Source organism: Nyctereutes procyonoides, unplaced genomic scaffold (genome assembly GCF_905146905.1).
Source record: "Nyctereutes procyonoides isolate TBG_1078 unplaced genomic scaffold, NYPRO_anot_genome, whole genome shotgun sequence".
NCBI lineage: Eukaryota > Metazoa > Chordata > Mammalia > Carnivora > Canidae > Nyctereutes > Nyctereutes procyonoides.
In genome coordinates this window covers 15,685,308-15,757,396 of record NW_026575032.1, presented here as the reverse complement: position 1 = coordinate 15,757,396, position 72,089 = coordinate 15,685,308, and positions in this window count along the sequence as shown.

Here is a 72,089-nt window from a genome sequence, read left to right as displayed (position 1 = left end):
ATTTAGACACTAAGTCTTCCACCTACCTCTTCTACATTTAAAGGACTCTCGGGTTTACATTGGTCTCACCTACATCACCTACATAACACCCTTGTGTTAAGATCAGCTGATTAGCAATTTTAATTCCATTTTGCCATTTTGCCGTGTAACGCAACACATCATAGGTTCTGGGAGACTAAGGAGACTATAAGTAAGTATAGATTTTGAGGGTAGAGAGAATGAGAGGACAGAGATTTGAGCAGCTGTGGTTGGAACAGGGGTCAAACAAAATGGAGCCCATTGTTGGAAAGTCAAAGGGCCAGCAATTAGCAGGCACGTGACCCACAGAGCGGACACGTGTTCTTTGTCTTTCAGACCCTGTAAAACTAATTGCTGGCCAGTCAACCTTTTCTGAAGATTTGGGTGGTAAGAGTTCCAACTGAGATGCAGCAGCGTCTTCAAGTGAGAAGATGCCATGTTTTGTTTTTTTTTTTTGAACAGGAATTTTAAATGAAAAAACCAAGAGTTTCTTATCCATAAATAATACCATTCACCGTTTTAACATTAAGGAGCAGCTGAGAATCTCAGAAATGAAATGACCAAAGATAATCAGTGACAAATTGAGATACAGAACCTAAGAACCTTGTTTTCCAGCTGTTCTCCCAGTATCATTCCACAATAAGCGGAACAGAATGAGTCGCTTCCACAGGCTTGATTCAAATAGAAGGATGAATTGTGGTGTAGATAGTAGCTAATGTATTGCCAGCCCTCTCTCGGGAACTGTAGAGATTTCAGATCAATATGTAGTCAAAGAGTACACGGTGATGACTTTCTGAAAACTTGATCAATAAGTATACATCACCAAGATCAGAATTTATTTAAAATTATGAACAGCCTGGAGGACTGCCAGTGTCTGAGTAATAACTCCAGGCAGTCCAAATTCACGCCAGCTTCTTCCATTTATAGAAATTGCTGGATCTCTCATGCCTGACCCCTCTGAAGTATCAGCTTTGTTATGTCAGTTTAGATATAGGTAAATTTCCTATGGGCATTTATTAGCTTTATTAAAAAAGAGGCAATTGTCCAAAGGCCTCTGGGTGTATGCACCCAAAACATAAAATAAAAGAATGAAATTAAATACTCGGGCTGCCAAACACCTCGTAAAAAAGCCAGGCCAGTTCAGCCTACTGAGGCATGCCAGATTGACAGGCTGGAGCTTGTGCTTTTCCCCTGAAGGTTCACAAACCCTTCTATTGTCTGGCTGGATGGAGAAATGAATTACAAAGGCAAAGACCATCAGCAACCTTGTTTTTGGGATTCATATCTGGAATCCTTTATTAGAAATAGAATGGCTGATATTAATATATTTGAATGAACCGGTAGATAGGAGAAGCCCTCAGAGGGAATCTGTGTCTTTATTAAAATGTATCCACCCCAAATTCTCTGACTCCAAGTATCGCTTTATTGAAGGGCTTTCGCCCCCAGACTTCTTCACATTGCCACTTGCACAAAGCTGGACACTACACCCTATCTACCTTCTAAAACAATTACTCAGAGACCATCCTGCTCTAAATCAGTGATTTCTGGCCTGGAGTTATTCTTCCTCCACCCTCTCTATCCCCACCGGGGACATTTGGAAATGAGATAATTTTGGTTGTCACAGTGGTGGGGAGCAGGGGAGCTATGGGCATCTAGTAGGCAGGGGCCGGGGGGCATTGGCGTGTTTACCAAACCAGTTATCATCTACCACTTTCTTTGCCAAGCCCATATACCACCTGCACTGTTTTCCATGGAGCAATCCCCCCCCCCCCCGCCATGGAATTCACTTCTAAAGAAAGTAAATGTAAAAAAAAAAAGTAAATGTGTTTATTTTAAGGAGAAACTTTATATTACTATCACGAACAGAACAATAGCCAAAGCTGCCATAAATGGAAAGCCCCAGTGAAAGTACGTGCAATGAAGACAAAAGAATATTATCAAATTACAAATTGATACCTGATGACCGCTACCTTTTTGATAAATGAAAGATTAGAGAATTCTAAAGAAGTATTAAAGAAAGGGAAGCACCAGACTGAGACTCTGTCGTCTGTTAAGTAAAATGGGTTGATGGATTGAAAAGAGAACAGCTTCCTCATTCTGTGACTCACTGGTATTTGGGTCCTTGTCTGACATCCGTTTCCTGCTGAAAACCATCCTCTACCTTAGTTAAGGCTTTTATGAATATGTGCCTTCCGTTTTAGGGGAAACTCATAAATGCACTCTTCTGCCCGGAATCATGTTTTTTTTTTTTTTTTTTTTTCCTATTCGGTTGCCACAGATTTGAAGGGCTATTCGAGGGCTGTTTTGAGGATGTGGATTCCACAGTGATGCATCCAGGTGGATACACCTCTAACCAGGGCTGTTCCTCTGAATCCAAGAAAATCAGAGAAATCTTAGATGGCAAAGAAATCCCGAGTCTGTTATTGCCGAAGAATTGACAAACGCTCTCAAGGAGTTTTATTGCCCACTCCCACCCCATTAACGAGACCATCTAAAATGTACTCAGAATCCTTCCTGTAGAATTGAAGTGACTGCTTTCAGAGTGCTTATTAATGTAATTATTCTGGGTCCTCATATTCTAAAGAGGAGGACTAAATTCTTTGATAGTAACTGATTGCACGTTAAGCGTTGCATGCTGATGAGTCAGTACCATTATGCACAGCATCTACTCTTGGGTCTATATGGTAACATGGTGAATCAGTTCACAGGTTGCGTCACCTTTGTGAAAGGCGACCCACGTGGAAGGGGACTGGTATTCTTACTGGCTCTTTGGGTTTGCGTTTGCGCTGCGGGAGAACCTGCAGTGCGGGAGGTTACGCTGCATCCCGGCTGCTTTGGCCAAGGGATGGAAAATGGTAACAGGCGCTCCAGGTTCCTGCATCCCCACTTGCTGCCTGGTGCCCTAAGTCGGAGTCTCTTGGACCGGGAGGCCGACACTGAGAATTTTTCCCCCTTGGGGAAAACCAGTTAATGTTTCATGTCAAGAGGAAGCTATGCTGCATTATGAAAACAGTCTGGGCTTGGCTCAATTCTTTCTCTCTCTGGAACTGGTGTCTATACCTATAATTATCTTCAAGCACCACCATAAAAGCCCTCCAATCTTTACCTCATGTTGTTCTTCCTTTGGGGCACTGGTTCCGGCCCCATGAACTTTTATACCACACCATAATTAGTCGAATTATATTTAATAATTCCCGCCCTCCCCCCCTTCTGCAGGGAGCAGAGGCAGCAGCAGATAATGAGGGCTACAAGGGCTGTGCCTGAATTGTATCATCACAGTTCAGCAAGCAATATGCTGCCACTGTCAGCCAGCATCAGCCTCAAGGCCTCCGCAGCCTCCGCCTCGGTGACAGTTAGAAACCAGGGAGAGACGCACCCTACCCCTGTTCTTTCTTCTCCCTTTGACTTAAAAAACCCTGTATCCGTGAAAGAACACGCATAGGGCTGCTCTGCTCTGCAGCTGCAAGATTTCTCTAGGTGTGCGACGAGGTATTTCCAAATTTCCTTCCTTCAATCAGGTGTTGCATTATTGATTCACTTTATCAGTGGGATTCAGGCCCAAAGACATGAGGTTTAGAGTCAGGTGAACTAAACAAGATCTTAGTCACCTGAGAGGTGATTATTTCACTCTTAACGTTCACCATCGTGTCTGTTGCTCCGAATGCTTATTGCAATCTTATTTTTGTACGAAATCAACAGTATGAAAAAATTTCCCCAGCAGTAAAAATTATACATTTAAGGGCACAGACACTTCCATATCTCCATTCTTACAGCAAAAGAAACCATATTCAGGTACTTCCCCCTACCCCATTTGTTCTAAAAGGATTCCAAATAAAATGGTTTTGCTTTTAGATTTAGAGGATGTCCCACCTGACATAAGTTCAGATAAAAGAAAAGCATTTATGTGTAATCTCTGGCAGATAGTGAAACTGGTTCTTACATAGAGCCATAAATTTTACGGCTGGAAAGGACCTTAAGGAACATTTAGTTCAACCCCTTGTGGGTGGTAAATGGAGGCAGCCGCATGATACCTTCAAGACTGAAGTTAAAATTACTTTCTGAGAAGGAAGTTAGGGAAAGCAAAGCAAAACAAACAGCCCAAACATGCAATAAATGTGATCACTCATTTATAGAAGCACTTGACCAGAAGAGATAATCTGAGAATGGGCAGTCCAATTCTGGAGCCTTGGTATTAGATGAAGTGTGCTTGGAATGTTAAGCCTGACGCACTGTATTGTGTTACAGGCTGGGGCAACACATGGGACGCCGGCAGCCTGCAACAGGGATAAAGAGGAGTTGAGGAACGTAGCCATTATAGTGATAGCCAAGGTGAACTGGCCCACATACCGAGAAGACGTAGTATCACCTAGCGAGGGTCCAAAGGCCGGGCAGGCCTCAGACACGGTACCTCAGGCTCCAGGCCTCCTGCCTTCTGTTGCCTTCTACTCTCTTCTCTTGGTGGCTTCATCCTGGGACTAGACATAAGAAAGGTGCAGAGGCCTCCCATAAATATGGGAATTTTTGTTTGTTTCTTTTCAGCAAAAATCAAGACAAGGAAACTGTGGTACAGACTGGTCAGGTTATCCATAAATTGAATGCAGTAAAAGTAAAAACTTGAAGCCAGAGGTTGCGGTGAAACGTCCTGAGACCTTGCAGCTATATCATGGGGAGGCTTCCTCCAGAGAAGTAATGCAGGCCCGAGCTTAGTTCGTCTACCTTATTTCTGTCCATGGGGCCGCTTGGCCCCAGATGACCTCTGAGATACAAGGGGAAATTTGTATGTTTGCTTTCTTTGTGGGGGAATTAAGAAAATGTCTTTCACTATATTGTGAAGAATCATTACTACCTTACATCTCAAAGGGAGATTACATGATGTTTGGTAGCAGGTAAGAGAGAGCTTGTAGACGTGGAGTAGGGCTTGGGGTCAAGGAGGGGACCTAAGTGTCAGGGAAGGATAACGACCTAGAACAAGGTGTTTAGAACATGGTTTTCTCCAGATTCTCAGGTCAGGGACCTGCCTGAGCAGGGTGAGAGATTCTGCAGAGCTTGGGTAAGAACAGATTCCCAGCATGTGCTAATAGTTAACCCAAAGAGAAATTTGTAGCATCTGGGAAGATGGGAGGAGGAAGGTGCCTGATGCACGTTCAATAAATTACCATTTCAGGCTTAGCAGAAAGTGTGAATGAAACATGCTGCAGTTACAGAAATAGAGACTACCGGAACTGTAAAGGAGCCTACGATAGAGCCTTCCTTTAAAAGGACAATATCAAAAGACGGAAGGAAGGTTAATTAACCAACAACTGAAAAAAAAAAAAAAAGAATGTTAAAAAACTGAAAATGCAGTGTTAGGAAAGCTGAACTTCTGAAAGACTTAGAATGATTCTAAATAAAGTTTATAGAACTGGTCCAAATGAGAAAGCTCCGCCAATGGAGGCTGAACCAAAATATTTAGTCGATCCAGACACACACACACACACATCGACAGACTGTTCTGTTTTGCCTGGAGCAAGGACAGTGTGGTCGGGCTGTCACGGTGCCGGGGGCCAATGGTGTGATGTTGATCTGATGACCAGAAGGAATGAACCACTACACGGTTCTGAATTTCCCCCTCTCCTTTCTATAAAGGTAATTGGTTTGGAAAATCAGAAGGGTGGGACATGCTGGGAAAGAGGGAACTGGGGAGATGACGAGAGGATCTCTGTTTGCGTTAAATGAATTTTAAGCTTTCAGGCTGGAGCAAGCACATCCCACCTTGCTGAGAGTTCTCGAAGAAACGGTCAGGAGACACACTGCTGGTGACCTTGAAGGAGGGGTTCCAGAGGAACGAAAGTGTGCTGACTTCTAGAGAGTGGGGAGACGTGGCCTCTCAAGGCGTCAGCTGTAATTTGGTGTGAATTGCCAAATGGTTGTAGAGATGAACACGAGGAAGGGGGCCCGAGTTCGCCAAAAATGCACGATGTTAAACTAGCCTTAGATTTGATAGAACTGAGGAACGTAGGTAAGAGAAACACTCAGGCAAACCGTTTTATAGGGCTTTTCAGGATACCTCATGCGAGTGGGCTGTAACCAGGAGATTACAGAATTTTACCCCAAGAAGAAGGATTAGTGGATTAGCGTCAGTCTGGAGACGGTTACTTAGTGACATCCTTCAAGATTCTATTCCTAGGTTTTGTCTTGTTTTTTGTTTTCCTAACACCTTGGAATCATACAGTAAAATAAGTGCGTACCCAATATGCAAATGTCTTACACCGGGATTAGCAACACCAGAGCGAATGACGGATTAGAATCCAGGATAGAATTATGGCTCTAAACGAATGAGGGTTACTAATGGAATGAAATGAAAGTATCAAAAAGAATAAAAGAGCAATAAAGAGGAAAATGAAAAGAATAGCTTTCAAAACCTTATTACCAGAGATACAAACAAACCACACAAAACCTGGCATTTTATTTGACGGGGAGCTCAATGTAAAGCCTTGCATCGTGGTTCCTTAATGTTGACCCCCAAAGGATCAGTTAATGCCACTGGTTGGACTACCTCTATGGCACTGTGTTTAGTCCTCAGAACCACATTTTCATGAGGAGATCGCAGAACATTTCATGGGCTACAAATCCAGGGAAAGCAGGAGTCTGAAAACCATGTGGATGAAGAATAGCATTATCTCCGCAAGCATTTATTGGGTGCCTGCTATGTGCCAGTCACTGTGCTAGGCATAAATTAATGCGCATTGTTTGCCGGCTAAGGAGCGCATCAGGACAACTGATGTGTAGGTCAACAATAAAGTACACAGAGCCCCAAAGGAGGGGATAGTACAGAGAAGAGGTTACCCCTTGGGTACGTTCTTTATGGGCAATAATAATGAAGGTAGAGACAGAGGGAGAGGAATGGTTTCCATGTAGAAGGAAAAGCATGTGGGAAAACACAGTGGCAAAAAGGATCTTGGTGCTCTCGGGAGTGGGAAGTAGTTTGGTGTGGCTGAAGCGTGGGGTCTATGTGAGGACGGCATGGGCTTAGGCTGGAAGTAGACTGGGGCCATCGTTTGCCAAACTAAGGGCTTTCCCTTCCTCCTGAAAGTGTGGACAACCAATAAAGAGGTTTTAGTAGGTGATATGATGAAAATATCATTGAGATGGTCACTCTGGCCTCGTTAGGAAGACAGACTGGAAATGATGAGTCAAGTAGACCAGTGAAATGATTGATGGAGTTGGCAGGTGGACAGCACTAAGGGCCCGATCTGAGGCCGTGGCCATAAAGATAGAAAGGTGGGGTCAGATTCTCAAGTAATTAAGGAGCAAGCCCACCAACAGAACTTGGATCAGGTTGTGGGGAGAGAGAAGGAGGAATGCAGTTGGATGTCCAGACTGTTGCCATTTTGACTTAGTGGATAATAATTTGATGAGAGAGAAAATGTGGGGGGAATAGATTTGCGAGACTAGTTCCGTTTGAGCTTCCTTGGGGAGACACCTATTGACGGCCAATTGGCAGTTGGATTTATGGGTCCAAAGCCTGAGAAAGGGCCTGTGATCCAGCTCCAAGAGTGGATGTAAGACTACAAGCTAACTTGGGATGCTATCTGGAAGTAAGGAAAGGAGTCAGGCAGAAATCCTGAAAACAACAGCACTGACATGATAGAGAAAGAGTAGACAAGAGTCTTGTAAGAGGGGCACCCGGGTGGCTCAGTGGTTGAGCATCTGCTTTTGGCTCAGGGCGGGATCCCCAGGTCCTGAGATCGAGTCCCACCTCAGGCTCCCTGCATGAAGCCTGCTTCTCCCTCTGCCTGTGTCTCTACGTCTCTCTCTCTCTGTGTGTGTCTCTCATGAACAAATAAATAAACTATTAAAGAATAAAACAGTCTTGTAAGGGATTAAGGGGAAGCCAAAGGGAAGGGAAGCAAAATTTCAAGCAAGTGTAAGAAGACAAGGAATGATGTCAGAAACATGAGAAATATCAAGATAGAGACTTGCCCTAGTGTGTGGCAACCTGGAGGTCACAGGGGCTCTCTGAGCACAGATTTCCTGTGTGGGAGGGGCGCGAGGCTCCTTGGAAGGTGGAGACGTGGAGAGCTGAGGAAACCACTGCCCTTGAGGCTGGCTGCTCGGAAGCTGGACAGGGACCCAGAGCAGGGAGAGGTACAATTGGTTCCTGCTCTGCTCATGCTGTTTCTTTCACCAGGAACTCCTGCTCCTCGACCTGGCCATTTCTGCTTGCTCAACTCCTGTTAAATCTCCAAGACTCACACGACAGAGAAAAGTAAATCTAGGCCAGCGTGTCCATCTCAAGGTGACCTTCGGTGTTGCATTTTCCTTTTTGTCTCACATTCTGAGAGGGTCATGGACAAACTCATGGTGTCAAAAGTGATCCTAAGCTTTGCTCTGGGCTCCCTCAGCACTGTGCTGCCGTGCGGAGCCCACCTCTTCCGTGTATCATTGGTTTCTTTTCCTGTCTTTCTGCCCAAGGCCACTGGGAAGGTCTTGGGAGCAAGGATCGTGCTTTTTTTGGTGGGGTATTATTATTATTTTTTACATGTTTACATTTTTATATTACTATTTTTTACATGTTTACATTATTTTTTACATGTATCATTAAGAATTTTTTTACTTGTTTACTGGCCAGCCCCTATATTTCTCAAGTGCACTAATGTGTCGTTAAGCCATGTCAGGTAAAGAACTGTCAAAGGCACTGTGATGTTGATTCTGGAAAATGGAAACCGGTGCAGTGTCACTCCATGAACACATTCTCCCGAGGTAGTGCTTTTTTCAGGTGAGGAGATGAAACAAGAAGTGAGATGTGCACTAAAGACATCTGAAGATGGCACCTTTTGAACCAGCAGATCCTGATTCAGCTCATGGCCTCGAAGTGTTTGATGTTCCTATCTGAGCATTGTTTATACTTCCCACATCCTATATAGTAGCAGGCTTATTGGAGGCCGGGGCCACATTCCACAAATTTGCAGATCTCTACGTTCATAGCGCTTAGCAAATTACCTGTATAGCATGTAGTTGAGAGCTATTTGTTAGGTTGACTCTGCATGGGCTGCAGGGCATTTAACTTTTATTATAATTAGGAGTAAAATCACACTCTAGGATGAAAAGATATTTCAAGGATCTCAGAATCTTATTCTTGCTCTCAACAGTTTTTATCTTCCTTTTGGCATTTATTTTCTCAGAGGGCTCACAGATGGTCTCTTCATCATGCCCATCATGCCTCCATTGCCAGAGTACATGGGAAATGGAGAGGCGATCATGCCCATCAAGCCCATCATGCCTCCATTTCCCAAAGTACATGGGAAATGGAGAGGCAATCCCTCCTGGGGCTGGGCTCTGGTGCCTACATGTTTTTTGACTTTGTAGAAATGTAGAAATTAAGTTGATGTCACCTCCTCTTCCTCTTCTTCTGTTGGTTCACAGGGGAAAGCCTTTCCATCAGTAGTAGGGAGCCTGACACACCTGAGTTGGCCAATTCTTCAATTTTGGACCTCTTGACTGAATTTTTGAATATGCACCGAAGGAATGTAGATTTGGAACTTGAAGGATTTAGTTTAATTTCCCTAGTAGAAGTCCGGCTCTATAGTTCATGTAAGGCTTTGATGGTATTGTTAATGGTCACTGGGGTCTGCACAGGCTGCAGGGCATTTAGCTTTATTATCGGTAGGAGTAAAATCCCATCTAAGATGAATAATGACTGGGGTGTTGTTAACAATCTAACTAGGAGCCTCAGTTTCTTTATCTGTAAATGGACTGATAACGATGCCTGTTTCCAGCTATGAAGATTAAGTGAGATGATACATTTACGAGGCTTCTCAGAGACGTGACATACCGTCAACACCTAACAACTCCTATTGTTGTTATGAGGTGGAGACGTCAAGGCATCTGCCTCAGTCCGTAGACTTGCATGGACCGGCAGGAGGATCTGACCTATCTCAGGTGCAGGCTGTGGGAGCTAGATCTGCAGAGATAATTTCCGACTAATGAGTTTCCACGTTGTGCTGCTCTCGCCCTGCATGCCTCACGTTCCACCTGCCCTTGCCTTTTCTTGCATGCTCTCGTGACCTCATCCAGGGCCTCATAACCCCTTGCTCTTAACAGATTTCATAACCACGCTTCCCTTCAGTCCCTCCTTCCTGTCAGAGGAATCTTCCACAAGCCTAGATCCGAGGTTAGCACTTCTTTGTTTGAAACTTCCGGTGGCTTTCCATGATCTATTTAATCTCCATAAATGGTTATTTGAGGTGTTCAGGGCTTCCCTGTCTGTAGCTTACCGAGACGAGACAATTCAGGCTTGGCGTTAGATGGGCTCTTGTTTCAACACGTCCCTGGCACAAGTATTTGACCTTGGTCCTTATCTAAATTGCCCGAGCCTCTATTTTCTCATTAATAAAATGGGGATTATGGTATTTGCCTTACGGGTTGATATAAGGCTTACAGATGATGAAAGTACAGTTGTTAGTGTGATGCTCCAAAATGACCGTGATTATCCTACTGAACTGCTTTTGTTCCTCCCTGTCTTTTCTCACCCTGGTGTCTCTTCTTAGGCCCAAACATAGATTATCCCATTTTCCCTTATTTTACACTTTTCCCACTCCTGCCTTGTAAGCATTCCTAATTTTAAGAATTGATAATCATTATCCTTGACAATTTCTACCCGGACCCACATCAAATCTAAACATGACATAAAGAATAAAGTCATATTCTTAGGTTTTATTTTTATTTTTATTTTTTTTTTATTTATTCATGATAGTCATACAGAGAGCGAGAGAGCGAGAGCGGCAGAGACACAGGCAGAGGGAGAAGCAGGCTCCATGCACCGGGAGCCTGATGTGGGATTCGATCCCGGGTCTCCAGGATCGCGCCCTGGGCCAAAGGCAGGCGCCAAACCGCTGCGCCACCCAGAGATCCCATATTCTTAGGTTTTAATGTAATCGGCAATAAGAATTAACAGTTTCTTTCATTTGCTTTGATTTTAATGGGTGTACTTCCCCATATCAGAGATCCAGAATAGATTTGAAAACAGGGAGTATAAAACACTGGATTTAGGAAAAGCAAATACAGACAGGGGTTCCACCTGTAATTAGCACCAAGAAGACAGCAGAGGATCAATTTTTCGGTCTCTTTCGCTTGACTTCTCAGCCTACTAGGTGTTCCTTTAACTTAGTAAATATTAATATTTACTGATTCTACTGCACATTTGATCTCCCTCAGAATCATGTTCAGAATATATCTTAAGTGAATACATTATTGGCAAGAATGATGGATTTCACAAAAATACCTGAGGAAATATACCTTAATTTAAAAAGTTTCAAATGGTTTGTTTTGACAACTAGAGAAGACACGAGTTCAATTTGGAATTGAATGTCTGAATCCCCTCATGTAGTCTTTTCAACTTTTGAGGGACTGAACTGTATTTATTAAAGAGGGTAGAGGAGTGTTTCGGGTTAAGCTGTTTCTTTCTGAGAAGTCCTGGCAGGATGACCTTGTTGATGATTGGATGGACAATATATCCATCGATAGAGTCAAATACAATCAAATGGCATTTAGGAAACCCAGAGGGCAGATAATTAGTTTCCTTTGACAATCAGTGGATGGCTTTCTTCCCTTACTTATCTGTGTTCAGTCCACAGGCAGCGATTGAGCCTAGATGTTTCCATAATTCTTAACTAACTTTCAGTTCCACTACTAGGTCAAGGCTTGTCCCACAACAGATCGTATGGCATATTTAAGGTCAAAATGAAGGAATGAGAGTTGGTTCTGCTGTATTCAAAGCTGATATTTTGTCTGCGGAAGAATACAGGTGTTCCCAGGCTCAATAATAAGTTGGCCTTCCTCCATCTAGGTTTCCTCTATATTTTCAACATGGGAGTAATCATGATGCCGTGTCTTATTTAGTGGGATTTAAAAAAATCAAAAATTTTTGGCCATCACGCACCTCCCCGCCCCAACTCACACAGAATCATCATGCTACTATGCTGCAAAGTGTTCATCTTGAATGGTCAGAGATTTAATCATGTCTTACTCTCCTAACATAAGGCCATTGCATTCACTGTAGTCTCTTCTGAAGATTGACAAGCTGCCCGTCATACATATGGTAAGGCTTACTATTCTTCTAGACAAATAGGAGTTAGCTGTACCTGCTGATGTTGGTAATGCATTTGCAGAGTCCTCAAAGGAGATAATCAGAGTTTCCTTTTAAGTAATGTTCCCCTGAATATGTCCTTGTTGGTGGTGGTCTTTCCCTTAGCCTGCTGGTCTGGGATGCTCACGACGGCGAGTTACCTGTGCAACATTCTTCTCAGGTTAGGAGTCAAGATAAGTAATCTCTGGGTCATGACCAATCAGTTCTAGAAAGGAACTAAAACTCTTTAGCTTACACTAGATATTAGTGAGATTATGTTTATACAGTTCATGCAGTTGACAAACTTATGGGTCACCGATCTTCTATCCAAACGTATTCACTTTTTGCACTTTGCCTCCAAATCCTCCACTAAAATTTAGCATCCTCTGTTGTGTGGTTGTAGTAACTAAAATTAATAACAGTATGAATTCACTTAATGGAAAATCATTCTCTCTTTACCATTTCTTATTGTTTGCATCTAAAGCTAACATGCTCGAATTCATTTCCTTATTCACTCTCAAACAGATTCAGGCACAGGGATCTCATGCTTCCACTCCAACTGTGCCCCTAACCTGGGCCATATTCAGCTGCTGCCACTATTTCATATCCTACTCTTGTCTCCACTTCCCGTTTATTCAGTTTTAGAAGGAACTATAAACCTTGGATCACAAAATAGGAGGAAATAAACTGTATCTATATGAACCATAGGTACTGAATATTTATGCATTTAGCTTTTCTTATGACACATCACCCATGCACAGACTGAATTTCCTCAAAATATAACTTGACAAAAATCTTTGAATAAGCTAAGCGATATTCAATAATCTAGCATGATAAAATAATGTAATTTGGTTAGATGATAGTTCTTTATGAGAGAAATGGAGTGGGAAGGAAACTAGAATGAGCTTAAAAAATTATTTTCTCTTAAATTTACCTTTGTAGGAATCTGTCTTTATACATACAGCCTTTTATTTGGAATACAGCTTGGAGTCACTGAAGCAAACATTGCTTTATATACACCATGATACCAAATCAATAATGCGACTGGTGCACTGAGCAAAAGGAGCTCCAGATTATGTTGCTGTTTTCTTTTACTGTTCAGTCAACAGAGAAATAGCCAAAAGAAAAGAAATAAAATACAAAGAAAGACATTTTCATTTCCCATTTTCAGAGCTTCCATTCTCTTTTAACTTCCAGGGAATTAGTGTGCGTGATTGTGTAATTAGCATTCTAAAAGGCAATTATAGAACTTTTTTTTTCTTTTTTCTTTTCTTTTTTTTTTTTTTTTTGCATCTAAGATGTTATGCTTTCACATGCACAAATAACAAGGGTTTCTTTAAAGCAGTTACAGTTAGGCTATTAATAATATTTGACTACCATTAGCATAGTATATCTTTTTCCATTCTTTTAGCCTATTTGTATTCTTATTTTTAAAGTGGGTTTCTTACAGTGATCATATGGTTGCGTTTTGCTTCTTTTAATCTACTCTGAATACTTTTGCTCTTTAATTGGCTCTTTAAACCATTTACATTTAATGTGATTATTGATAAAGGTGGCTTAAAATCACCTATCTTGCCATTTTTTTCTGTTGTTCCATTTTTATTTTGTTCTTTTCAGCCTTCTTTTGGGTTGCTTTTGGTTATTCCATTTTACTTCTTTGTTGGCTAGTATACTAGCTTTAAATATTTATTATTCATTTTAAGTGGTTATTTCATAGTTTATAGTACACATCTTTAACTTCTCTTAGTCTACCTTCAAATGATATACTACTTCATGAGTTTGTAAGACCTTACAATGATATAATTCTATTTCCCACATCCTAACCTTTGGATCATTACATTATTGTTATACATTTTACTTCTATATATATTATAAACCCCACAAAGCATTGTTGTTATTTCTGCTTTAACATGGCACCCTTTTAAAGGTATTTAAAAACTAGCTTTTTGAAAATATAGACTAGAATCATGGCGAATATTTTAATGTCCTTGTCTGCTAATTCTACCAGTTGTGTCATTCCTGAGTTAGTTTTGCTTGATTTATTTTTTCCACATTATGGGTCATATTCTCCTATCTCTTTGTATGCCTGGTAATTTTTTTAAAGATTTGTTTATATATTTTAGAGAGAGAGTGAGAGAGAGCACAAGCAGTAGGAGGGGCAGAGGGAGAGGGAGTTTCAAGTAGATTCCCCACTGAGCATGGAGCTGACACAGGGCTCCACCTCATGACCTGAGATCATAACCTGAACCAAAATGAAGAGTCAGACACTCAACCACCTGAGCCACCTTGGTGCCCCTGCCTGGTAATTTTTGATTATATGCCAGACATTGTAATTTTGCCTTGCTTAGTGCTGGATATTTTTGAAATTATTATAACTATTCTTGAGTTTTGTTTTGGGATGCAGTTAAATAACTTGAAAAGTTTGATCTCTCTAGGCTTGCTTTCAAGCCTTGCCAGGCATGATCAGAGTAGCATTTAGCTTGCATCTAATATTGTCTCCATATTGTGGTAATACCTTCTGGAAACTCTACCAAATATCTTACAAACTGGGTGGTTTTCCACTCTCACTAGTGGGAATAGATACTATTTCTGATCTATGAGAGCCCCAAAGATTGTTCTCTGTGCTTTTTTGAGTTGTGCTTCTTTCCTCAGTCTCAGGCAGTTTCCTCACACATATATGTTCAGACCAGCATTACTCTAAAATCTCAAGTGGGATCTTCTACAGATTTCTATAGTTGTCTATCTGTGCAGCTGTTTTCTCTCTGGAACTCTATCCCACAAGCTCTAGCAGTCTGATTCTCCCTGGACTCTTAGGTCTATTTCTTCAACTGAAGTATACTTCAAAATTTTCCTTGGATTCTTCCTCCATGTGCTGCATCCTGGAAACTCTCTCTAGTCAGTTAGCTGGAGTATCATAGGGCTTTCCCCATTTATTTTTCCCCTCTCTCAGTAATCACTGTCCTGTATTTTTTGAGGTTCAATGTCTTACAACTGTTTTTCATATTTTTTGCTTGTTCTTTTTAGTTGTTTTAAGTGGGAGAATAAATCAGTTCTCTAATCTCCATCATGATGGATAGCAGAAATCTCTGTTAATTATATTTGATTTAGAGCTTGTCAACAGGGATGCCTGGGTGGCTCAGTGGTCGAGTGTCTGCCTTCAGCTCAAGGCATAATCATGGAGTCCCAGGATCGAGTCCCACATCAGGTTCCCTGTATGGAGCCTGCTTCTCCCTCTGCCTGTCTCTTTCTCTCTCTCTCATGAACAAATAAATAAAATCTTAAAAAAAAAAAAAGCTTGTCAACATACAAAAGTACAGTTCTAGAACTGGAAAAGTTTTACCTCCTTTTTCAGGACATATTTTGAATGATTAAGTTTTCCATTATCTGGGCTCATATCTGTTAATTTGTCATCTGTTAGAACACTTGTTGATACCTTCTTGCTATCATCAATTTATTAGTCAGTTTTTTTATTTGCAAAATTGGTACAATCATATCAGCCTTCAACTTTCATAGAGGTATGCCACATATAAATAAACAATGTCAGGCAATGGTTTAAAAATCTTTGGAAATAGGGATCCCTGGGTGGCGCAGCGGTTTAGCGCCTGCCTTTGGCCCAGGGCACGATCCTGGAGACCCAGGATTGAATCCCACATCGGGCTCCCGGTGCATGGAGCCTGCTTCTCCCTCTGCCTATGTCTCTGCCTCTCTCTCTCTCTCTCTCTCTGTGTGTGACTATCATAAATAAATAAAAATTTAAAAAAATCTTTGGAAATAAAACATGAATGTAAGCTATAGTAACATATGTTCCATGACTAAAAATTGAAATAGTATTAGATCCTAGATTCTAGGATTCTATGATTTTATTTTTATGATATATGCAGAGTGGGACAAAATTAGAATTATTGTCTTTTTTAATACATGCTGAGAAGGACTCTTCAAAAAGTAGTCTATCATGTTCAGCATAAACGGACAAAGGTTTTTGCTAAAATAAAATGAAAGATTTACGGATATATTATTTCTTGAATAATTAACTTTGAGAATAAAAGGCCAAGAGAAATAACAAAAATTAAATTCTTTAATTGTGTTCTTCTCCAAGACACTATTGGTTTTTGTGAATTCTTTCTCTGTCTCTGTCAGCATTCACATTTGCATTTATGTATATCTGCGTGTGTATGTGTGTTTATATAATAATATTATAACTTACAAAACTGTACAAATCATCTACCACCACTCTGATCACTTAGAGAAACCTCTACTTAATATGTCAGACTGCAAGTTCCTGGCAGGATAGGACAAGAATGCCCTTTTTCTAACTCCAAGTGTGATAAAGTTTTCTTTCTGCCTGTTTCTGTACTTCTCCTTTTTATAACAGTGAGGTAGAGAAAAAAGCATCTGGCAAGATTTTTTATGCTACATCACAACTCACTTGATCCTGTTGAAATTATTTTATCCTACCTACTTAAAAAAAATCTATGTGAGTAACAGGTTATTTAACAGTTAGGTATGGTTAACATATGTTCATTATATCATGTTCTCAGTGCTGAATTACAAAACCATTATATCTTAGTGTTACCATTGGCATCATATTTGTTAATCCACCAACTTACAGTAGTCATTAAAAATAGAGATAGCATACTATACTTTTATACTTTTATATAGATAGCATCTTATACTTTTGGTTCTGCTTATCAAAATAATTCACTTGAGGGACACAAACTTTATTAAGGATTCCATCTATCTTTCTGCACCTCCCATCCCTAACAAAGTACAACAGCTCAACAAATATTTACCATCTACATTCATCCACTAATCACTCTTTGGTGTTCAGGTCGTCAGTATATATTTTTTAAGATTTATTTATTTAATCATGAGAAACACAGAGAGAGAGGCAGAGACGTAGAAAGATGGAAAAGCAGGTTCATCACAGGGATCCCGATGCGGGACTCAATCCCTCGACCCGGGATCATGCCCTGAGCCCAGGGCAGATGCCCAACCACTGAGCCACCCAGGTGTCCCATCAGGTTGATAGTCTTAATGAAGTGCACCCTCTTCTCTACAAAAATACTTTTGTGTTACACGTAGTACAGTTTTACAGAAAAGCATCTTTGGTAGATGAGAATGGCCACAAATATCTTGCAACTTCCTCCATCAAGAGGTCAAGTCCATTTTTCCATTGTTTGTGTCTGGGCTGTCTTGTGACTCAGATGATCATAAAGCAGATGTGATATTATGTGAGATCTGAGCCAACACCTTATAAGACTTTCAAGGTTTTTTAATAGTCCTCTTGGAACTCTGTTTCTTGGAGGCCGAGAGACCACATGGAGAGAGACCCAGATACCTCAAACATCTTAGCCATCCCGCTTGTCCCAGCTGAGATCCCAGGCATGTGAATGAGCACCGTGGACATCACCTTGAGTAGAGATGAAATTTTTCCAGCTGAATCCACTCCCAACTGCTGACCCACAGAATCACAAGCAAATCGCTAACTTTAAGCTGCTATAACGTTTTGTGGTAGTTTCTTACACAGCAAGGGGCAACTGAGTACTACAGATGCATAGTCCTTCTGTCTCTGCCTTCTCTTCTCCTTTCTTTTAATTAGTCCTAACAACTTCAGTTTCTCTTCTCCAGGCCCTTTAAAAGTCTTTTGTTATAACATACTCTAGGAGTCATACCCAATGCAATCCATTTGCTATTAGCTATCTATGTAATAAGTTATATCATATGGACAGTTTAAATCTCAGTTTATTTAATTCTTCTAGAACTCTTATGAAATAAATAGATGGCAATGATATTCAGGTTTAAGATGATGAAGCAATACTTTGCATTAATATAATACGTTTCTTTTAGTGAGGCTCACTTTGCTTTTTAGACATGATCTCAGCATTCCTTTAATTGTGCAATCAGATAGGTAAAATGTGATGAGCAAATTTAATATCTTCATGGAATTTCTGGTACTGTTTGGACCTTGCTAGTGTTCTTTCTTTCTTTCTGCTGAATTACTATATATGATATCCTGGGGTGGGGGGGGGGAATGGTGGAAATAGTCACAGAGATTATTTTTTAGTTTTACTAAACAGAATGTTTTACTTCGTTTATATAGAGCCAAAGCAAAATTAAAGACTTTCAGGTTTGAGGAAGAAAAAACATTTCACCTTCTTTTATTCTACTCCTAACATTTTTCTTTTTAATTCTTGTGCTTTAGCACTTAAAATTACCTGCTTTGTCTATTTTTATAGACTGTGTGAACTGGTTGGCTGCTAAACTTTATTTTACCTTTGAAAGTTTGGAAGTGGTGTTTTGTTAACATTTTTTTTTTTATTTCTTGGAATCAGAAGACCTGTCTCACATTTCAACAACACATTTCAGCTGTCACCACCACCTCGTCATAGAACATATTGTCTTCACATTCTTAAACTCAAATAAAGATTGGCCCTTACATTTATGACCTAGTTTAGGATGGAAATCTCTATTCTGAGGTCTGTAAAACTACCCAAATGGTGTAAAATTTATGTGGGTGTGCCTTTTTTCTTAGTAAAAAGTGCATAGTTTTTCAACAAACTCATTGCCCCCAATTTCCTAACCAATATCCTAGGAATCTGGATTTTATGACATTCCTCTATTCCTGCTTTGGTTTCACCATGAACTAAGGTTCCATAGCATCATTCAGATAATCCAAATACGCAATTTCTTTCAAAAGAGTAGACTTTTCAGGGACATGTAGAGATCAATAGTCAATCTCAGGGAACAATCAAAGGAATCATGCCAGGAGGGATTTTTGTATATTGTCTTCGTTAGTTTGGGCTGCTATAACAGAATACCATAGAGTGGCTAGTTTAAAGAGAAGCATTTGTTTCCTACAGTTCTAGAGTCTGGAAGTTCAAGATTAGGGTGCCAGCATGGTTAGGTTCTTAATGAAGGCCCTCTTTCTGGTTTGAGTCTTAACATCTAAGCTAGTTGTCTTTCTTCTCTTGTAAGAACACTAATCCCATTTTGGGGAGATCTATCTTCATGACCCACTTACCTCCCAAAGTCTCCACCTCCAAATACCATCATATTTGGGCTTCAACATATGAAATTTGGGAGATGCAAACATTCAGGCTAAAGCAGATATTCAGCCAAATTATATTTTATTAGAATTATAGTGTAGTGTTTTCTCAAACCATGGTATAGGAAGATCAGAAATTTCCTGGACTCTATTACCTGGATCAGAAAGCAAATAGGAATTTTGAGGGGCAATGCTGAGGAATCTGTATTTAGTCAAATTTCTTTGGTTTAAAATACGTTATGTTTGAGAACCACTGGTAGACAGTATAATAGAAAACTGCAGTCTTTTTTTCTTTTAATGACAAATGAAATCAAATATGGAAAGTATGTAGAACTTTTTCAAAATACAGCAAGAGTTGTAACTAGCTAGTCATGTGATCAATTAAATGCAATTAATTTCATGCTGGATTTGGTTGTGGTTATTATTAGTTTTTTTTTTAAATGATGTGCACATGCACAGTAAAGGGAAAACTGACATCCCTTTGTTGAGACTGTTTATGAGATGCTATCTTTTGAGAGAACATTTAGATGGCACTGTGTCTGTCTGGTGGGAAAAGGTTTTCAGCTCTTGTCTGTTGATCTTGAGGTTTTGTTGCACTAGGGAATGAAATACTCAGTGTGTTATATCCACAGAAGCAGAAAGTGCTTTCTTTCCCCCTAGCCCCTTCTTCCTAAGATGTCATATCTTGGAGAAAAACAAAACAGAAAAGGAACAAATTTATTCTCAGGGAGCTTGGAGAAGCATGAATTATTTATTCTCAGAAATCCTCTGCTATCTTTGCATGAAAGAGAGCCTTATTATTAAAAGTGAATGTTTCTTTTTCTGCATGTCAATAACTGGGAGATCAGAACGACTGGCTGTTAGATAGCTTCCTCCTTGGAGACTGAGCTCCCTAAGGCAGCCTCTGCAGCAGCTAAATTATTTTTAAGACAATAAAATCATTGGAATTGATATATTAACACCCCAAATTGATGTGACAGGGGTCTGCCACTGAGGCAGTCTAAAAGGAAGAAAAGGCCATTAAAATGATCTCAATTACCTTTTAATTATGAATTAACACATTTGCATAAATCATAGCACAGAGAGTTTCTGGGTGCATGTGTGTGTTTAAATTGCCTGGGTTTACGAGGCTCCTTATTTTCTTTCAGCTAGGTCGAGCAATAAATTCTCTACTACCTTCATCCTGGAGCACAGGAAGTCAATTCTTCTTGCCTGGGGAAAAATTTAAATTTTCCCTTGATGCCAGTAATCTCGTTTTCTTTCCAAGCAGTTGTGCAAATGAGAACAATCGTTTTGTCTTTTCCAGTTCATACTGGGCTTCTCCAGAGCTGAAAGAACATGGTGCTTGCTTGATAAAATAAATTTTTTGTTAGAAAGAGGCAGTTGGGCCTTTCCATCCCTCTGGGATGGAAAATAAAGGAGAATTACAAATTGGGCTTGTCATGCTGCTGGGCAGTGACTTTGGGAGTCATAGCCCCTGAAGGCCCACCTAGCAACCTGATTCTCTTTGCTCCTAGGTAAGTGGGAACCTGGAGACTATTGGCATTTCATTCCTGGAAAGAAAATACTAGCTGTTTGAAATCAGCTCTTCTTGTTTTTTTTCTGAGTTGAGGGAGACCCCAGCATTTGAATCATTATAAAGACTCCTATACGTCCAATATATGTATACTATCCAGCCGTACTGGAGAAAAGGCAGTGTTTGTTGACTTCCCTTTGTTAAAATAGGTAACCTTTTAAAGAAAAATGTCAAGGCTGGAGGAAGGCAAAATTCTAAAGGAAAAGAGTTGATGTGCGGTGTCACAGCTACCCACCCTCATCTCAGACGTTCCCACCCCCACGCGTGTTCAGGGCCTTTGTGCCACTGACAACACCTTCCCACGTGGATTTCCATGCCTCTCTCCTTTCTCCCTTCCTGTCTTTTTCTTCTTATTATCTGGGAGCTTGATATATTTCTGTGAGGCAAAAGATTAGAAACAACCCAAATGCCCATCAATAGAAAGGGCTGGGTAAATAAAGTATGGCACATCCATTTAATGAAATACAATGGAGCTGTAATAAAGAATGGAGGAGGTCCATGCACTGATAAGAAGAGATCTCCACGATTCATTGTGAAGAGAAAAATAAAAGACTCAGGACAGTGTGTATATTGTATCTTTTATGCTATCTTTTGGGCAAAAAGGAGTCTGTATCCTATTCGCTCCTATATGCTTTAAAAAAAAACCATTTGGAATGGTCAGTAAAACATCAACAAACGAACATCAGTGGCTGGTGCTGAGATAGGAGGTGGTTAGCTGGAGAGGGATTTCACTGTATACCTTTTGGCTGTTTATTTAATTGTATTTTTAAAATTTAAAAATGAGTTTTTCATTTAAGTATAACATACATTCAGAAAATTGCAAAGAGCTTTCGTCTACAGCTCTAAGTGTTCCTCTGTGGAGTCAGCAACCATATCTAGAAATAGAACATAGCACTACCTCACCAGTGCCCATGACGCCAGGAAGCTTATTTGCCTCAGGTGCCCTCCAGTCATTATCTGCTCCCACTATCGTGACTGCTCACTCCTGTAAAATTCATCTTTAAAAAGAGGTAAGATCATGACTCTCACGCAATTAGAAAACACATATGGGTCAATGATTTTAACTCATTCATTAATCAGGGAACTAGTAAAATATATTTTTTAAAAAAACCCAGAAAACCAAAAATAAAAAACCCAGAACAGTTCAAAGAGAATCCAGAGAACGGACACTTGTATAGGTAATTGGGAATGTTGAAATGAATTAGCTAATAGATGCAAAATTAGCCAATTTCCATGGGGCGATGATCAATTCCATCTTCACCTTACAAAATTCATTGATGTATGATTAAACAAGAATAATTTGCATTGCTATCCATTGCCCACAATGTACACAGCTGCAGAGGAGCTCAATTTTGTTTTATCAACGGATTATGTGGAGATGTTTTGGGGGAGCCAGCATCTGACAAAGCTCTTATGAATCGTGCTATGATAAATATTCTCACCAGTGTCTTTTGGTCATACATGCATACATTCCTGCCAGGAATGCATCTAGGGGAGGAACTGCTGGGTCATGGGAGATGTGTATGTTCAGTTTGGTAGATGCTGCTGAACAGTTTTCTAAAACAGCTGCTGTTAGACTTTTTTGATCTTTGAATGTATCACCTCTTTAAAAAAATCAATAAATAATGCAAGAAACAAGGATATGAAAAAAGTAGACTCAATATAGCCAACGTGTGTGATTATCTAGCAATCAGTAGAGAACAAACTATATTTTATGGACAAACATATTCTGGTTTCTGGAAAGATGTATGCTATACCAAAGCAGATCAGATTCTTCAAGCACCAAATATACTACAAGAGTATTTGGGTCTTTTCCCTTTCATTCTACATTCGCTAAGCATCCTTACAATTACAGACTGGATTTCCTGAGATACCTTGTGTGCCTGATACCTCTTGTGCTTTGCCTCTCATCCTTTTGGACCCACTTTTGATTTACCTATAGCTAAAGGAACAAACTATGATCTGTATAGGCGTCGACTCACATTGTGCTGACAGTATTATGCCCTAAGCATACATTGCGTGACTTTTACTTTTGGGCCGAGGGCTTCTCCAATGACACGGCATGAGACACGGAAGGGAGCCCTGAAGTGGGAGTTTTGGGAGTCAGTAGTTCCTGGGGGACAATGCTCAACCAATGGGGAATAATGGCAAATACCTCTCCCAAGTGAGGACGAAGTGCCTGACCTGACCCCCATCCAACCCCGCGAAGTAACTCCTGGAAGATTTATCTTAAATGACACATAAGTTGAGTTCTCTAATCATTTAACCACAGCACAAATATGTTATTAGTATTTACATACTAAGTTGCATATATTTAAATTATGGGAAAATGTGAATTCTGTGTGAAGTTTGGAGCCAGAGGGCTGGGCCAGTGAGAACTAACTCCATAGTCTGTTGGATTATCTCATGAGTGAAAGTGACTGCAAGTCCTCTCTAAATTTTGGAAGGTCCTGTGGGAGATGCTGCAGTCTAAGCCCACATATTATCCCTGAGCACTAGCCCCTGGCCTGTAGTCCTGAAGAATGCCTAATGCATACACTAGCAGTGCGATAACTCAGATGTTCTACTTTCTATTTTTATGGCAACCGGGCTTTTGACCTCCACGTGACTTCTCTTCTTACACTAGCTTTTTCTCAAACCTTCACACAAAGTGAGCACCTCCTACAATTACAGTTTCAACTTCTTCAGTGGCCCTAAACTATTTAATGAACATTTCTCCACTCTGGCTGACCGAGCCTCAAAGACTTCCAAGATCATGAGAGGAGCTGCTGGCATCTGTATGGCAGAGCAAGGACAGCTGTAAAGCCATGGCTTAGAAGCAGCATTCTGGAGGGAAGGGATCCAGATGGAAGGCTGGGTTTGGCTCCTCCTGTACCATAACCATATTCTGAGCATAAAGCTAGAAGGGATCCAGATGGAAGGCTGGGTTTGGCTCCTCCTGTACCATAACCATATTCTGAGCATAAAGCTAGAAGGGTTCCTGGAAACTTCTCAAGTATTTCAGTTCACGAACAGGGAACTATCCCTTCTCTTGCTTCCCTCTTCCAGGTGCATCCTGGAAGATCCCATGGGGACCCTGCCTTGTCTACATTTCAGCAGGCCTTGCTCAAGGCTCAAGGGTTACGAGGGGTGCAGCATCTGGTGGGATAAGAGGTCTGTGCACCAAGGACAGAGCCTCCAAGCTCATGTTTCAGCTTAAGCACACAACTGCTATGCAGAAGCCTTTCAGTAGGCACACCCATATCTAGAATGGAATTCGGTATTTCAGATGCTTAAACATAATGGGGACAGCTTTGACTGTACTTTGACTTGTGGAATATTTTTTTCCACTGTAAGAAAGTGTGTACTCTTGGTTATTTCAGGGGAAGCAAGTTGTGTTCTGGATCCGGAAGGGATCTCATTTGGTAGGAGGGCTCTGATCCTGTCACTGCTACTCCAGAATGCCACTTTTCTTGGTGTGACAGGTGGGAACCGTCCCATTTTACTTTGGCATTGTATCAGACAGGGTCCCAGCAGGAACAAGATGGCACACTTGAAATAGGTTTATTCAATGAGAGCTCTATTTAGAAAGGTCTGGTATAGAAGAACCACAAGGAATGGTGAAGTAACCTGGTGCTAGCAGAAGCAGAGGTGTTCCAACCCTCAGGCCTGCAGAACTTGAAGAGAATGGTGTTGCTTTGGCTTCCTGGGAAGAGGCAGTAACTTTTGGGGGGCATATCCAGCTTGAGGTAATCTTGCAGAGAGGGAGCCTCTGCTCTTCACAGAACTCCCTGGTTAACTTCCTATTAACCAGACTCAACTTGAAGCCAGAGGACTTGGCAGCCTATTGATGCCATCCTCAAGGCAGCTGTGTAGAAGCAGAGACAAGACAATGAAGGAAGGAGAGTGGCTCTGGAGGGGCGAAGAGGAGCCATCGAGCCCAAGGATCAGAGCATACAAGTCTTCTTTCATCTGAATCATGATTAGATATTATTGAAGCTTCAGAACTGTGGGTAGGAAACCCAATATTAGTCCATTTTGGAGATTTATTATTTTGGATTACATACAGAACAACCTCTGGTTCTGACAAGATGTCCTCTGGCTGTCACTTCTGGCTCCAAATGATGCCCTGTGGGGGTGAGGGGGGAGTCCTCCACTGCCTCTCTGGACTTGCTGCTCAGGGCAGGTTGGCACACTACGTGCAAGTGTTTCTTCCCACAGCTCAGAGGTCCTTCTCCTGGAAACCATGAGCCTTCTCCTAGTTCTGCCATGGTGGTCCTTCATGTACACTTGAAACACAAGGTCTCCTCTACTTTCCCCTTTTGACAATCTTTAATCAATCTCTTAGTGGACTTGGGTCCACTTAGATGAGTTGTGATACATCTCTGCAAGGGCCAGATAAGTGTATCACATGAGTGTATGGGGGTAAGTATAGGATAGAGCTGGAGTCGAGAAGTGTTTCATATTCCTCTTATTCCACAGTCAGGTAAATCCCAGGCAAATATGACACTAAATGACAGCTAAAGTCTGAATTCAAGAAATAGTGAGGACCGGCTTCTCTGCTTTAGCTGTTTGCTGTCACTTGGGAATGCAGGCAATTTTAAGATACACTGGCATCCAGATTTTCATGTAAAACCTCTCAATTTTTAAATGCTGGCTCTGGGGAGCTATGACAAGGTATGAAGACAAATACTACAGTGTCACATGGAGGGGATTAAAAAATAAGCTTTTTAGGGGAGCTGGTTTACAAAGCTGAGCGTGGAGAAGAATAGGAGTTTAGTCTTCTGTCCTTTCACCGCCACACAGGGGAGCAGGCTGGAGTCTGGTAAAACTGCTGCACTTGCAGCTTTCCTGGGAAGTGCTGTGCACACCTGATATCTTACCTTCAAATAATGCCAAGTGTGAGATCACTCGAGGGTAGGGGATAATGTTTTGAGTTTAGGCATCAAGCAGCCGACCTCAGCTTATCAAGAGTAAACTCTTATTCACCAAGAGTAAACCCCAGTTATACAGAGAGTTGTTTGGCGATGCCTGCTGCTACCTGCCAAAGTCACAAGAAGTTGGATTTGGCCTCCTGGGAGAAGCAACCCCTCATTTCATGGAATGTGGGGCTCGCCAGGTGCTTGTCAGCTCATTGCTAAGAACTTGAGCTCTGTGGTCCTTCATTGGATAATCCTGTTTCTTTCTCTCCACTGCAACTAACTCACAGATCTTAGAACACTGAAGACGTGTCAAACAAAACAAAACGTGTCTTTGGGCCACCAGTTTGAGAACTCTTGAGTGGACCCTGGAAACCAGGAATGCCTACACAGGACCTGCCTGATGTCTCCTTTTCAGCCCTCAAACTGAAAAGGCGTCCTCTGGTCCCCTGGGGTCAGGGAAAAACCAAATATTAGGAGGAAAAATTAAATGACTTTCTGTTCTCCTGGGGAGGGGCGGGATACACTTACTTGAATTCTGATAAACTGCAGCAGATTGAAACGGAACATAGGTAACTTTACAATACCTGATACGATAGATTTTTAATGAGTGACTTTTCTACACTAGTAGAAAAATTGGAATCTTTAAAATTCACTGGAGAAGGAGAATGTCCTCATGGGAGGAAATGCCTGGACTTTTCACCTGAACCCATCTTTTTTGGGAGTGCTTGCTCCTGATTGCTATGCTGACCACCCTAAGTGGCTCAGGGCTGGGGGGTGGGCAGCATTAATGCTCTAGACCAAATGTGGATTCAGAGCTATTTTCTTTGTCTTCACAGCATAGTTCTAGACAAGACTGTCTTGTTTAAATAAGACTTTGGTGATGCCATAAGAAAAGATTTGTCTACAAATATTTGTATCATTTAACAAATACTTATTGGTGCCAGTGTTTGTGCTAGCGTTAGAGATCTATTAGTGAACAAAACAGACACAGTCTCTGCCTTCCTAGTACTACTCCAGGGCTCATCAATACAAAATGATACCAATTGGATAATCTTGATTACAATACATGGCTTGCTTACTATCCTGCGTTCTAACATATAGATCTTTTCTCGTTTCTGGCCTTCTTCCAGGTGTTGGAACCTGCCTTACTCATCCTTGACTATGTGGATATCCACTTTCCTCAAAATCCAAGCCTAAGAGAGAAAGTGCCAGACTTGCTCTTCCTGCAGCCTCCATGAGTCAGCCTCATTGGGCCTACTTTCCTCTTTGGAGACATTTTACTTCTGTAGGTGGACTTTCTCTACTCACAGGTATCTGGCATTTTCCTAGCCTACTTCCAAAGGATAAATGTATTGGGATGCAGCATGACAACCTCATATACGTAAGACAGAAATGGGGTTGTGGTGAGGTGTCACTTAACAGTCACACACTGGAAATGTCCTGCTTTAAAGAGAAGTGTAAGAGTTGACATGGTATAAACATTATATGGTCTCATTCATTTGGGGAATATAAAAAATAGTGAAAGGGAATAAAGGGGAAAGGAGAAAAAATGAGTGGGAAATATCAGAAAGGGAGGCAGAACATGAGAGACTCCTAACTCTGGGAAACGAACTAGGGGTGGCGGAAGGGGAGGTGGGCGGGGGGTGGGGGTGACTGGGTGACGGGCACTGAGGGGGGCGCTTGATGGGATGAGCACTGGGTGTTATTCTATATGTTGGCAAAGTGAACACCAATAAAAAATAAATTTATATATATATAAAAAAAGAGTTGACATGGTATTGCACAAAAACAATACAGTCGATCAGGTCTGGAATCTATCATCTCTGATTATTATTTTGAAGACACATATCATATTTAGTTCTACATTTGAAAATTGAATTTAAGACACTTTCGATGTTTGATGTAATTTCCCAGAATTACTGAGCGCTGACTTCCACTGGGTAGAAAAATACTTGTAAGTGATCTAAAAACTAGCTTGCCATTAGACAAATATTGAGCACATATTTTGTCGTTAGGTATTGTGCGAGATATTGAGGATATAGCAAATGACTCAGGAACTTATATATAAGAACTATATTATATGTAAGAAATTATATGTATTATATATAAGAAATGACTAAATTATATATAAGAAATATATGTAATATTTATTATATATAGGGAGCTATATTATACATATAAGAATGAGTAATTATTCAATATATATGTGTGTATACGATATGTATAACTGTTACTAATCAAAATTCATTTGGAAAGGCAGAGTCACTCTGTATAGTATGGAATAAAGACTACATTATAGGAGTAAGTCCTTACACAGCTGTGAGAAAAGCTGGGGAAATGAAGATCTGGGAGTAGGAGTCAGATCAAGGAAGAGTTCCTAGCCTGCCTGGAACACTGGCATGGATGGACAAACCAGAGCTTCCACATCAGGCCCTTGCACTGCAGGAGCTCTTGGAGAGGCCTCTGAAAAGCTCCAGGCTCTGAGGGTCCCCAGCTTCATGTCTGGTGGTGGGCTGGGGGCTGCCGTTAGCAAGGCCAGCCGTCAAGAAGAAGAGCTCGATGCAGAACACAGGAGACTGAGGGAGGGCTGGGACCCATGGGGCACTGACCATGACCATGGTCACATGACCATGAACACATCTGACGATGTTGACTGTTTCACGTCTGCATCTCAAGTTTTCATACAAAACTCCTTTGTTTTGGCCACCTCCAACCTAGAACCATACAGAGAAAGATATTTTGAGAAGCGAAGCTTCCATTTTAATCAACTTGACATTGCACCATCCAACAAACTAATTATGTAAGTGAAGGGGGGCAGAGTACGTCACTCTAAAATCTTGGGCCTAAGGATTATTTTGACCCAAAGGCACTCGAAGAACAGCAAAAGGCAGGTGAGGCTTTCTCTGAATTCCACTAATCTGCCTAAAGACAGATCCTCCACAATTGTCCTAAATCCTCTCTCTGGGAATTCCATCAAGTAGCAAAGATTGACTCTTACCACAGAGAGGAGACTAGAAATTACACCGTTTTGACTTCTTTGTCATAAACCGACAAACTCTGATATAAGCTATCATACTTCCCATCTGTTCCTTTCGGGCCCATTCAGCTTTCCTTTTTTTTTTTTTTTTTTTAGTATTTATTTATTCATGAGAGACAGAGAGAGACACACACACACACAGGCAAAGGGAGAAGCAGGCTCCATGCAGGGAGCCCGACATGGGACTCGATCCTGGCATCCCAGGATCAGGCCCTGCGCTGAAGGCGGCACTAAACCGCTGAACCACTGGCGCTGCTCCCATTCATCTTTCCTAAAAACAGTTCACTCCGCCTTAAGTGGCTTACATCTCCACTTAAAGCGAAGTAGAAGCTCTCAGATCTTATCACTTTTTCAGGTAGGCACTTTCTTCCCAGTGATGCTCCCATGCACACAGCATTAGACATGAATGAATGTGCGCACATTTTCTCCTGTTAATCTGCTTGTTGTCACTTTATTTCATAGACATGGTTATGGAACATAGGAGGGTGGAGGGAAAGCCTTTCCTCCCCTACGGGAACCCCCCCCCCATGGTATTGGCCTGCTCTGATTGATTTCACAACATTTCTGAAGTCCCATGAATACATTCATTACGTACTGTAATTTCTAAGAAGTGGTGACTCTTTTCAGTGATAACTTATCTTGAAGGAATGCTAAATAGGATTATTTAAAGCAACCAAAAAGCCCGATAGATTTTTGCCTTTCTTGGGTGCATCGTATTTGGCAGAAAACCCCCCTCATCACAAGCGCTTAAAATCGTGCGTATAACCCTATGACAGATCCTGTATTCCCTCCGTCTCCGAGCCCCTGTGGATGTCAACACACTTCCCATCAGTTAGAAACTCCCATAAATCACAAGTTATTGTTGTTTTGTTAGGTGTTCAGTTCCTGTTGAGTAAAATCTCTTTAGAGGACGTCCTCACACGACTATTAGGGACTCCAGAGAGCTGGCAACAAATACTGGTGTGCTCCAATGACAAACAATAGGTTTTAGAACCGGAGGCAAAAGCAACCATCAGGGATGTTCCTTAATGATTTCTGTTGATGCAGGAACACAGAATCCTCAAGATTCTTGAGTAAATCATGCTAAAACTAACACATGATTACAACAAAAGGACTCACATATCTTCATTCACAGCCTCTTTTCTTATATTGAAATAAGTTCCCTTCTCTTATTCTGAAAGGTTTGTTCCAATACTTTCACTACTCAACAAGGAAAACCTCCAGGTGATGCTAGGGGCACAAATTTGAGGGAAGAGAGAAATGAGTTTCTAGCCATAGCTTTTCGTATCTGTGGCCTTGGGCTATTCACAAATATGGGCTTGTGAGCATTTATTTTTCCCCAAATGGTCACCTTTAAAGGATTTTTGTAAAGACTAAATGGGATAAGTAATCCAAGTACTTGGTTAATTGTATATAATCCAAAAATGTTAACTTCTTTACAATTCTACCCAATACAAAGTTCTTCTATCATGGTAATGAAAGAAAGCTTTCTCTCATAAAGCTTTCAGGAAGAGGCTTTGTGCAGTTGATTCTCCTCCTGATTAAGGACTGTTGCTTCCTAGATAGGTAATAATAGGTTTGCCATAGGCTGATCAGGAGCCTTTTCTTCTGCTTTTTGCATTGGAAGAACAAAATGTGAGCCAGGGAGATGATAGCTAATAAAGATGGACAGAAAAAGAGACACTGAAGTGACTTCTAGGCCCAAGGTGGAACTGCTCTTGATTGGGGTGCCACAGCAGCAGATCGAACTTCCTAGTTTCTGTAAGTGTTCTGACCAGTATATAGGTACACCCAGTCAGCCAGTCCCTAAATGCCAAGCAAATTCTGGGCTCGGTACATATTTCCTCGATCTTTCTCAATAAAGTCAAATGTACAACCTAACCCAAGCATGCCCCGTCTCTGCATTGCCTCTACTAAGGCCCTAGGAAACTGGCTCTTGTGCCAAATCCCTTGGGAACAGTGCTCCACAGCTTGCGAGGCAAGGTACTCCCCTAATCCATTATTTCCTTTGAATGAAGGACATCAGACTGGCTGTTAAATTGTTTTCGATTTACCATTTGGCAGAGGCTACTGGAGAAATGGAGAAAACCTCTCTTTCTAGTCTCATTCTGGAAGATCTTTGACAGTATTTTTTTTATGGGGTGAGTGGAATATTGTTTTGCTCAATAGCAAGAATAAAGTCTAAAGTTAATATATTCAAATCTTGGACAACCAGCCATTGGACTGATTCAGTAATTTGCAAGTGGACATACTGTCATGGGAAACAACCATTGATAAACTAGAATTCTCACCAAGCATCTTTATGATTTTTTCGCTCTAGATATACGTCAAACATCTTGATGTTTCCATCCTATTCTTGAAACCCATTAAAATATTTCTTGACTAGAAATCTCATAGTCCTGTGAAAAACAAAGTAGCCTGGGGGGGGGAGAAGAACAAACGAGTCCTGTAGTACCTCAAATAAAGTATTTGCCTAATGTTTATGCAGATAAGTAACGGTTTCTACCTACAATATTTCATTGCCAGGTGATTCTTCAAAATCCCAGGGGGAACCCAGATATGAGTCAAACCCCAAATTTAAGTTAGGTCTCTTTGGAAATTATTTAAATAAGACATAATGTAATGAACCACTGAGGCTATAATTTACTTTAGTGTGATGTTCTTATTGTAAAAGAGTTAAATAGCTTCTGAGGATAGCTTTGGAGTTAGGAGAACTTGTTTCTATAGATAATCATTAACTTTTATATGAATATATATAAAAAATTACATCGTAATCACAAATCGCACATGTTAGCGTATCAAATGTAGCAAATGTATCTATTGTAACTTTTCCTGGGATGGGACTTATTTCGGAGTTCTTTAACTGGGATGGCAATTTCTAGTAAAACGACTTGAACTGTGATTTGGCTGTAAGCCATTTGGGCAAGGAGCAGATGACCTGCGCAGACATGTCACCACCCTGGCCACAGCAGCTTTGACTCTAAAATGAGCGGGCTCTTCTGATGGCCTCTCAGGCTCTTTACCACCTGCAGGTATAGGAAATCACCCTAAACACGAGTCACTGGAAGATACCCTCATTGATTAGTTTTTTTTTTCACATTAGAACCCCCCCCACCTTATATTATTTAATTGTTTTTGCCACACAAACGCCCAGATCTTTTGTTTGGCCTCTTTTCTCCCACCTAATAATGGTTCACTCGTTAGCCCTTGTGATAGGTACTAGGGCAAAAATGAAAAATCACAAAATAAATGGAGTTGGAAGGGACTGTGACAGATCGTCTGGCCCAGCCATCTGCAATTGCAGCATGTTTTAGTGTTCGCTTGCTCTATAAATAACCAGGAGTATCCAGCCAAGTCCGTCCCACTCTAGCATGGCCTAAGTGCTGGGCAAAACTTAGAAACTTTTTCCTTTATTTATCCTTGGAACTCTTTTGCTTTACTTGGCTGAGGTTTTTGGAAGCTCATCTGATTCCAGAATGGAGTCTGAAGTGAATAAGTATAGAAAACTGGGTTGGGTTCTCTCAGCAGATAATTTTGCATCAATCTTCTCCATTTCTACCTCTGTCTTGAGGGCAGTCTCATCTCTCTACTTCTAGCTTCTTGTTTCATCACCATTTCTTTGGAGCTTAGAGAGAGAACGCACAGAGCTTATACCATGGTGGTAGGCCTGGGGTGGGAACCCAAGAATGCCTTTGCACAAATTCTACAACGTGAGTTGCTTGTGTCTGGTTTACTGCCCTTTCTGCACACCTACAAGAGTGCTTGGGGCCTAGTAGGTGCTCGGCAAATCCCTCGTGAACTTACTAATTTGTTCATGTGTTCTCCCCTTCCCTCCTCTGTCTCTGCATATCACTCTCTCTCCTCACTCTCTTTCTGAGTATCTGCTTCTCTCTCTTTCTCTCTCACAAGAAGAGACTCAAGTTATTAGGGGAAAAAGGAGATTGATACGGGGCCTTCACCAGTCACTGGTCACTGACCAGAAAAATGGACAATTTTGGTGAGTGTTGTGTGCAGGGCAGGGTGAAGGAGCTTCTGGGAGAGCTGCAATCTAGGTTTATTTGTGAGCAACGATTCCTAGAGAAAAAACGCTCGCATAAGCTATTTTTATCCCAACCACAAATCCCACCTTGAGATGTTTCAGCGGATGCCTGTGGGCTTCTGATAAGGAGCGGTTGGAGTTTAGCAGTTAACGCCTGTCTCCAAGCTTCCCTCAAAGGACCTAGTCACCCTGTGGGCACACAGTCCCCCACAGAAGAGGCCTGCCTGGCTTTTTGGTGCATGACAACCCTAGTCCTTACAACAGTTTCCTCTCTCCTTCTTGTTCCTCAAACCCTGTGTTTTCCTGTCTCTCATATCCCAAGAGCTCTTTCGTGTGTTGTGTCCCTCCAAGGGGGTATGTAGGGCTACTGAGCCCTGCTTCTCACCTAGGACAGCGGTAAGCAGGTGGGCTTGCCTGGTGGGGTCCAGCACAGCCCTCCCCTGTACGTCTCCACGCTCTTCACTCACGGGGGCTCTTGTCCTGGCCTTCCTTCTGCGGGCGTCACTGGACCGAGGTGTGTGAGGGGTAGCCCTACTCTCTCCCTCTCATGTGAGGGTCTCCGCCCAGGTATTTGGTGAATTCCTTTTTGTTCTTTAAAAGTCTTTTCTCCCTGCCTCTTGTCCTTGGTGTCATTGTTGCTGCCCGGGATATGGAATTTTGTGCCATTGCATATCATTCGTGTGGGCAGAGGAGCCCTGTGAGGAAGTCAACGTTTTGTGAAGGTTAAGCTCATGGTGTTGTTCAGGCCATACGACAGAGAGATTCCCGGGGCTTCTGACTCCTGGTCAGGAGGTGAGTGAAGGAATCTGGTCTCTGGAGCCTTAGTGATGATGGTGCTCGGAACAAGGAGGGAAGGGATGACGTCAAAAGCCATTCTATTGTTTCTTGCACTTTCAGCTCTTGAATTTCCTATTTGAGTGTAAATGGTCATTGATGTTGAGTGAGCAGCTGCTGTGATTTTTGGGAGTCAGATCCTCTCACCGCCCTCTTTTTTTTTCTTTTTTCTTCCGGAGGTCCTACCTTCTGTATGTGGGGTGGTTCACCTCCGTACCTCTTCTTCTCCAGGCTCCTTGTCAAACAGCCCCACCAGGGCCTCTACCTATTACCTCCTGAAGCTCTAATCCACTCTTAAAGCCTGGAACAAAGGCTTCACTGTTCTGGCCCTGCTTTTTCTTTCATCCCATCATTCCTCATTAAGTTAGGATCTTTACCGAACTGTCTATACAGAATTGACACCAGACCATGAATTCTATTAAGATTTTACTGACAGTTCAGGGATAATGGGAGAAAACACCATGAGAATTAATGTCCGACTGACTGTGGAACTTGACTTGCACAACTCACTGTCCCAATTTGGCCTCTGGGCTGAACTCCTCACCTGACACCACCGGTTCCCCTTCCACGGCTCTGAGCAAGCTGCTTTGAGCCTGAGCCCAATTACCATCCCACTCAGAGAGGGAGATTTGCTTCTCAAACTTTTTTCTGAGTCAACATGATTGGATATATGGGAATGTCCTCTCCCTTCAGAGGAAACCAGGCAAGGTCTTGTAGGAGAGTGCCCAGCAGGCCAACATCTGTGCATTTTGGCTCCATTGCCTTCTGAAAAACCACAGCGTGAGAGCTAGCAACAGTCCAGCATAGCTCCTTTTTACAACCTCTCCTCCAATGTAAATTGAAGACAAAGTCTGCAAGTTTTTCTGGCAAGCTTTTCAATGTCAGATCTCTACTCATTGTAAAAAGGCAGTGAAACAACCGTAACACAAAACAAGCAAGCAAAAAACCCCTCCACAGTAACAAGGAATAATTTGAAATCCAGTGCACTGCATCCATCATACAGAAACTGAACTAATATCTTCTCTGGCCCTTTACCTGCCTCTTTTCTCTCCTACCCAAACAAGGGCAGCCAGCTTGTAGGCAGAGTCCTATTCGCATTTTTCAACAACACACTCAGCGTGTCTACAAACATCTTTTCTAAAACATAAAACAGGTCAGTGGTGACTTTAGAGTTTCCCTCAGGATCAGCGGATCAATTATTTACATTTGTGTAATTAAAGGACCCATTCTGTTGACTTCTCCCAGAGAAATTGTGTCCCACAGGTACGCGTCTATTTTCACCACTCAGGAGGTTTACGAAGACCTTGAGGTTTTGGAATGACAGTTTTTGGCTTCTATTCATCAAAGTCTCCAAAACCCTGGTATCCAGGCCTCAGTAAAAGAATAAACCCTTTCCCATATGCAAATTCTAAGAGCACACCTGACACAATAATTAAAGTGGAAGAAAGACGAAAGTTCTCCGACCTGGGTTAAGTGAGAGAGTAGTGTATGCTGTTGATGGACACGTGGTGCTAAGAAGGGAGAATGGTTTTGGACGATAAGAAAAAGCTAGGGGGTTCAGATATTAATTGATAACTTTTTTGTTCTTTTTACCACCTCCAATTCCCAGATGTGGAATTAGAAGCTCTAGCTTTCACTGTATCTAAATCTAGCAGCAGACATGATGAGTCATGCAATGTTTTCTTGTCATTAGTATGCAAATATATAAAATGCCTTTTCATTTTATGCTCTGGAGGTAAGAAGCTAGCTCAAGTTTTGTATCTGGTGTTCTCCTCAACATAGAGATCATTCTGTAGGACCATGTTTTTAAGTAGAATTGTCATTTGAAATGAGATTTTTCGGAACTCATAGCTTTCTATGTAGTCCAGGTTAGACAAGTTAGCAGATGGTTTTAGTAGAGTCTTAAAAACTATATTAATATTCTCATTAATACAAAGGGACAATATCTATTAAACGTTATTTTCTTGATTGCCCGGTGTTTTTCTAGAATTTGGTAATGTGAAGCAAGGTCTTACCAATAACACTTTATTCCATTTTCATCATTATGCTTGATTATATTACTGCTTTATCTGCATGTATACGGAATCTAATCCATTAATTCTAATTCCAATTTTATTTTAATTACTAAAGTGTTTTATTTTTGAAACTACCCTGGAAGGTTATTTTGTTTTCTCTGGTGGTAAGCAAATATTCATTTCTCACCCTTATTAAGATGACTTGCATTTCTTATCAGGTTTTTAAAAACTTAGTAATAATCGTAACTGTTCTTAATATTTAGTTAGACTATTGCACTATGGTTTTCTGTTTGTTAATAAAATGTTTTTCTTTCTCCTAGTTTTTCTTGTCTCTAGGCCTTTCTCTTATTTAGAGACAAATACTTAGCTCATTAACAGTACTTGTTAATCTTTCTGAAATGTATTCCTTGATGTCTTTCTTAATCTTTAAATAAGCTCCTCTTTCAATTTCAATACCTTGGAAATAAGTCCCTTTAGCTTATTAATGACTTATTTATTGACACCTATTTTCTTGTTGGATTAAAAAATTAATTATATTGGCATATGCTTGATAAACTTCTTAGTAAATCACTTCGATGTTCTTATCCTCCCGTCTTCAATTTAGGGTAATGAGAATTAATCAATCTGCTGTGGGTGCACTAAAATGTAACTTTGCCCCACTGGGTCTCAATAACCTTCATGCATCTGCTACCCAAAAGGCAATAATAATTTCTCATCATTTCAGAAAAAGTTGGGAAATGACTATTAATGACAGTCTCCTAAAGTATCCCCAATTTTTCAACGTCTTCGTTCAAACTCATCTGAAGTTATGAGAACTTTAGCTGTTCTTTGATATACTTTTTAGAGGATTACTAATAGGGGTAGCAGGAGAAAATATTTGCAAAGCGTATATCCAACAAAGAACCTGGATCTAGAGTATATAAAGAACTCTCAAAACTCAAAAGTAAAAAAAAAAAAAAAAACAATCCAATTAAAAAATGGACAAAAGACATAAGCAGAAATTTCAGCAAAGAGAAAATATGAAAGGCAAATAAACATACACGTGAAAAGTTGTTCAACATCATTAGCCTTTAGGGAAATGCAAATTAAAACCACAATGAGATCTCACTACACACCTATTAGAACAGTTAAAATTAAAACTAATGACAATGTCAAACGCTGACAAGGACATGGAGAAACCGATTCAGGCATACATTACTGATAGAAATGTAAATTGATACAGCCATTCTGGAAAATAGTCTGATGATTTCCTATAAAACTAAACATGTATTTAACATAAGCCTTAGGAATTGCATTTTTGGCATTTATGCCAGAGAAATAAAAATCTATCTTATGGCAAAAACCAACACATGCATATTTACAGCAGCATTATTTTTAATAGTCCCAAACTGAAAACAACCCAAATGTCCTTCAGTGGGCGAATGGTTGAACAGATTTGGTATACCATGTAATGGAATACTACTGAACGATTAAAAGGGACAAACTACTGATATACACAACTCCAATGTATCTGAAGAGTATTATGCTTAGTTAAAATAAAATCCAGTTTCAAGGTGACATACTGTATGATTGCATTTGTTTAACATTGTCGAAATGATAAAACTATAGGGATGCCTGGGTGGCTCAGCGGTTGAGTATCTGCCTTCGGCTCAGGGCATGATCCCGGGTTCGGGGATCAAGTCCCACATTGGGCTCCCCGAGAGAAGCCTGCTTCTCTCTCTGCCTATGTCTCTGCCTCTCTCTCTGTGTCTCTCATAAATAAATAAATAGAATCTTAAAAAAAAAAAGAAATGATAACACCATAGAGATAGAGAACAGCAGTTGCTAGGGGACAGGGACAGGATTGAGATGAAGTGAGTGCAAACATAAAGGAGTGGCATGAGTGAGTTCTTCTGTGGGGATGGAACAGGTCTGTTCCTAATGGTGGTTGTGGTTACATGAGTCTTTAGATGGGACCAAGTTACACAGAAGCACATACATATGCACATGCACACATGAATGCATTGAAAACCACATCAAAAATTTAAAAATACATCAAAAATGCAAACTGGGTAAATTCTGTGGTGTAATGTTTAGTCTAATATTACTCCAACATAAGTTTCCTGATTTTGATAATGTACTACAGTTATATAAGATGTCACCATTGGGGAGCCTGGGGAAAGGTTTCAAGGAACTCTATGTATTACTATCTTTTTTTAAAAAGATTTTATTTACCTATTTTATATATATAGAGAGAGAGTGAGAGAGCATGAGCAGGGTGAGAGGCACAGGGGGAGGGAGAAGAAGAGGGAAAGAATTCCAAGGAGACTCCACCCTGAGCACAGAGCCTGATGTGGGCTGGATCTCATGATCTGAGATCATGATCTGAGCTTAAACCAAGAGTTGGATGCTTAACCCACTAAGCCAGCCAGGCGCCCCTCTATGTTCTACTTCTATAAACTATTTTTGTAACTTCTCATGAATCTACAATCATTTTAAGATAAAAAGTAAAAAAAAAAAAAATGAGGGACGTCTGGGTGGCTCAGTGGTTGGGCACCTGCCTTCGGCTCAGGTTGTGATCCCGGGATCCGGGATTGAGTCCCACATCAGGACCCCTGTGGGGAGCCTGCTTCTCCCTCTGCCTGTGTCTCTGCCTTTCTCTCTCAGTCTGTGTCTCTCATGAATAAATAAATAAATCTTTAAAAAAAAAGGTTAAAAAATGAGTACTAGGTAACTTAAAGTATTAGCCATTTCAATAGTATGTTGCATGCAAAATTCTTTAGATACTTTTAAAGAAATTTGTGAAATAAAACCATTTTCACTATGTCTGCCTTAAATCACAATAGAGGATTACTTATGAATATATTAAGGTTTAATTTGATGAAATGAAACGGACAATCAAAATATCTTAGACTCTCATATCTGCATTGTTATATGAAGCACAATCATATTTTCAGTGTCTGTCCTCTTAGGAGAAAGAGAAAAGGAGTAGAAGCAGAGTTTAATGTGGAAGGAAGTTGCTATTTGATAGATGTATGGATTGGTGGAAACTTTAATATTCTGGAAAATAGGAAGGTATTGAACTAGTGCTACCTACTGGAATGGTCCAATTCATGAAGTCTCAATGGCTTACCACAGTAAAGGTGACATCCTGTAGGATGTTTTTAAGGGTTAGGCCAGGAAGTTTGCTTTCATCACTACTACCAACATGCTATTGGTTATAGCCATTGGCCTGGCAATGAACTTCAAGAAAAATTGAGAAATATAAGGGAACACATGAATATTTTGTGAGTACTAATGGTCTCTGGCATAAATAGGAGGCTTTTCGATATGTTTATGATAGGGATAGCATGATAACCACCCTAATTGTCTTGAATATACTTGAAATAAGGTATGTTACTCTAAAAATCTTAAATGTAATACTGTTGATTGAATATATGGTCACTTAGAGTCTTCAATTTTCTTTATGCTGCTAATCAACTTTTTTCCTTATAAACTGAGACTCTCATTGAAGAAATAATCTTTGTCATTAAAAAAAATAGAATCCAATGTTATAGGTATGAGCAATAGACTTTTGAAGTCAGTTATTACCTGGCAACTATCTCCAGATGCTCCTTGCATGCTGTAAGTAAATGAGAATAGAATTTAGAATTCTAAAGTTTCTGGATATAAAGTTTATTTAGACCAAACTCCCAAGTCAATAGTTAGGTATTTGCCTAAAATCAGTGAGGGAGCCAGAACCTAAATCTGTGGCTTTAAGGTCCAGTGCCCCTTCCATTTCCCACGTGATCTGAGCAATAACACAGTGCATGTGGAATGCATGAAGCCCAGTAATTCCACAGTTGCCTGGAAAGTCAGGTCACATAGACAGCTAATGTTGGGGACCGAGTTGGGGCTTGACTAGGCCCCAGGCCTTTCCTTGAGGCCATCACCACCTTTGGATTCTTCTTTATGTCCTCCCTGGTCCTGGAGATTCAGGGAAACTTGTGAGGTACTAGGAATGGTAGGGCATTGTGTGGCCCACTAGGGGAGCTAAGAGAAGACTGATCAATGTCCCTTTATATTCTCCATCTGCCATTCTTTAGATCACCGCTATCCCAGAAGTCAGTGATGAGTAGGCAAAGGAAATTAGCAAAGCACCTAAGGGTAGAGAAATCTCTGCCATTAGATAGAGAAAGAACATGCAGTTCTGGTGATAATCCTCCACAAACTGGCTCCTTCCTTTCTTTTCCATTTTAGTAAAGGCAGTGGTGAGCTGCTAAACATTGAACAGTTGCCTTTCTGGAGAAAAAAAATCTATAAACACATTTATTATACATTTTAGTGACAGCCAATTGATTCTTACAGAATGCTTTTGTTGATGTTTGACAAACTCTTCTATTTGTAGCCAACCTATGGTTGCAATTGATGAACAAGCCTAGTTCCATGTGAATGTTCGTTACTGTTTTTATCTACTTTACTAAGATGAAAGTGACGCAACAAAAATATGTGTTAGAACTTCACTCATTTGTCAGTGACACAGAGACTTTGCTGAATCCTTTTGAGTACTGGAGGAATAGTTCTCCTACTTTTTGCATTTTCACAGTGTGACAGACACAACCACATACTTTTGAATTTAATCTACAATATTAGCATCTTCTCTATCACTTTCCAAAGTCTAGACAAACAATGAAACTATAAATTAAGCCCTGACTTTTAGCATTTTCCAGTTTCTGTGGTGGGAATACTCCTAACATGGCTGGTTTCAAGCTACCAACATGACACCACTGAACGGATGGTTGGGAAGAGAGACACAGTAACACGCCACCATATTGTATTTACATCATATGGATATAACAGATGTAAATAACCTCAAGAACATCAATATGGTAAAACACAGTAAACTGATCAGCGTCAAGTATGTATTATTATTTTTAATATTTTTGATAATATATATTAATTTTGTTTTTAAAATTTTATTTGATTGGAAGTTTATATAATTCAATCTTTAATAATGGCTCTACTTAATTACTGGCTTACTGAGTCACTGGAAATTTAACAATTGGCTCTAATGAGCTAGTATGAGTCCAGCTCTATATCCAGCCTAGATATGGCAACCCCAACTTTCCGATTGTTCAGGCCAAAAAATCCTGGGGTCAAGTTGACTCTTCTCTTTTTTGTGTACTCCACACCCAGTCCATTAGCAAATACTGTTGACTTAGTGCCTTGCTTTTCTATTTAGAAAATGAAGGAAAATGGAAGAACACACACTTGCACACACTTGAAGCACTACAGTAATTTAGTACCAGTATCTACCTGTATACTCTGCTGTCCTTCCTGTTACAGCATGACCATAGATAAACAACTTTCATGTTACAACATGATCATGGGTGAACAACAACTCAACTTGCTCCTATCTAGAGCTAACTACTTTGTGGAAATGATCACATTCCTTCTCAACTACTCAACGGCACTGTGTTAGCAATATTCTCATCTCCTAAATCTACTGAATCATGCCCTCCAACATACAAACATGTTGTTATTCTTAACATCTTGGACACTTATTTTTTTTTATCTCTCTTGCTTACCAGCTTCTACCCATTTTTGTCTTCCACTTTGGAGTGATCATTCTTGAAAGAATTGTCCACATATACTGTCTCAAAATCTTTTTCTCTCATAATTTTGTGACTGTAATTCCTACTTCACAGCTTGCTGTTCCTTACTCTCCTTTGCTGGTTCTTTCTCTTTTGCCCAGTTCTCTAATGTTGAATGTCCCAGGGCTCAGTGCTTGGCCCTTTTCTCCATCTACATTCATTCTTTTGATCATCTCACATAGTCTCAGTGCTTTAAATACCATTTATAGTCCAGGGGCACTATATCCCCAGCACAGAGCTCTAGTCTGATCTCTAGACAAAGCTCTACCCCACATCCACTGGGATGTCTTAGAGATATTCCAAATTCAAGTCCAAAACTGAAATCATGATCTTCTCTAGATTTGTCTTTTTTCATCCATCTTGTTTCTCAGTTTTACTCTTTCAGTTTCTCAGGACCCAAACGCTGGAGCTATTCTTGCCTACTCCATCTCATACCCTACATCCAATCATTTAGGAGATTATTTTGGTCCCACCTGCAACATATGTATAAAATCTGATCACTCTTACCATTTCTCCTGATATCACCCTGATCTGAGCTACCATTAATTTCACACCTGGATTGTAATAGCTTTGCAATTGATTAGAACGTCCCTTCCTACAGTTGATTTTCTATACAACTTTAATCCTGTTAAACATAGTCAGATGGAAGTGCTCTGTCCATGTCCCTACAGTGACTCCCTTTTCACTCAGTAAAATTCAGTGCTTCAATGGCCTAAAAAGTCCTATAGTATCTGCCCCCTTCCCCTCAACATTGTTCCTCTTCATCTGTTTTGTCCTTTGCTTATGCTACTCTGGGAACCTAGTGGGAATGCTCCCTTCATAGGGTCTTTTACCAGCTTCTCCTAGGGAGCCTCATTCCCTTGGCATTCCTTCATCAAATCCCTTACTTCCTTTAACTATTTTCAGATACTCACTTTCTCAACAAGGTCTATCTTGACTACCCCATTAAATCATGTAATTTGAGCTCTGCATCTTCCCCCAGATCCCTTTGCCAGCTTCTTATTTTTTCTCTAATGCACCGCTAAATTTCTAACACACTAAATAATTGACTTATTATTATGTTCATTGTCCTTTATCTACTTCATCCATGTAAACACCATGAGAGTACTTCTGTTTTTTTTCTTCCCTGATATAATGCCAGATCCTATAATAATAAATGCTTAATAAATATTTGCTGCATATGGGACTGGCTACATAATTTGTGGGTCTAGTACAAAGTGAAAATTTAGGTCTCCTTGTTTAAAGATTATTATGAATTTAAAATAGCTACAGCAAAGTATCAAACCCATCATGGGTCCTTCTAAGCACAGAGCCTTCTGCTCCTGAACAGGTTGCATGTTCATGAAGCCAGCTCTGGTTGAATGAATAAATGAATGAATGAACAGGTGGCTTTACTTTTAAGATACCAGTAGAATCTGACCACTGTTAGTCACTGCTACTACTACTAGCTTGGTACAAGGTATCATCATTTCTTGCCCAAATATTGCAATAATTTTGTAATTGTTCTGTTTGTGTCCATACATTTTTGTGCTATAGGGGTTCTCATTTACATAGAGTCTTCTCTAGAGTTGTACAGGTGGCAAGACTCTGATACAGGCATACGTGATTCTGTTCTGACCATCCTGATCCTGAGTTCCCTCTGCCTGGAATGCTCATCCTCTTAGGCTTTCACGTCCTACAGATCTTTACTCTTTCTTTCTCTTCTATCTCTTCTTTCTCTTCTTTCTTTCTTCTTTCTCTTTCTTTCTTTCTTTCTTTCTTTCTTTCTTTCTTTCTTTCTTTCTTTTCTTTCTTCTTTTTACTTTTACTTTCTCAATAAAGATTTTCTTGACTATTCATGTAAAATTGCAATCTACCCCTTATCCTCAATTTCTCATTCTATTCCCTTTCCTTAGTTCCTCTAGGTAATTTATCACTCTGATACACTATGTATTCCATTTATTTGTTCATCTCTCCATGAGGAAAGTGGTTCTTTTCTGTCATTTTCACCACTCTTCCCCAGCACTTATAAAAGTGCCTAAAACATAGCAGGCATACAACATGTCCATTGAATTGATCAGTGAATAAATAAGTGAATGCATACCCAGAACAAAAATCTCCTAATGAAGCAGAACTTTTGGAGGGTACAGATAATGAAATGGACTAAAATGTCCATTAGAGCATTAGATTCAGTTACTGAATAAAGAGACATATTTGATGTAAGACAAATAAACAAACTATGATTTCTCAATTAAAATTTGGTAGATAAATTGAAAGGAAATGGTGAAACCAGAACTGTGGGTCTGGAAGATCAAATGGTAGAAATATTGTGAATATGGGGTAAAAATAAAAACAATTTTATTGTTAATAAAAACAATTGGAAATCATAAGGGAAAATATAACAGATTTAGTTGACATATTTGTATTTCCCAACAATCAAATTATAGGATTTCAGAAGGAGAAAACAAAACAGATGAAAAGGAGGTAAACAATGGATTAAAATTTCCCTGATCCAAAAAAAGATTGAGCCTACAGATTAAACGAGCTCACAAAGTTGAAGATAAAACTTGTACAAATATCCTGGGAATATTCTTAAGCTTTAAGAATAAAAAGAATATCTTCTGATCTTCTAGGCAGAAATAAGCAGGAATCAGACTGACATCAGACTTTGCATCAGCAAATTGAAAGCTAGAAAATATGAGGTGCCTGGGTGAAGAGCACTGATAATTGTCTGTTAGGATGAAAGAAATCTTTTTAGATATATAGAAGGATTCTGAACTTGTGCTATCCACTAGCCCCATCTATCCAACAGTAAAACATGGGAGATAAACTTTAATATAGGGGAAGATGTGGGGGCAAGTGGTTGTAAATGAAACTTGCAGCATACATAGTTCAATTTAATATGACAATACCTGAAAAAAAGTTATAAAACAAAAATTATTGAAATACGAGTCATGTTGCAATGGAACCAAAAATAGTCTCTAGTTATAATGCTAAATGAAGCAAAGCTTAGGACTTTGTTAGGCATGGTGAGAGAAATGAAGTAAAATCAATCTAAAGATTTCATTGGTTGAGAGAGTAGGAAAGACAAAATATTCTAAAAGTCTAATCTAATTGGGTTAGGATGGAAGCAACTGGGACATATAACATCTCACTGGTGATAATAATTGGCATATTATGAGTTTTAAGAAGGAAAGTTGTCCTAGTAGAAGTAAAGTGCACAGTAAAATGTCTGAATAAAAAGAAAAAGAATGAATGACTAGCAACTTCATTAAATTAGCTCAAAATCAGAGAAAGAAAAAAAAGCAACAAAATTAAATGAATATCAAATGTTATGAAAAAAATAAAACCTAGGAAATTAAATGTAAATAAGCTATCAAAGATAGTTGTATCAGGTTAGAAAACAAAATCCAAAAATATCTTGTTTTTAAGATAAACACTTAAAGCAGAATGATAGAAAAAATTTCCAAAATGTAAGCTGGATAAAGGAAAAAAATAAACAGAAAACAGTAGTGGCAATGTTAATATTAGACCATACTTAATAAAACTAAAGTTTAGGTACGCCTGGGTGGCTCAGCAGTTGAGCATCTATCTGCCTTTGGCTCAAGGCGTGATCCTGGAGTTCCGAGATCGAGTCCCACGTCAGGCTCCCTGCATGGAGCCTGCTTCTCCATTTGCCTGTGTCTCTGCCTCTCTTTGAGCCTCTCATGAATAAATAAATACAATCTTTAAAAAATAAAAAATAAAATAAAACTAAAGCTTAGCACACTAAACAAGATTTAAAAATAGTAACAGGATAAATAGGGATATTGTGCAATTATGGAGGGAAACATATATGAGTAAACTATAGATCTGTAAGTGCTAAATATCAAAACATTTAAGTAAATAAAGCAAAAACTGTTAGAATTACAAGGAAAACCTGATAAATATATAGTCACAATGTGAAATTTCCATATACCTCATGCAAAATGGGCTGAATCTAGTAGCGCTAAAGTAAGCAAGAAAATGCAAAGTAGAAATAATATAATTAAAAAGTTTTTAAAAAGTTTTTATTTAAATTCTAGGTAGTTAACATATAGTATAATATTGGTTTCAGGAGTAGAATTTAGTGATTCCTCACTGACATATAACACTCAGTGCTCATCATAAGAAGTGCCCTCCTTAATACCCATCACCATTTAGCCCCCCCCACCTCCCTCCATTAATCCTGAGTTTGTTGTCTGTATTAAAAGTCTCTTATGGTTTGACTCTCTCTCTCTTTCTCTTTCTCTTTTTTTTTTACCTTCCCCTATAGTCACCTGTTTTGTTTCTTAAATTCCACAGAGTAAAATCATATGGTATTTGTCTTTCTCTGACTGACTTATTTCACTTAGCATAATCCATGTCATTGCAAATGGTGAGATTTCATTCTTTTTGATGGCTGAATAATATTCCATTAGATATATATAGACCATGGCTTCTTTGTCCATCATTAGTCAATGGACGTTTGGTATCTTTCCATAATTTGGCTATTGTTGATAATACTATTACCAACATTGGGGTGCACATGCCCTGTTGAATCAATATTTTTGCATCCTTTAGGTAATTATAATTCATAAATTTTATCTTTAATAAAGGATAATTAATTAATAAATTTTCTTTATCTTTATATACTTTACATCTAGGGCTGCTATAACAAAATACCACTGAGCAGCTTAAGCAACAAAAACTTATTTTGTCACTGTTTGGGAGGCTGGAAGTCTAACTAAGATGTTGGCAAGTTGATTTATCTAGGGGCCTCTTTCTTTGGTGCAGATAACGGCTTTCTTGCCATGTCCTCACACGGTCTTTTCTCTGCTTCTGTGAGCTCCTGGTATCTCTTCTTCTTCTTTAAGGACAACAGTTCTGTTGGATTAGGGTCCCACCCTCATTTAACCTTAATTACCTCCTTAAAGTCCTTATCTACAAATATAGTCACACTGGAGGTTAGGACATTAACCTATGGAATTTAGGGAAACAATTCAGTTCATAACACTCTCACGTTTTAAATCTACTTGTGGAATATCTAAATTTTTTACATTCATGGAAAATTCATAAAAACTGTGTACGTGACTGCAAAAGAAAAATTTTAATGGTGGGCAGCCTGGGTGGCTCAGCAGTTTAGCGCCGCCTTCAGCCCAGGGTGTGATCCTGGAGACCCGGATCGAGTCCCACATCAGGCTCCCTGCATGGAGCCTGCTTCTCCCTCTGCCGGTGTCTCTGCCTCTCTCTGTCTCTGTCTCTCTCTCTCTCTCTCTCTCTCTGCCTCTCATGAATAAATAAATAAAATCTTAAAAAAGAAAGATGAGAAAAAAATTAACTACTTGAAATTAAGAAATATCTCAAAATTAACTCTGAAATAAAAAATTCAAATTGATATTATAAATTGTTGAAATAAACAAAAATTAATTTCAATTAATCTGCTTACAATTGAAATTATAAGAGGAAAACATATGACACTAAATTCCATTATTATTAAGGAATGCTAAGAATAAGGAAACTTTACATACAGTTTTAGAAATTAGAAAAGTAACTTGACATACAGTTTTAGAAATTTAGAAATTAGAAATGAAATTAACCAAAAGATATTGGGAAGAAATAATAAAGACAGAAGCTGAAACTGAGGTAGAACAACAACAATAGAGTGGAAAGTAAGATAAATCCAAGGGCTAGTTCTTTGGAAAGGCTAACCAAATAGATAAAATCCTCCAGAAGCTAGAATGAAGAGTAAGAGAGAAAATATAAAAAGTGTATCAAACACAGATATGGAAAGGCTTAAAAATTTATAAAATAATAGTGATGTTCTTTGGTGATGCATTTGAAAATCTAGACAAAATGGCTGTTTTTTTTTTTTAATCAAAAGGTATGTTATGCCAAGGAATAAAATGTTTGAATGGACACATTGCCATAGAAGGAATTGGAAGGGCAATTAAAGATCCACCGTCAAAACAGGCACCCAGGTCCAGATGGTTTCACAGCTGAGTTTTTAGCCAACCTTTAAAGAACAGATGATTCCAATGTTATTTATGGTATTCCAGATCTCAGAATTAGAGTGAAATTCCTCAGTTAATTTTATGCATATGGAATAACATTAATAGCAAAACCTGATGAACATAATACAAAAATAAGCCCTCAACTAAAGACTATTATCCCTGATGGATATAGATGCAAGCATCCTAAATAGGAAAATTCAATTCAGCACTACATGAAAATAACATACCCTCTGACCAACTAGGGTTTATTCCATAATAACAATATAGTGTAATACCAGGAGGTCTGTCAACGTTCACATCATAGAATATAAACTTTACTAGATGTTAAGCTGCACAAGGGAAAGAATTTTGGAGTTTTTTCACTGCTCTATCCACAGTACCTAGAACAACACCTGGTATGTAGTGTCTGCTCAAGAAGTATTTGTTAAATGAATGGATTAATTAAATCAAAGGAGAAAGTCTAAATGATCATGTTCTGTGATGTGTGGTAAATGTTTAAGAAGCAACTTTCCAAAATACAAAACCCCCTGATTTGTTGCATTTGTTGATTTCCATGGTGCAAACACTTCTACCATTGCCATTTAAAAATGCTTTATCCATTAGCCAACATGATGACACTGCATGGATTTGAGAAGGGATTTCACAATTGGGTCTCCCCAACCTGGGTAAGCCACTCACGCACATCACTGATAGGTTGATAGATGCTGAAAAGGGATATGGAAGGTCAGCGGTCATTTCTAAACAAGTAATGGAGGGCTTTTACTTAAATATGATAAATTATATTTGCTAAAACCTCCAAATAGATATGGAGCCACTAAAACCATTTCAATCAAAATCAAGAACTAACAGAGTTTGCTGCTATCATCATTTTATTCAACAGTGCTTTGGAGGGGCTTGCAAATGTGGACAAATGACAGTGTAAAACATGAACGTAAACTGGAAAAGAAAAGCCATCTCTCTGGGCAAATAACGTATCTGGAGAAATCAAGGTGCCCTGTTGAAATAAACGAACAAAATCCAAAGCAAAGTATAGACAGTATAACAATAACAAAATGAGAGAGGGCAAAACCAAAGCAAGGCACAGCAAAAGCTGCTAGAATTAAAAAGAAAATTTGAAGTAGCATTTGGGTACAAAATGAAAATTCGATACTTTTTCTGTATTAGTGCTAGATAACTAGAAATGGAAATGGCAAAGGTTGTCCATTCACAAAGACCTTATTTTCTGCTGTTGACTACATCCACACTCAGAGAAGTTGCTGCTCCTAAAAGGTGGCATTGTGATTTGGGCTAATGAAAAGGAAGCATGCGAAGGATAAGGCGGAGGTCAAGGATGTGTAACCAGGATGAGAGAGAGAAGCAGGGAGAAGATGCTATGGCTTCATTACTTAGCAATATTAAAAAAAAATATCTGATTTTCTTTTTAGTGTCACAAAGCAGGAGCAAATTTTTTGTCTTTCCTGCTACTGCCAAATGTTATAATTATACCTATTTTTTGTACTTGCTTGGACCCTCTTATAGTAGCTGTTATGGCCCTTTAAGGTTCTGAATAATATAGAGAAGAGAGGCTGGTCTGGTTCATAGACTGTAAGAGAGGTTATTGCCTCCATGATGACTGGTGCGCCAATCATAATACATCATGTTCTAGGTTTTTTTCAAAGAAGGAAACATTTATCAAGATGCCATACATCCTAATATTTCAATATCTTCTCTGACATTCTTCTACTTTACTTTCTTGCATCATCATAACCCACCATATGTCAAAATGTTCAGGGGATGAGGAAACACTTTAATATTTATATTGCTGGACCTTGACATTTTTTATGTTCACCTGAGTCTATAACACTTTCAATGAACAACTCACACATTTCCGGTGATTCCAGATTTCATGGTAACCCTACACTATAGCAAGTCTTTGATTTGTATACAAAAATTCCGGTATTTCATAGATTCCATGCAACAAATGGTGGCAAACAAATACAAAAACCCTTATCCAAGGAAGCCATAAAAATAGAAAAGGGTGGAGTGGGATGGGTGGTACAGAGAAAGTATTCTAAAACACTTGTTTCTGTACTTGGCTGTGCTTTTGAATCACATGTGGAAGTATGGTTAGAATTAAAGTGAAGTGTGGGCACTTTAGTAGCTTGGAAGGTTTTCTTATATAGGATGGCTTATGCATGGTGTATTTACATATCGAAGTAAATCGCAATGTTTTTCAAAGCTAGTGTTCTTTTTTTTAAAGATTTTATTTATTTATTCATGAGAGAGACAGAGGGAGAGAAGCAGAGACACAGGCAGAGGGAGAAGCAGGTTCCGTGCAGGGAACCTGATGTGGGAATTGATCCGGGGACTCCAGGATTACGCCCTGGGCTGAAGGCTGTGCTAAACCGCTGAGCCACCCAGGCTGCCCACTAGTGTTTTTTTTTTTTTAAACTATTTAAGTGAGAGAGAGAGAGAGAGAGAGAGAGAGAGAGAGAGAATGAGCAGTGGTGAGGGGCAGGGGGAGAGAAAGAGAGAAGCAGACTCCCTGCTGAGCAGAAAGCCCTACATGAGGTTTGGTCCCAGGACCTAGAGATCATGACCTGAGCAGAAGGCAGACACTTAACTGACTGAGCCACCCAGGTGCCCCTCAAAGCTAGTGTTCTAATACATTGTTGGGTGGTGTTCAATGGGAGATAAAGAAATGATTTCACAGCTTTTGGGCATATATTATGAATCTTAGACAAATAATCTTAGTATTTCCAAATGTGAATATAGTCAAGTGTATCCTCGTGGAAGAAAAGATTTGGTATTGTTGATATATAAGATTTTATCAATACACCTTTGTGCAGAGAATATCAATTGTGCAAAGAAATGCATGTATGGCTCTGAGAATGCATTTGGCTCCTGGCTATATCTCAGGCTCCTCTATTTTTTATGACTTTAAAATTGTTTAGATATTTGGCTTAGTTTTGCTTGACATTGCTTTAAAAGAACATTCCATAAATTTAAAAACATCTTAACACGTATGTAGGCAATATTACAAAGAAAGTAATATAAAAATGGAAATTGTGTCTGGGCTGACGAAAATGTAGACTAATACTGTATTCCGGTGAGCAATCTGGTAGTAGTTAGATCAGAATATTTGAACACTAAAAAAAAAAAAAAAAAAAGAATATTTGAACACTGTTCTTTGGCATAGATCCCAAAGGGTCCTGCGTAGGTCCATAAGCAGAATGATCACACAACCTGGCTTTCCTGAGCAGGTCAAGTAACACTGCCTCCGTTCGCTCTCAGAAGTGACTTACCTTGGACACTATAGTCATCTATTCCATAAGTGTACATGTATAAGGGGGTTCATTGCAGTGGTGTAAAGAGTTCTTCATGGGAAGAGGGAGTAGGGAAAACATGATGGGAATATATACAGAGTAAGTTTTAAGCAGCAGTTAATCCTTTAAAAAAAAAAAGAAAAAAGCAATACATTGCTTCCTTAGACAGGAAATAGCCAGACTGAAATATATAGTACCTTATAGAATAAAATACATGAAAAAAATGAACAATATACATACTACAAGCACATGCACAGAAAGATACATATCAAACACATTACAATTGTTGGCTAACGGGAGAGAGAGAGGAATGTGAGTGGGTTATAGGATTAAAAGGGAGTGAAATAAAAGAAGGTAGTGCCTTGTACAGACCAGTGCTAATAATGTGCTATGAACTGAACAGTATGATTAAGACAAAACTCTGTACCTGATGTCCAAAATAGCACCCTGTAGTCTATAATTATATTATACATGATACAAGTGTAAAGAATTCATCTTTAAAAAAAAATTTTTTTTACAAGCCAGGATTAAAACATTATGTGTAACTATCCCAGGTATGAGAAACCGGGCATAAAATAATATTAATAAATCTTTGCCAAAATAGAAGCTTCTGTTTTAAGACTCTAATTGGAGAATTTATAAAGCTGTGGGCGGGGGCGGGGGGGCAGCTGGGCTGGTGGGAGGGGCGCTGAAAGAATTAAATAACCTCTGGATAGAGAAACTTACCTTAGCCTTTTATCCACACTTACTGCCAGCTTCTGAACAACAGTAATTTTTCACAATTTATGTAATTATAAATGCAACCTTTCATCCTCGGTGCATAGGCATGTCACACCTAAACTCTTTAAAGAAAATAAATACCTTAAGTTTGAATCTCTCCTCTGGAGCCTTAAGGAAGATTTCACAAAGTAAAAGAAACTACTGATTTTCCCGATGGACTTTCTGGGATTCCCTGACAGGAGGTGGCTGACAATTTTAGCTAGATTTGGGGATGACCTGGGTTTGATAGTTGTCACCTACAATGACTGATGAAGCTCTATAGGTGGGCATTCCCTCCCTTTTCTTGTGTGTCCCTCTGGTTCTGAATGCTTGGTAGAAGAACGTGGCTTTTTCTGCAAAGAAGAACCAATCTTCACTGCAAAGAATATATGTCCCTGGGCTTCCTATTGAACACTTGGATCAAATTCTCAATTCTGGTTGGCTCCAGCATGCACGGTTACTAGAAAAATGGCCCCCTTTATGTCATTGGTGATTGTGCCTCAGGAGGAAGCTTGGGATTTCATTGGAGAGCTACAGGAGGCTGTTCAGGAAGGCAGTTCTCTCAGCAACTAGGCTTTTTGAGCCACAGGGAAATAACCTAATTATTCGGGAACCTTTTAAGAATACTACAGTTCCAGTATGTGTGAATGAAGAGATAAGATGTTGACTATCTTTGTTCTAAGAGACTAGTATTTATCGAAGTGGTGTGCAATGTAAGTGGATTCTTGGGTATCTGAGTTATGTAGGAGATTTTTAATTTAATTTAATTTCTAAAAATATTTTATTTATTTGAGAGAGAGAGACAGAGAAAGAGAGAGAATCTGAAGAAGTCTCCTTGCTGAGGGCAGAGACCAACTCAAGGCTTAGTTCCATGACCTTGAGATCACGGCCTGAGCCAAAATCAAGAGTTGAATGCTTAACTGGCTGAACCACCTAGACATCCCATAGGAGATATTGTAAATTTAGGGTTTTATTTGGATTATAAATTTAAAATTTAGTATAGACATTCTGGACAAAGTAAGTTTCAGGTGATGTTGTTGCCTGTGTGTATATTTATGATTGTGTTTCATACCATATAAAAGCTAAATAGTGTCTTAGCACATTGTACACATGGAGGGTTTTTGTTTTTGTTTTGTTTTTTACAGTTGTTCAAATACAGAAAAACAGTGGATAAATACAGGTGACCCTCAAGGGTCAAAATGCTGAAGTTAGAAGCACTGACCCCCTGCACAGTTGGAAATCTGTGTGCAACTTCTGAATCCCCCAAATCTTAACTACTAATAGTCTACTGTTCACCAGAATCCCTACCGATAACATAAACAACACATATTTTATGTGATAATATATATGTTAGATATCTTATATGCTGTATTCTTAAAGTAAGCTAATGAAAAGGAAATGTTATTAAGAAAGTCATAAAGAAGAGAAAATACATTTATAGTACTATGTTGTAAAAAAATCCCCATAGAAGTGGACTGCTTATTTCAAACCGCTGTTGTTGAAGGGTCAACTATGTTTATAATGTGGCAGGTTTTAGTATAGGCAGCAAATTCAAAAGCATCTGTGCCAAAGACATTTGTGACATATTATGGTTTGGGGTGAATGTATTCTGTGGATCCCATCTTTGTTCACACCGTTCCGCAAGAATTTATTACAAGTTAAGTGTAATAGTATATAAGTACATATGTAGACACACACATACATACAAATAAGGAAATTTCTTTTCCTGGTTCCTGCCATAATTGGAGCAGATGCCAACTACAGTTCAAATTTTAATAATGCCACAAGTCTAATCTTAGGTTTAAGGAAACAAGATATCTCTATAGAATTACCAAAATTCCCTTGCAGCCTCTTTTCTTAGTTGCTGGTTTGTGTAAAGGTGGGATCTGAATATCCTGGAATAGGACACAGAGATTTGAGGTTATTAATAACTTTTTTTGAAAAAAAAGTTATTCTTTGCATTATTGTCATTGAAGTTATATTGTAGACACAATGAATGAGAACTAGGCCTAAAAATGTATCTTTCTCATTAAACCTGCCATTTAGTCAGCAAAACAACATCGTTTGTCATTTGACATTAATGTGATTTTTATATGGTATAAGAACAGTAAGTATATGTCACTACATTTTATTTATATTTAATTTTCAGTGTGCATATTAAATTGACCTTGGAATAAAATGAAGAAGGCAGTTCTTCATGTGAGCACGTGAGAACTTTTTCTTTTGAAAGAAGAACGTATATCATTATTTATTTTTTTAAGAATGTATATTATTCATTGAAACACTCACTAGCCAAAGACTATCACCATTAAAATATTTCATTATTCAGATGATAAATATGTAAGCATCTTTAGCTGAAGAATTTAGTTGTGTAATCATATAAGCCATTCAAACTGAGTTGTATAAAAGATATTCCCGAGGGACAATATTTGCAGAAATATATTTTTAGCCCTTTTACAAAACATCTGCATCTTGTACCTGGGCATGGATTAGTGCTTAGGGGTGTATGGAGAACTATGAAATTTGCACGTTTTTGAAAATTTTGTCTAGCAAAAACCTGAAAGCAATCACAGCGTGAAATAAATTGATAATAACCTTTGAGTCTCCATACCATTTTAGCTGGATTTTTACCCAAAGTTGATTTTATCCAATGAGGGCCGCTTCATGATCTGCTGTTTTTTAAAAAAGGAGCTCCTAGAACCCATCTGCAGTCATGCTGTGATTTTTTTTTTTTTAATTTTAAATCTAGGCTACCTTTTGACTTTCTTACATAAAGGCATAAGAGGAGGATGATGGACACAGGGATTTGATAGTGATTATACAGACTTCTTTCCTTAATCTGCTTTGCAACTTTAAACTACTCTGCAGCTCGAAGTATTGTCTCCTCTTCTGTAGTATATAGCTAATCTGGGGATAAAAATTGAGAAATAAATGAGGTAAAAATAAAGCATTGTTCAAACTAGTCTTTTTACTGCCTTGAAGTTGGGGAATGATTGCTCTCTACATTGGCATTTGAGAGAAAAATTTGGCTATTATGGTTTTTCTTGTTATTTTTATTAAGCGAATGAAAAAGGATGGTAGCAGTTCAGCCACTGGGGTGTTGGAACAGCAAATTGAGGGCCCCCCAAAGACCTTGATACCCATTTTTGAAGTTCAATTCCAGTCGCTAAGATTAGAGCAGCCCTTCCAAAACGAGGGTCACAAATGCATTTGTGATTTAGACTATTTGTCTGGATGCTGTCAGGGAAACAATTGGCTATTATTGAACAGAACTGCTGATTTTCTCTTTGTACCATTTTTTTTTCCTTTTGTTTTGGTCGTCTCTGAATGGTAAAGTCTGACAGCAAGCAAAAAAAAAAATACCAGTTATGTGGAAGAGAAAGGAACATGGAGAAGGAAAGGGAACAAATGAAGAGGGATAAGGGAGAAAAGAGACAGCACTTCAGTGTCATATGGCATTGATTTTAGTCCTGAGCAACTTAGTTTAATTGAAAATATATTTATTGAGCATGTACTACGTAACAGACGCTGTTAATTGATACGGGGTTACAATTTAGACAAGATGAAAATCTCTTTCAGCAAGAGGCTCATTCTCTAGTGCGGGAGGTTGAGTAGAGGGAATGTCATCAATGTTGTCCTTGGGTTTGGCCTCATCCAGAGGTTCTCCAAGGGCTAGTTCTGATTCTGGCCCGGGTGCCTGTCCCCGATCATAGCTGGTGCAGAGTCCAGAGGAAGCTAATCCAGTGACTAAGCAGGGACTCAAGAGTCATAAGGCTAAGTCTTGAGTGAGTGAGCCTATTACCATCATCTCTCCAATCTCTCAGCAATGGTCTTCATTTCCCCTGGAAAGTGTGTCTCCCGTCTGCTCACTCCTCTCTGCTGCCATGCTGCCCCATGAACATATTATCATAGTTTCCTACATGGTTTCTTTATGTACAGCCTCTTATCTGTGAAGTTCACTCTCTAGTTAGAGGGATGTTTTAAAAATATAATCAGAACATGTCATTCTTGTATTTAAAGACTTTCCATGCTTTCCCACTGTCCTTGAAAACAACTTCACAACACGACCCTCCTCCCCGATGCTCCCGTCACTCACCCCATGACCAGTCCCTGGGATCCTTCTTTTTCCTCATCCCTCTGATTGGCCTCCACTTTATGCTCCTGCCACTCTGGCCTTGTTTCAGTTCCTCCAGTGTGCTAGGGTGATTTCTACATTAGGGCCTCTGCTCATGATGCCCTTCCTTGGACACTACTCTCTTACTCACTCTACATCTGGCTCCTTTGGGTACTTTCAGTCTCGACCTAAATTTTAGCTTCTAGAAGATGTCTTTCCACTATATCCTCACTATGGTAGGTTCCACTTATTACTCTCACTGCACCCTATGATTTTTTTTCACAAAGCTTTTTTTTTTTTTTTTTTTTAATGATTTCGAGTGCACACACACACACATTTTTACTTAGGTTCTGTTTGATCACCTCACTAGATTGCAAGTAGCATTATTCCCTACTGTAATTCCTGCACCTTACACAGTGCTTAGAGTATAGGAAGCACAATAAATATGTTCAGTAAAGAAGTGAATTTACATTGAGACACATAGCAATTCATCAGTGGAGTTAGCAGATAGTAATGCTCTTGGTTGAGGGTCAACATTTTGGGGTTCTACGTACACTGGCAATATCACTTAGAAGCTGACCACATAGGCTTTGGAGTCAAAGACTTCTGGGTTCATGTTCTACTTTCTCCTCTTATTAGCAGTGTTACCTCAGGCAAGTTACTTAACATCTATGAACTCACTTCCCCAATATGTCATAGGGAGGTAATAATATTTTTTACAAGATTGTTTGAAGGATATAGAATAATGCATGCAAGGTAATTAGCCTAAATGATAATGAATAACATTTGTTTACTACTTCTCTGTGCCAGGCCCTAGGCTAGGAGTTTTACAGTGCTATCTCACTGGGTCTCTTCATCAATTCTCTTCAATACAAGTGATCGTCCTCCTGTTATGCAGGAGGAACTGAAAAAAGGATGGTGAATTTGGGGTCGTATAGCCAGTAAGTGGCAGAAAGAATCAGGATAAACTCAGGACTTTTAGTTGCAGATATTATAAGCACTAAGCTATACTGGCTTCTATAGGGTGAATGGAGAGTATTTGCAAATGGAAGCAAGAAGTTATTGATGATGCGCGGGTAGTATTTAGTATGTAAGTAGATAATCTGAAAAGAACCGAGAATTAAAGAAATGTACAGTCAGAAGCCACATCACGGTAGTATGTAGCTCCCCAATAAGACAGTTTTGCAAAGAGTAGTTGCCTTGGTTTTGATAGTCTTTGGTTTCTAAGACTAGTCCCTTGAGGCCCGGTTGAACTTTGTATCCTCTCCTTCCCCCTTTTATAAGATTGTTCTAGTATCTGTAGTATTAAGGGAACTGCTCTCCTGTTTGTTCTATCTTCCCTGGGTCATGTGGATTGTTTTTCCTTGGGATCTGTCATTTTTTCTAAATCCATATTTTCTGTGGGTTCTGTTGTGGTGGTGTCGTGCTAGGACAGTTCCATGGGCACTGAAATGTGGAAGCATTCTCACTGAATAGATTTCCATTTGCGTCTGCCTGGGCTCAATGGATTTAACAGCATAGACTAATTTTTATTTTGGGGTTTCTTTATAACACAGATAATACATATTTAGACTCAAGCCCCTCTGCATGAGGCTCAGGATTTGAATTCTGATTGGAATCTTTTTGCCTCTACCCTTACTCCTCCCTACTTTCCCAATGGGCCCATTGAATGGCAGTCTTCCTTGCAGCTTTCTCTGGCTAAGGCCAGAGGTCTCATTTCCATAGATGGGCCAGATCTTTGAGGCTATTCAATTTATTCAAGGTTTAGCCAGTTTCCTTTTTTAACAGGCCAGAAGCCATCTGTTTTTTCACATATAGATGTTAGAACCAAAGTCTCCACCCTCTCAAGCCCTTGTCTGGAGTGGAAAGTCTTCTGGGCATCATCCTCTGCTTATTGTACTAGATTTACCATCGCTCTCTGTTTCTATAATCTACCCCTTTGCTTTCTTTTGTGGTCACTCTGCATTTGAATTGTTTGTGTATGTTTTATTTTACTCTGAATTTCTATGAGTTTGTAAGGTGAGCTCATTGACATCATCTTAGTCCATCATGTTACTAGAAGTGCCAAAGCACATACGCACGAAACGAATAATTTCTTGTGTGTGAATGGAACACGTTACGTAAACAGGTAAAGAGGATTATGTGGTAGAAAGGTAGAGTGGTGCTAGAGAAGCCATGCCAATAGATGGGCTTTATTCTTTAGGGCCTTGGGGAACCACAGAAGACTTTTGAGTAAGTATATAGCATAATAAATTCTATATTTTGAAAGAAACTAACTTAGCACTGTAAAAAAATGGATGGAAAACTGAGAAATCAATGACATGGAAACAAATCAGAATACTGTTGGAAATGTTTAAGACAAAGACAGTTGAGAGATTGGCCCAAGCATTGGAAATAGAAGGGAGAGGATGGACCCAAGAAGAAAGGAAAAGCACTTGGAGACTTATTGCATAGGAGTGAAGAGGGAGAGGAGTCAGAGGTAACTCCTAGGCTTCTGACCTGCATGACTGGAAGGTGATTTGGTTGAATTTTAATACTTTTTTGGAAATGTAGGTTATCACTGGCTGAAGGAATGGCACTGTTCCAGTCCCAAGCCTTAAATATCCCAACCTAATAGTAGCGTGGCTACTAGTAGATCGTCGCATGGCTGGGTAAATAGGCAGTGGAATAGGCTGGTGGCCTTACTTCTGGCTCAGAGGTAATGTTTACCAATCTTATATAGTAGATTATGTTAAGTGCATCCATATTGGGTAAAAATCTTCTAATGTGAGTTCCATACTTAGGCTGTCAGGAAGCAGGGTTTGATTCCTTTAGTTACACTCTTGTTAACTGTGTTCTCTAATCTCCCGATTTTTTGTGTGATGGGAGGATAGTGGGTTTCAAAGGTGAGTAGTTTTTTTCTTTTCTCTGTCTGGGAATGAAATAGTTGGTCTATAGGTGGAGAAAAGTGAAATTAAATGAAACCATACAAATAGACTGAAAAAAAAAAAACCCACAACCCTGTATGATAGCAGTTTATAAACATTTTATGCTGACAAAGCTCAGCATGCCTGGACAAAAATACTTGCACAAATCTGATTATAAGGTTCCCTCAGTGCAGCAGGAACTGGCTCAGCAAAGGGAATAAAAAGGATAACCTGATATAATTTATCCTTTTCCTTTTTCTTTTAAGGAGAGGTGCTTGGTCAGAAGCACGGGGAGATTTCCCCCTACTGTACCGGTGCAAACCCCGCATGATTTCTTTGTTTTACAGAACTGCTGCTGCATTCTAGAGACGAGGGGAGGGGTAATGGTTCAGTCAAGCTAGTTGAGGCCTCATCAGAAATTATCTCCATCAACAAAGGCTCTTTACTTGCTTCCCCTAATTCTTTCTTCCAACCGCTTTTATTTCCTTCAGGGTTGAAACCCATAAACTCCAGCAAACATTAAGAGACTTGACTCTTTGACTTGAAAAGTATGATTACAAGCCAGTGTCTGCGTTTTCAAAGACCAGGTCTCCAATTTAGCCCTGAGCTCTGAGGACAGTCACAGCTGCATTGCCGAGCTCCATGGGAAGCTTCGGGGTTGAATACAACAGCATTTTAAGTTGAGAAAGCTTTGAAGATCAAGATTTTTTTTTAAAAAACAATCCTACTGAGAGTCGACCATTTATGAATCGTGATCAAAGAAAGCTGAACTGGGAGTCAGGAGAGCCCGATTCTGGTCTTTTCTCTGCCACTACCTATCAGAGTGACCTGAAGCAAGTCCCTTCACCTCTTGGGGCCTCAGTTTCTTCATTTATAAAATGAGGGCGACAGAACAGATTAATGGGTCCCAGATGCTGGTCAGTGTATGTGGTGCATTCAAACCCCTGAAAACTTTGAAAACTTAGCAGGTAGAAAGAACTCTTGGAGACTTTGATTTGTAAGACTGGAGTGTATGTCAAGAATCTTTAGTTAGTAAAGCTCCCCTGGGGATTCAGCTATGCAGCTAGGATTGGGAATCATGATCCCCATGATTCCGATTTTGTTTTGTTTTATTTTTAAAGTTGTCTTTGAAAAATAAATCTCAAACCTAAAGAGCTTCCGAAAGAGTACAATGAATTCCCATACATCCTTCATCTAGACCTACCAGTTGTTAGCATTGTCACTCTTGGACTCCCCGCTCTCTCTGTATGTGCCTGTGCATTTTTATTATTAATGTCTTTTTCGGAGCTGCTTGAGATAAATGTCAGACATCACGATCCTTTATCTCAAGATACTTCCACGTGAATCTCCTTAGCAAAAGGACATTCCCTTCTATAGTCACAGTGCAAAGATTAAATTCAGGAAATTTACCATTGGTTCAACAGTATTATCTAGTTTGAAATCTGTTTTCAAAACAACCTGTTCTGGTAAATAGCTGCTTTTGCAAGAACTTTGAAAAATTTTGAAATCATCACAAGCTTACAGAAAAGTTGAAAGCACAGTCCAAAGTAGTTCGTTACTGAACCTTTTGAGAGTAAATTGCCCGTGGATGCTCTATTGCCATGTCCCCCTAATGCTCAAGTGTGTGTTTCCCATGAAGACTTTCTCGTATGTAACCACAGGTCAACCGAACAGAGGAAACTAATATTGATACATGAGTCTTATCTTGTCCTCGGCTTGGCCAGTTATCTTGATAATGTCCTGATAGAAATTAGGCAGTTCAGAATCATGTGTTACATTTCATTGTCATATTTCTTTTTTTTAAAGTTTTCTCGTTTTTATTTTTTATTTTAATATTTAAATTCAATTTGCCAACATATAGTATAACACCCAGTGCTCATCTCATCATGTGCCCTCTGTAGTGCCCATCACCCAGTTACCCCATCCCCTCCACCCACCTCCCCTTCTATAACCTTTTGTTTCCCAGAGTTAGTGATCTCTCATGTTTCTTTAGTCTCTCTCAGTCTGAAATAGTTTCTCACGCTTCCCTTGACTTTCATGGCCTTGACGTTTTTGAAGATTGCAGGTCTTTTATTTTGCAGAACGCCCTTCGACATGGGTTTGTTTGATGTTACCTCATGATTCGAGTTATGCATGTTCGTCAGGGATATTGCAAATGCGTACTGTGTTCTTCCCACCGCAGCTTATGCGGTGGCACCCAATTTTGACCTTATTACCTGATGAAGGTGGTGCTTCTGGGCATCTCCACTGCAAAATTACTCTTTCCCCCTTTGTAATTAATGAGTATTTTGAGAAGAGCTACTTTGAAATTACATAAATGTCTCACTTATCACCAGACATTCAATTTACTCATTCATGGGCTTATGGTTTCCTATTTTGTCCAATGGGTTATACTCCTTTACCATCATTATTTATTTTGATACTCAAAATTTCTGATTTGGCAGTAAAAGCTGCTTCAAACTTTGACATATGTCCCCATCATTCTTTGAGTACTTCCTCGTTCCCTGTCATAAAAGGATGTTCTGGGATCATCCTGTACTTTTTCTTTCCAGTCTTGAGTTCTCTCCAGCTCTTTAAGCAGCCTGGGTTCCTTTAACTGGAGAATGATATTCAGGAGGCCAGGCTGTAGGTGTGCTCATTGCTATCAGCATATCACTGCTACCAGTCCTAGGGAGTGTGTGTGTGTGTGTGTGTGTGTGTATGTGCAATGTGATGTATAGGGCATAAAACACGTACACATATTTACATATATGTATGTATCATATACGTATGTTTTGATATATAAGCACAAATACCAGCTCACCTGCACCTCGCACACATATTCAAACATTCAGACACATATTTGTACCGATATTTATTTCTCTTTCTATGTGTTGAAAACACAAGTTTATACGGATACCTTCAATTCCTACTCAATACAACCGTACTGCAGGGTCATTATAGTTTTCTTACTTTCTATATTTGTGATCTACTATGCAATAGTGAGAAACCTGTCCCCACCATCCTTACCTATTTACATATTTGGTCACTCCCTGTATTAGCCAATTTTCTACCTCTGCTGCCATTTCTTCTCACACATTGACACCCTCCTCACCCTGTTTGGCTCTAACACCTTACACTAGGCCACTCCCTCTTTCCTCCATGTGGTAGAGGCCCATATTACCCTACTTGTGGTCTGGTACCTGTACCAGGCCATCCCCCATATGGATCCTGTCCTCCTTTGCTGGGGTTCAGACACTCATCATAGGGTCATCACCCAGTGTGGACACCCTCTTCACACTTCTCAGCCTCTGAATCCCCATCCCCGGCTGATCTTCACATGATTCCCAGCTCACCCTGCTTGAGCTCAGATACTCCATATAGGCTTCCCTCATGGGGATACCCTTTTTGCCCAGCTCAGGCTTTGACACCTCTTTCTGAGCCATGGGGGCTACTACCCCTACCCTGACATGCGTAACTACTTATTCTGCCAAAAAGGAAAAGGTACCCCCTTTCTGCTTTTGCAATTTCACATTGAAAGAGGTAAATTAGGTAGCATAGACTTCATTCACTCCAAGTTAAGAATTTAGGGTGTGGGGTATTTTTTTATGTGAATCAGAATATCAAATAATCTGGAGAAATATTAAGTGCATAAAATTGTGCATAAGTTCAAAGAGTCAATGCTTGATAGGCAACATTCCATTATATTTGAGCAGTGTTTCGAAGTTTACTGTAATTCTGAAAAGACTGCATTTGATTTAGGATTATAGAGAAAATATTATCAAAGAGAGGCCTTAGAAACTCTTATTTTGGGGCAGGAGATATTCCACAATATCAGATTCCTTTAAAGAAAACAAAATTTGGAACTGTGAACTACTTATGCTAACAAGAAAAACCCTCTTTATCTCCTCTTAGGATTCACCTTCAGAAAAATGTCTTTGTTGGTAAAAGGATGGATTTTGTTATGGAACAAGAAGAAACTGTGACTAAGAATATGATAATTGGAATGGGTAACCATGGAAGGTGAAGATCTTCTATGGAGATTTTTGAAAAGAGATAGGACTCAGGCTGGAGGCTTAAGGAACCCTCTGGCATTTTGTACCACTAAAGTGGACACCAGTTTGGTGCTTTATAAATAAAATCTCATTTACTTTAAATGCTGGAAGCCTCAACTATGGTATCCATTAAATTATTTGCCATATTGATAACTAATAAATTTTGATAAAGACTAATTCTAAAACCAATTACAGTAGTTGCAAGTTGTTTATTCGCCTTTAGGTTATATTAATTGTGACATTATCAAATAGTCAAAATGAATGTCCTTATTATAAAGAATTCATTGAAGACCTTGCCTTGGTTCCAGTTACTGGAACCAGAGCTATCATTTATGGTCTCCTGGATCGTGCCTCCATAATTCCTAGGGACACCGTTTACATAGACTGTCATGTGAAAAGTGCCTGTGGAGCTGGGCATTGAAGCAACTCTGCAAGTAATACATAATCCACTGTCACTTGTCCGCTTCCCACATTCTGAAGTCAAGCAGCAGAGGAAAAGGGCTTGGACCCAGAAAGGGAGAGAAATATTGCTATTGGCTGTAGATTGCCAATACCGACAGGCTCCTCCTCTAGTCTAAAGCCCAAATCCTGAACCTTGGAGGAGATATAGACACACTGCTGCTGGCAATGTGTGGGAATATCCTGACATTTAAGCAATTCAAATTGCAAAAAAACTTTGAATATCAGTAAGAGGAATTAAAACAGAACTGGCTTTCTGCAGTGTAATTATGTCTTACTGAATTAGCAAAGTAGCATGACCTTCGAGCTAGTCTTTGGTATACCAGGAGAATTGCGTCTTTGCCAGCCCGCCCGCCCGCCCTGCTGATGCAGCATCTGCAGAACTCCGGGGAGTCCATTTTGAGCGTGTTAGGAAGGAACTCTACGAGATTAAATTCCTTTTTTCCATTAACAAAAAGGGAACACTTTCTGCAAAGCCAGTCTTAGCCAGCAGAGGGATTTGAAACACTTGGCAAGATCCTTTCTGAGAAAGAGGCTGAATCCGAGTCTTGCCCCACTGAGGCCACAGCCAGCCACCCGCCGTGACCCCCTAAGCTTTGCAAAGGCTGTTTCAAATAGCTTTCCCTCTTCACTTCGATGCTTGCATTTTTGACATCGATTAAGAGAATTAAGTAATTAGCTTGTTGGTCTGTTTAGTGACAAGTAGATATTGATACTACGACAGAAATAATAGTTGCCAGTTGTTGAGTGTTTATTTTGTGCCATGTACTGCTCTAGACTCTTTCTGTGTATTGTCTCACCTTTGCCCTCTGAGGTGGCTCATCACATCTGAGATGTCTTCAATTGTAAAGTCACAAGTTAGGAAGCCTTCGCATAAAGCTGGGACCTCCTCCTCAGGATAAGGGTAAATGAAAATAAATTTATCATCCAGAAGAGTAAACAAAGAAAACTTGCACGGCTTGGTCAAGGCACTGGGTACAGGGAGGACAGAAAATTCTCCTGGTGGGAACACATGAAAATCTTCAGAGCTTAACTTCCCTTTGGCCCTATAGCAATTGTAAGACACTTCTGGATTTCAAATATGTTAAAATGTAAAAGCTTTTGTCTTCCAAGTAATGAATTACGGTATTACTCCATTTTTACAGATGAGGAAAATGAGGAAGAGAGATGAAGTTACATGTCTGAATTTATTAAGTGAAAGAGCATCTGGGATACATAGCCTGTGCTCTCTGTCCCTGAACTTGACCCCTTCCAAACATTTATGAGAGTCTGGTGTATAGATGATGTACGTGAGGAAATGGTTATGTAAATTAGTTATGCCAGGAAGAAAATTTCATATATAAGGATAGAGGGTCGGAATCAGAATGTATTTCTTAGGTATAAAAATAAGCAACGAGAGTGTTAGAAACTCCATGCCCTATGTTTGGCCCCTCTCATCATGTTTTTGCCAGAAACATTTTCAAATATTCAAGAATCATATTTTTCCCTGAAAAAGAGAGCTTTCTCTTTGATGCTCTTGTGGCTATTTAATTAGAAGATAAAGCACATAAGGGAATAAAGTTTCCCTCCACCTTTTTGTTTTAATCCCTGTTTATCAAAGGACGTGCTGTGTTTTGCTTAGGCTAATAATATTCCCTCTAATGTGCGCTGTGACTACGTGAAGAATATCCTTAGTATTCAGAACTCATGGCTGGATAACACAGCACAGGCTTTTTAGGTAGAAAATATTTGAAATTAAAATAGCTAACAGAAAGGTATTTTTTAAAAATGTTTTATTTATTTGTTTGAGAGACAGAGAGAGACAGAGCAAGCACTAGAAGGCTAGAGGGAGAGAATCTTCAAGCAGACTCTGCTGAGTGTGGAGTCCAATGTAGGGTTCAACTTAAGGCTCAACATAGGGTTTGGCCTCACAACCCTGAGATCATGACCTGAGCTGAAACCAAGAGGGGGATGCTCATTAACCCTACTGACCAAACCAGGCACCCCAGAAGAGTTTTGAAGAGAAACTTTTATCTTCTCAGCTTGTGTTCCTAGACCCTAATTTTCTTTTTATTTTTTTCTTTTTTCTTTTCTTTTCTTTTCTTTTCTTTTTTCTTTTTTGCTATAATGCTATATTTAAAGATGATAAAAGTCTTTAACTTTTGGCTTGCTTTGGCTTACTCTTACATTAGTATTTAAATAACATTTTCAACAAAATAATATGGTTATACAACCATATGATGAAACTGGCTCATGGAAGGATTGAGATACTTTTCAGTCTTTCAGATTAATGGATTATTGCTTCTAGCTTAAAGTTTTTTTTTTTTTTTTTTTTAAGATTTATTTACTTATTTTAGAGAAAGAGCACAGTGTGAGCAGGGGGAGGGGCAGAGGGAGAGCCTCAAGCAGACTCCCTGCTGAGCATGGAGTTTGACACTGGGACTCAATCCCATAACCCTGAGATCATGACCTGAGCTGAACTCAAGAGTTAGATACCTGGGGCAGCCTGGGTGGCTCAACTGTTTAGCTCCTGCCTTCAGCCCAGGGCGTGAACCTGGAGACCCGGGATCGAATCCCACGTGAGGCTCCCTGTGTGGAGCCTGCTTCTCCCTCTGCCTGGGTCTCTGCCTCTCTCTCTCTCTCTCTCTCTCTCTCTCTGTGTGTGTCTCATGAATAAATAAATAAAAATCTTAAAAAAAAAAAAAGAGTTGGATACCTAACTGACTGGGCCACCCATGGGTCCCAGCTTCCTGTTTAGATAAACAGATAACTCCTGTTGAATAGGAACAATTTCTGTGGTTTTCAGCTTTTTAAACTCCTCAAAAGATAGAGGCCTACTGGTTCCATACATTTGTGTTTTTAGACTTTTTGTGACAGTATATATTTTTACATTTACTTCATCAATAACATTTTTTCAAAATATGGAGGCGTATTACTTGCTCTTAAATGTTTCCTAACATGTCTTCTAAGATGTCTCTAATTTGGGGCATGAACTACTGATTGCTTTTACTTTTCTTGTTTGCACGGAGTCAAGTACTTACTTAGCTGGGTACTGGGTATTTATCCTGCTGATTAAGGCCCATTCCTGCTCTAAAATATCTTACATGCTAGGGTGGAGACATATGTACATAGTTAACCATTAATGTGATATGTGCTGAATAAGTTTTTTGTTTGTTTGTTTTTTATAAAGTTAGAGGTGGCTTGCAGGTCAAAAAATGACCTGTGGTTCAAGTAGGGTTGATAGAAAAGCTAAGTGAACAAGGCCATGACACACAAATATGCGTTTACCAAATAGGGTAGATGATCCAAATATGCAAAACTATGGTGGGTCTTTGCAATGAGATGTAGCTGACTAGGTGGGGATGCAGTTCATGACTTGGGGTCAGGGAGTGGTTGCTGTGGATGATACAGGGAGATGATGAGTCTGCAAAGCCAGTGGGATCAGATTAGCAGGAGCTTTGTATCTGATACCAAATAGCACAGGAATTAGCACTTGATGGGATGACCACTGGGTATTACACTATATGTTGGCAAATTGAATTTAAATTAAAAAATATATAAAAAGGACAGTAATTGCAATTTCAGGATACTTTCCCAGCCCCTTTGAAACTGCTTTCCTTTTCATATCCTCATCTTAGCTTTGTAAATTTTTCAATTTTTACTGGTGTTCCTGCTTTATGATAGGAAAACCAGATAGAGAGGGATTTTCTAGTGAAGGGTTTGTCCTGGGGCCAGCTGGGGTGGGCAAAGCTCATTAAGTGCATGTTTTTGAAAGCACACACATGATTTAATAGTTAAGAAATGTGCCCAGGGACTCGGAGTACTAAAACACTGAGGGATGGTTGCTGAATTTTTTTGCCTGCGCTCCCGGGACATTTGCTGTGCTGAGAAATGGTGAAGAAAGTGCTAATGAAGGATGCCAGCGGAGCCCTCCATTTCGGGCTGTCATCCCAGACAAGGTCTGCAGAGTGTAATGAGGCGAACAATCAAGTTGCTGTAGTCTGAAAAGGTTAAAGCAGCTTCAGGGATCACTATTTGTGCTTCTTGGGTACTGGAATGTCATGCCAGTAATAAGCAATATGCAATCCAGAGAAAAGAAGCAATTAGTTCTCTGCATTGGTGAAAGGCTGCCCAGCTTCAGGATGGATGGTGAAGACTGTGGATTCTTTTCCTTTGAGGTGGAACTGAGTCACAAAGACTCAAGCCAGGGGTGAGTGAATCTTGTCAGTCTGCCAGCAGCATTTATGGAGTTCCCACCATTTGCATACCATATAATCAGGTTTAAACAGGTCCTCAAAAGTTTAGAATGTGTACTCCATGATATCAGAGAGTAGCTTTGAGTCACTAGCCTAACGAAACTCTACGATGCTTTTGTTGAGACTTAGATTTGGAACAGACGGTAAATTCCACAAAACAATAGTTTAGACTTGATCAGAAACAATGAAAACCATAAGGAGAGGTAATCTCACGTTAACCACACCAGGAAACAATGAAAACCAAAAGGAGAGGTAATCTCACGTTAACCACACCAAGAAGTTTTGTTCAAGTTATCGAAATTCATCACATTCATTAGTGATGTTGGGGCTCTTTAGATATCATTTGCAATTTGTTAGTGAACACCGTTATATTCTAGGCACTGCCTCCTGCACTGGAGAAATAATGGTTGAGGATAGCTAGTTGTTTTTCTAGAATTTTACCATCTATGTGGCCTGCCTTAGAGTGCTGTGTGGCGCCCTAATACTCTCCCCGCTAGGAAAAACATGGGAGAAATATCCCCAGCACGTTTTCCACCCACTCCATGGGGGGCAGTCTCTTAAGGCATGGCAAAATCTGAGTCCTGGGAGCAATGTGAGCTAGATGTGCACATGGAACACCTTTCCTGGTGATTCTGATTCTCTCCTGCTCCTCTCCATACTCCTTGCTCAAGTAAGAATTGCTCTTCAAACTTTAAAGCATAAACATAAAGCATAAAATCGCTTTAAAAAAGCGATTAAAGAAGACCACTTAGGTGATGCAAACAAACTTCAATGCTTCACAAAGCGGACAGACTCCACCCAGAGTACTGCCACATGGGGTGGAAGGCAGGAAGGCTTTATGGGATAAAGAGTAAAGAGCAAGAACAAGGAAGAGAAAAATGGAAAATATCTGCTTGGCTGGAATCACATAGTCACTCTTGTTTGGGGAGAGAAGAACAAGAAAGTAAGTATAGAATCCAGAGTTGGCTTGGTGTTTAGGGGTTGGCTGACTGGATATAGACCATTTTTGGTCAAGCAGAGCATTTGGTGGGACGTGAAAGGTATCTGAGTTTTGGTTTGCTGATGTGGCACCTTGGGTAGGAGCGGCTTCACCTTGTGCCTAGAAATTTATCTCAAAAATACAAAATATGTTGGGATCTTATCAAAATGAAGATTTAGATTCTGTAGGTCTGAGATGGGTATGGAGATTGTGCATTGCTGCATTTCTTCCTGGTGATGCGGGTGATCACCCGCTGCAGACCATGCTCAAAAGGTTCCCATTGCATGGAAATATCCTTAGACAAACACTTGATTCTTCCAGACACCACTTCAAACCAGTTCTTTTCTGGGGAGCTGTCCATTTTTATTGGTAAGACATAATGTGGTAAAACAAACGAGGAAAAAAATACCATGGTAAGGTCGAAAGACATAGTCTCAGAAATTAGTATGGTGCAGAACTGATTTTTCTAAGGAAATAAATCTTGAGGAGGAGAGGAAGGAGAAAGAGGCAAGTGATATTTTGAATCAGTATTGAAACACAGCTGCAAAGGCAGCTCGTGGCTTGGAGATGAGAGTGGGTAAGTAGCAGTTTTTACTCTTGGGATGTGAGTTATCTTCCAAGCCAGCAAGTTTCAGTGTTTCCGGGGTTTCTTGGCTAACGTGGTTTGCTGAAAGGGAAGCATCGAACCTGTAAGCTTTTAAAAAGCAGAAATTGTGGGAGTTGCAAATATTTACTAATATCTGTGCTACTCAGCAACTTTTTTATTTGATTCGCCCATCCCAAGTTGACACCCTTGGGGGAGGGGAGAGCAGAGTTTTTGCAGAGGTAAGTTTCCTAAAGATTTTTAAAAATGGATTTACCTTTGGGAATGTGAGGCCTAATTGTAAATAAACTCTTGCTGCATTCACATCAGCAGTCCTGGATTAGTTAAGAGCTTTACTTGTGTGTGCCAAAAACCACTTTTTAAAAATGACTGAAACTATGTAATCAGCAACTTTGAGTTTGACAGAAAACTGTATAGAAATCAGGACCCATTTCTCTTTGTCTTCGTACCCTGTACTCAACTAAATGATGGCTTTTCCTCCTAAGGAAGTGTTTACTATATTTTCTAAATGTTTACAGATCATCACCATGCCTGCGCTTGGCATACTGAACATATTTGCTCCTTTTCTCTTGTATTTCTTTTACTCTCCCCACCCCTATTTTAAATCAGATCAATACTTCTGGTTCCTGTGATTCCTTTTTTTTTTTTTAAACCTAGAAGCTACAGCAGATACTTCTCATGAAAACAAAATACAAGAAACTTTTAATACAAGAACTGGGTAAAAATATATCTTTGTACAATAATCTCAACTTGGTTGACTGCAACACTCATGTCTACTGGGGATTGGTACGTTTAGAACTGAATATGAACTCAACTCCCCAAAGACATCGGAGAAAGGTCTTAAACCAAGTGTTGCCTTAAAATATAAACCATATCTGTGTGTAGTTGTGTTCCTGTACCCTTTAAAAACACGTCCTTTAGGAGTAGGCGTCAGTGAACACCAATGAATGGAACAAGAAAGAAACTATTTTTCAGACACCCAAGGCAAACACATGTCATTGGAAAAAAAAATCACAATAAAGAGAACACTTGTCTAAAGACTATACTATTATCCTATTCCTCCACCTTTTGGAAAGGTAAGAGCCTAGTGCTGTAAATCAATGAAATCTATGTCATCATTTCCAAGGTCGGTCCACCAGCTCAAGCTCTTTGTTCAAAATGCAGATCCCTGGGCCTCACTTCAGATCTTCTGAATGCATAATTGGATTCTGCATTTTCTTTTTTTTTTTTTTTTAAGATTTTATTTATTTATTCCTGAGAGACACATAGAGAGAGGCAGAGACATAGGCAGAGGGAAAAGCAGGCTCCATGCAGGGAGCCCGATGTGGGACTTGATCCTGGGACTCCAGGATCGTGCCCTGGGCCAAAGGCAGGCGGTAAACCACTGAGCCACCCAGGCGTCCCGGATTGTGCATTTTCAGTGAGCATCTCTAATTAAATGTTTGCAACTGAAAATGTGAAGACTACTCACAAATTAAATTGAAGGGAAAAGGCTGCTTATAGCTTTCCTTGGGATTAGAAAGGAAGCTCTTTCAAGAACGATAGGTAAAAACTAGGTGAAAGTGTCACTTATCTATCCTTCCCACCCTAAATTCCCAGAAACATTCCCTGTACCCAGATATTCTGTGAGAATTTGCTTATAATTTATTAATTAATTTGGAAAGTAAATAATGGCCCTGAAACTTATTTTCATGCTTACGGTAATATGCAACTTATTCAGAGCTCATAACCATCCCATGGGTCTTAGAATTTTTCTGTACTTGTAAGTATATAGATAATAAAAGACATGATTTTTTTCCCTTTGAAACTAAAAAAGAAGGATTTATATTTACCATAAGAATAGATGTCATTTTAACATACTTTCTTTGTGCCCAGGTGTTAGCGTTTCTTCGAGCATTTCTGTCATTGGAACCTTGACTTCCATCCCAAAACCAGTAGCAGAATTCAGTTAAGTAATACTATCCAAAGGATATATATATATATATCCTTTTATATATATTTTTATATATATCCTTTTATATATATTTATATATTTATATAAAGGTATATATTTTTAAAATAAATATTTATTGAAATAGTTTTCAAAGTTTTATTTATCTGTTTTTCAGAAGTAAAATTTGTTTTAAACAGTATCTGTCATGGAAATTCAATATGCAACATAGATACAAATTCAGCTCCCTGGTGTGTGTGTGTGTGTGTGTGTGTGTGTGTGTGTTGTGAGTGGTGAGGCCTGGGGCCAACTCACTCAGTTATCTCATTCTCTTAGAGTAAAAATCAGCAAACTATGGTTCACAGACTAAATCCTACTACATCTTGTTTTGGCAAATCATGTTTTACTGAATACAGATAGCCGTGCCCTTTTATTTATGTATGGTCTGTGGCTGTTTTTGTTCTGCAACCTCAGAGTAGAGAGGTTCAGACAGAAACCTTTTAAGGCAAAACCTAAGTAGAATATTGCTCTCTGGCCCTTTCCAGAAAAAAGTTTGCTGATCACTCCTCTAAAGGGGACAGTGTTTGAAATGCACATCTCCTTAGCCTCGCGGGGAGCGTCTTCATCCCTGTAGGTCATCTCTGTTCAAACTAAGTATTTAGTACAATATACTTTGCAGATATTACTATTATTTATATTATTTTCTGTGTGTTCCATGCCATGAAAAGGTGAAAAAGCCCTTCCTTAGGGGCATGATTCAATGACTGTAGAGCTGGCTTTGAATCTCCTAATACATTAAATGACAGTGAATGATGTAATTCTTATGGAATATCTTGGAAATATTTCTTCCCAGTATTTTTCAGTCCACATTGTTTGACTTTATCTTTTCCCTAGGAAAGGTGGTTTTTTTGACACAAGTTTATATGTAAACAGTATTAATTATTTTCTTTCCCTCTGACCTTTAGCTCTAGTAGAGGTGGATCCCTCTAATCAACGGGCAGGGCAGTCTGAGATTCTGAGGACAGGGTGGTAGAAGACTTCTCTCTCTTTAATGCCCTTTTTTACATACAGGCAAACAAAATAAGTGAATTGTCTCATCAATAATGAGTCCTAGTGATAAGAAGTTAAAACCTAGTCATTTATATCTTACAAGATTGGTTTAAACCAAACTATGACCCAGCATACTACTTAGTACCCATGAAATATATTTGTTTAATCAGTTATGTTTTATGACTTAGCTATAAGTCTCCACCTGGTCTTGTGTATAAGGCGAGCCAAACTGCCTTTGGAAAGTTTTTCCTTGAAGATGACAATTTGGATTGCCCCTGCAGTAGGTGGGAGGACAAAGCCTATTTCTTTTCCAATTAGTTAATTTCCAATTTCCATCATTCCTTTCTAACAAAGTCACACAGAGCAGGGTCGTGTGGGGGGAAATACAGTAAACCGTTGAATTTCTAGTCACTCTAAGAAATCCATCCTATTTTGAATTGCTAACTCTAAGACACTAAGGTTGATGAAGCAAGGATAATAAAGTCATGTGACTGTTTTTGATGGTCTGAAATTATGATGTAGAACAAGAGAGGTGATCTCT